This window comes from Coregonus lavaretus (genome assembly GCF_964263955.1).
Source record: "Coregonus lavaretus genome assembly, contig: HAP1_SCAFFOLD_1761, whole genome shotgun sequence".
In the NCBI taxonomy this organism is placed as follows: Eukaryota; Metazoa; Chordata; class Actinopteri; order Salmoniformes; family Salmonidae; genus Coregonus; species Coregonus lavaretus.
The window spans coordinates 1-57,500 of NW_028159439.1; the positions used below are offsets into that span (position 1 = coordinate 1).

The 57,500-nt window shown below is 47.5% G+C and overlaps 2 protein-coding genes and 1 long non-coding RNA gene across 4 annotated transcripts in view; 1 reads left to right on the top strand and 2 right to left on the bottom strand.

Annotated features, from left to right (window-relative positions):
- Window positions 1-2,425: 2,425 nt before the first annotated feature.
- Window positions 2,426-26,281, bottom strand: LOC311122851 (pyruvate dehydrogenase phosphatase regulatory subunit, mitochondrial-like). Of its 2 annotated transcripts, XM_084197165.1 has the most exons (7): window positions 25,999-26,281; window positions 22,404-22,537; window positions 17,810-17,891; window positions 15,822-15,985; window positions 14,944-15,065; window positions 8,518-8,635; window positions 2,426-3,271 (listed from the first exon to the last, which is right to left on the bottom strand). In XM_084197165.1, exons 1-7 carry the CDS (start codon window positions 26,271-26,273, stop codon window positions 3,096-3,098), a joined length of 1,071 nt encoding a protein of 356 aa, XP_084053291.1. In that variant the 5' UTR covers window positions 26,274-26,281; the 3' UTR covers window positions 2,426-3,095. The 2 variants fall into 2 exon arrangements, with proteins under 2 accessions (XP_084053291.1, XP_084053292.1); XM_084197166.1 differs by lacking the exons at window positions 2,426-3,271; window positions 8,518-8,635 and adding an exon at window positions 8,693-8,859.
- A 14,647-nt stretch (window positions 26,282-40,928) lies between these two features.
- LOC311122850 lies at window positions 40,929-41,939 on the top strand. The gene is made up of 3 exons (XR_014612506.1): window positions 40,929-41,079; window positions 41,621-41,840; window positions 41,896-41,939. It is a non-coding gene; the product is annotated as an uncharacterized lncRNA (long non-coding RNA).
- Window positions 41,940-42,651: 712 nt separating this feature from the next.
- LOC311122848 (Golgi apparatus protein 1-like) overlaps window positions 42,652-57,500 on the bottom strand; it is a gene marked incomplete at both ends in the record, with an annotated part of 48,966 nt that continues 34,117 nt past the window's right edge. Inside the window, 4 exons of the mRNA XM_084197164.1 lie at window positions 42,652-42,819; window positions 45,837-45,943; window positions 49,508-49,736; window positions 50,177-50,421. Coding sequence (XP_084053290.1) covers window positions 42,652-42,819; window positions 45,837-45,943; window positions 49,508-49,736; window positions 50,177-50,421 — 749 coding nt within the window. The remainder of the gene's footprint in view (window positions 42,820-45,836; window positions 45,944-49,507; window positions 49,737-50,176; window positions 50,422-57,500) is intronic.

Genomic DNA, 57,500 nt, shown 5'->3' on the forward strand with positions numbered 1-57,500 from the left:
ACCTAGTATAACCACAGTCTATAACCACCTAGTATAACCACAGTCTATAACCACCTAGTATAACCACAGTCTATAACCACCTAGTATAACCAGTCTATAACCACCTAGTATAACCACAGTCTATAACCACCTAGTATAACCAGTCTATAACCACCTAGTATAACCAGTCTATAACCACCTAGTATAACCAGTCTATAACCACCTAGTATAACCAGTCTATAACCACCTAGTATAACCAGTCTATAACCACCTAGTATAACCAGTCTATAACCACCTAGTATAACCAGTCTATAACCACCTAGTATAACCAGTCTATAACCACCTAGTATAACCACAGTCTATAACCACAGTCTATAACCACCTAGTATAACCACAGTCTATAACCACCTAGTATAACCACAGTCTATAACCACCTAGTATAACCACAGTCTATAACCACCTAGTATAACCAGTCTATAACCACCTAGTATAACCAGTCTATAACCACCTAGTATATCCACTGTCTATAACCACCTAGTATAACCAGTCTATAACCACCTAGTATAACCACAGTCTATAACCACCTAGTATAACCAGTCTATAACCACCTAGTATAACCACAGTCTATAACCACCTAGTATAACCCGTCTATAACCACCTAGTATAACCACAGTCTATAACCACCTAGTATAACCAGTCTATAACCACCTAGTATAACCAGTCTATAACCACCTAGTATAACCACAGTCTATAACCATAGTATATAACCACCTAGTATAACCACAGTCTATAACCATAGTCTATAACCACCTAGTATAACCACAGTCTATAACCACCTAGTATAACCAGTCTATAACCACCTAGTATAACCACAGTCTATAACCAGTCTATAACCACCTAGTATAACCACAGTCTATAACCACCTAGTATAACCAGTCTATAACCACCTAGTATAACCACAGTCTATAACCAACTAGTATAACCAGTCTATAACCACCTAGTATAACCACAGTCTATAACCACCTAGTATAACCAGTCTATAACCACCTAGTATAACCAGTCTATAACCACCTAGTATAACCAGTCTATAACCACCTAGTATAACCACAGTCTATAACCATAGTCTATAACCACCTAGTATAACCACAGTCTATAACCATAGTCTATAACCACCTAGTATAACCACAGTCTATAACCACCTAGTATAACCAGTCTATAACCACCTAGTATAACCAGTCTATAACCACCTAGTATAACCAGTCTATAACCACCTAGTATAACCAGTCTATAACCACCTAGTATAACCACAGTCTATAACCACCTAGTATAACCAGTCTATAACCACCTAGTATAACCAGTCTATAACCACCTAGTATAACCAGTCTATAACCACCTAGTATAACCAGTCTATAACCACCTAGTATAACCAGTCTATAACCACCTAGTATAACCAGTCTATAACCACAGTCTATAACCACCTAGTATAACCAGTCTATAACCACAGTCTATAACCACAGTCTATAACCACCTAGTATAACCACAGTCTATAACCACAGTCTATAACCACCTAGTATAACCACAGTCTATAACCACCTAGTATAACCACAGTCTATAACCACCTAGTATAACCACAGTCTATAACCACCTAGTATAACCACAGTCTATAACCAGTCTATAACCACCTAGTATAACCACAGTCTATAACCACCTAGTATAACCACAGTCTATAACCACCTAGTATAACCACAGTCTATAACCACCTAGTATAACCACAGTCTATAACCACCTAGTATAACCAGTCTATAACCACCTAGTATAACCAGTCTATAACCACCTAGTATAACCACAGTCTATAACCACCTAGTATAACCAGTCTATAACCACCTAGTATAACCACAGTCTATAACCACCTAGTATAACCACAGTCTATAACCACCTAGTATAACCACAGTCTATAACCACCTAGTATAACCACAGTCTATAACCACCTAGTATAACCACAGTCTATAACCAACTAGTATAACCACAGTCTATAACCACCTAGTATAACCACAGTCTATAACCACAGTCTATAACCACCTAGTATAACCAGTCTATAACCACCTAGTATAACCACAGTCTATAACCACAGTCTATAACCACCTAGTATAACCAGTCTATAACCACCTAGTATAACCACAGTCTATAACCACCTAGTATAACCACAGTCTATAACCACCTAGTATAACCACAGTCTATAACCACCTAGTATAACCAGTCTATAACCACCTAGTATAACCAGTCTATAACCACCTAGTATAACCACAGTCTATAACCACCTAGTATAACCACAGTCTATAACCACCTAGTATAACCAGTCTATAACCACCTAGTATAACCAGTCTATAACCACCTAGTATAACCACAGTCTATAACCACCTAGTATAACCACAGTCTATAACCACCTAGTATAACCAGTCTATAACCACCTAGTATAACCAGTCTATAACCACCTAGTATAACCACAGTCTATAACCACCTAGTATAACCACAGTCTATAACCACCTAGTATAACCACAGTCTATAACCACCTAGTATAACCACAGTCTATAACCACCTAGTATAACCAGTCTATAACCACCTAGTATAACCAGTCTATAACCACCTAGTATAACCACAGTCTATAACCACCTAGTATAACCACAGTCTATAACCACCTAGTATAACCACAGTCTATAACCACCTAGTATAACCACAGTCTATAACCACCTAGTATAACCACAGTCTATAACCACCTAGTATAACCACAGTCTATAACAGCACTAAGTCGCTTGGGGAACCTGTCTAAATGGAATACATGTTTTACAGTAGCAGTGCACCATTAAGGGAATAACCCCCGTCTCTTACCGTAGTGGTCCCAGTCCTCCTGCATGTTCTGTGCACCATTAAGGGAATAACCCCCGTCTCTTACCGTAGTGGTCCCAGTCCTCCTGCATGTTCTGTGCACCATTAAGGGAATAACACCCGTCTCTTACCGTAGTGGTCCCAGTCCTCCTGCATGTTCTGTGCACCATTAAGGGAATAACCCCCGTCTCTTACCGTAGTGGTCCCAGTCCTCCTGCATGTTCTGTGCACCATTAAGGGAATAACACCCGTCTCTTACCGTAGTGGTCCCAGTCCTCCTGCATGTTCTGAATCTCCAGCTGGTTGCGTCCCTCAGTGAAGATGGGTTTGGGGTTCTTCTCAAATCCTCCAGACAGGATCCCTCCCTGCCATGCTCTCACATAGATCCTCCCATCCATATCTATCACCACTAGAGAGAACACACAGAGATATAGTTACAATACAGTCGAACCCTGACCCTAACCTCCAGACCTCCCTGCCATGCTCTCACATAGATCCTCCCATCCATATCTATCACCACTAGAGAGAACACACAGAGATATAGTTACAATACAGTCGAACCCTGACCCCTGACCCTAACCTCCAGACCTCCCTGCCATGCTCTCACATAGATCCTCCCATCCATATCTATCACCACTATAAAGAACACACAGAGATACAGTTACAATACAGTCGAACCCTGACCCCTGACCCTAACCTCCAGACCTCCCTGCCATGCTCTCACATAGATCCTCCCATCCATATCTATCACCACTATAAAGAACACACAGAGATACAGTTACAATACAGTCGAACCCTGACCCCTGACCCTGACCCTAACCTCCAGACCTCCCTGCCATGCTCTCACATAGATCCTCCCATCCATATCTATCACCACTAGAGAGAACACACAGAGATATACAGTTACAATACAGTCGAACCCTGACCCCTGACCCTAACCTCCAGACCTCCCTGCCATGCTCTCACAGGGATATGGATGGGAGGATCAAACACCACTAGAGATAACACAGAGATACAGGGCTCTAAAAAAAATGAATTTATTGGTAGCATTGGTGTTCCCAACCTTAAGAAGTCAGGAGCACAAGATGAAATGTAGGAGCACCAGATGAAATGTAGGAGCACCAGATGAAATGTAGGAGCACCAGATGAAATGTAGGAGCACCAGATGAAATGTAGGAGCACCAGAAAATCAGAATGTTTAAATAGATAGAGATACAGCCTCTATTGGGCCTATCTGAATTCTAGCTACTTCTGAAGAACATGTTGTGCCCTAGAAACTAATACGTAACCCTGTAAAGACGTTAGTTTATTATAAAAGCTAAGACGTTGATATGAAAACCTGTCATTGGAAATACAAAGTCACTTGTGGAATATTAGGTTTCTACATTTATGGAAAAGCACTATGTTTGTACACCGTCTCTTTAAAAAAACGTCAGGTTTGTGATGACAACGTGCATCAGTCATTCATTCATTCTGTGATCATTGATCTCCTGAAGAAGATACCGATCATTGATCTCCTGAAGAAGCTGCCCCTTTTCCTTTCTGTCTGTGTCCCTGAATGTTTGGATCCACTGGTACAGTTCCCCGGTTGGTAGTTAGCTAGCCAATGAGGTAACAAGATTGATCAAAGTGTAAACAAACGGTTCATGATGTCGAGTAGTTTTTAAAACAAAGTCACAAAATGGTTTATGAATATTAAATGTGGTCCTGGCGATCTACTGTAGAAAGTGTTGCTCTGTTAATATGGGTCAGACCTTTTGACCTGGTTGGGCTAGAAGCAAGCCGTTAATATGGGTCGGATCTTTTGACCTGGTTGGGCTAGAAGCAAGCCGTTAATATGGGTCAGACCTTTTGACCTGGTTGGGCTAGAAGCAAGCCGTTAATATGGGTCAGACCTTTTGACCTGGTTGGGCTAGAAGCAAGCCGTTAATATGGGTCAGATAATTTGACCTGGTTGGGCTAGAAGCAAGCCGTTAATATGGGTCGGATCTTTTGACCTGGTTGGGCTAGAAGCAAGCCGTTAATATATGGATCAGATAATTTGACCTGGTTGGGCTAGAAGCAAGCCGTTAATATGGGTCGGATCTTTTGACCTGGTTGGGCTAGAAGCAAGCCGTTAATATGGGTCAGATAATTTGACCTGGTTGGGCTAGAAGCAAGCCGTTAATATGGGTCAGACCTTTTGACCTGGTTGGGCTAGAAGCAAGCCGTTTGCCCTGTAGTAATGGTGCAACCATGATGCTAACGAATCTGAAGTGGCTTGTTTCTCGAGGGCACTCTAACACAACGGTACAGCCAAGCCTTATCCAACGGTACAGCCAAGCCTTATCCAACGGTACAGCCAAGCCTTATCATTACAACATTATCTTTTCCATGGTCACACTTTAGAGCCCTGGTTACAACAGTCTAACCCTGACCCCTGACCTCCAGACAGGATACAACAGACAGGACAGAGTTCAGGCCAGTGGAGGCTCCTCCGAGGAGGAAGGGGAGGACCATCCTCCTCAGCGAATATCATAAAAATAAAAATAGTGATACATACATAAAAATAAAAAAAATCATTTTTAGATAAAACTATACTAAATATATACGCATGTCACCAGTAGCCTCAACAGCTCTCTGTAGGGTAGCACAATGGTGTAGCCGGAGGATAGCTAGCTTCCATCCTCCTCTGGCTACATTGACTTCAATACAAAACCTAGGAGGCTCATGGTTATCACCCCCTTCCACCCCCTGAATTGACATGTTGTCTACCCAATCAAAGGATCAGAGAATTAATCTAGCCCTGAAAGCATAAGCTACAGCTAGCTAGCACTGCAGTGTATAACATGTGGTGAGTAGTTGACTCAAAGAGAGAAAGACAATAGTTGAACAGTTTTTAACAAATACATTTCTTCCAAAATGAAGGAGAAGCAAGAGAGAGAGATAGCTATATTTCGTTGTATTTTTTTTCTTCCACTTTCACCTACTTAGCTAGCGAATGCAGCTAGCTAGTTTAGCCTACTCAAACACCCGGTTCAAACAGCTTGCTGACTGTACTGCATGATTGTAGCGAGTTTACTAACACATTTCTTCTAGTAGCTCTGTTGACTGGGGATGACGTTAGCTAATATGGTGACAACGATGTAGGCTGTGTGTAGCGGTTAGCGGTTATGATATGAAGATTTGGCTAGCAAAGGTTTTTTCACCTGGTCACAGACAGCTGATGTGGTGCACTGAAGTCTGCAAGCGAAAGGGAAAAGTTGCGAGGAGGAGAGCGCGTAGATGCGAGAAGGAATTCTACAACGAGCAACGTGATCATGCTGTTTGTATGTGGCTGCTATGAAAGGGAACTGGGTTTGTATGGCTGCTATGAAAGGGAACTGGGTTTGTATGTGGCTGCTATGAAAGGGAACTGGGTTTGTATGTGGCTGCTATGAAAGGGAACTGGGTTTGTATGTGGCTGCTATGAAAGGGAACTGGGTTTGTATGTGGCTGCTATGAAAGGGAACTGGGTTTGTATGGCTGCTATGAAAGGGAACTGGGTTTGTATGTGGCTGCTATGAAAGGGAACTGGGTTTGTATGTGGCTGCTATGAAAGGGAACTGGGTTTGTATGGGGCTGCTATGAAAGGGAACTGGGTTTGTATGTGGCTGCTATGAAAGGGAACTGGGTTTGTATGTGGCTGCTATGAAAGGGAACTGGGTTTGTATGGGGCTGCTATGAAAGGGAACTGGGTTTGTATGGGGCTGCTATGAAAGGGAACTGGGTTTGTATGTGGCTGCTATGAAAGGGAACTGGGTTTGTATGGGGCTGCTATGAAAGGGAACTGGGTTTGTATGTGGCTGCTATGAAAGGGAACTGGGTTTGTATGTGGCTGCTATGAAAGGGAACTGGGTTTGTATGTGGCTGCTATGAAAGGGAACTGGGTTTGTATGGGGCTGCTATGGAAGGGAACTGGGTTTGTATGTGGCTGCTATGAAAGGGAACTGGGTTTGTATGGGGCTGCTATGAAAGGGAACTGGGTTTGTATGGCTGCTATGAAAGGGAACTGGGTTTGTATGGCTGCTATGAAAGGGAACTGGGTTTGTATGGCTGCTATGAAAGGGAACTGGGTTTGTATGGGGCTGCTATGAAAGGGAACTGGGTTTGTATGGGGCTGCTATGAAAGGGAACTGGGTTTGTATGGGGCTGCTATGAAAGGGAACTGGGTTTGTATGTGGCTGCTATGAAAGGGAACTGGGTTTGTATGGCTGCTATGAAAGGGAACTGGGTTTGTATGTGGCTGCTATGAAAGGGAACTGGGTTTATGTGTGATCAGGAGTGTATCCACTCCGCCGATTCTGTTGAAAAACGTTTCTTAAACAGAACAAACAGGGATAAACATAGCTGAATTTGTCCAATAGAAAATCTATTTTGCAACTGTTGGACTAATGATTACACCCCAGATCAGCTAGATGCAGGCAAGAGTGTGCAAGGCGGTATTGAATGTGTCAATGTCTGTCACCTTCATTACTCTGATTTCACTCGACCTGTGCACCTACGTTGTAAACATTCATTCAGAGGCTAGGTTGTAGCAACCTCATGATGGGTACAGAGAAATGTTGAATACCATGTAGTAGCCTAAACCTATCCATGTTACATTGAACTGGGTGAATGGAATATGAATGACAGACATCCAATATGCTGTAATAGAAATAAGGCCATGCTTATGAAAATAATTAAACGGCACCAACCGCCACTGGTTCAGGAATATTACAGCTAATCACTCAATTTGTTCCGGACTGAACGGTACCAGATCTAACTCCTTGAAGAAACCATATGTGGACTATTTTACAAGCAAAGTAAAAATGGTAGACATTAAAAAAGTGAATGTGGTCCTCAATGACAACGCAAAGCCACCCATACAGAACCAGAACGCTGCGCTGTGGTGGTCTCACCTGGGGTTCTGGGAGGTAGAGGCTTGGAGAGGAAGTAGTCTCACCTGGGGTTCTGGGAGGTAGAGGCTTGGAGAGGAGGTGGTCTCACCTGGGGTTCTGGGCGGTAGAGGCTTGGAGAGGAAGTGGTCTCACCTGGGGTTCTGGGAGGAGAAGGCTTGGAGAGGAAGTGGTCTCACCTGGGTTCTGGGAGGAGAAGGCTTGGAGAGGAAGTGGTCTCACCTGGGTTCTGGGATGTAGAGGCTTGGAGAGGAAGTGGTCTCACCTGGGTTCTGGGATGTAGAGGCTTGGAGAGGAAGTGGTCTCACCTGGGTTCTGGGATGTAGAGGCTTAGAGAGTAAGTAGTCTCACCTGGGGTTCTGGGAGGAGAAGGCTTGGAGAGGAAGTGGTCTCACCTGGTGTTCTGGGAGGTAGAGGCTTGGAGAGGAAGTGGTCTCACCTGGGGTTCTGGGCGGTAGCGGCTCTGCTAGAGGCTTGGAGAGGAAGTGGTCTCACCTGGGGTTCTGGGAGGTAGAGGCTTGGAGAGGAAGTGGTCTCACCTGGGGTTCTGGGCGGTAGCGGCTCTGCTAGAGGCTTGGAGAGGAAGTGGTCTCACCTGGGGTTCTGGGAGGTAGAGGCTTGGAGAGGAAGTGGTCTCACCTGGGGTTCTGGGCGGTAGCGGCTCTGCTAGAGGCTTGGAGAGGAAGTGGTCTCACCTGGGGTTCTGGGAGGTAGAGGCTTGGAGAGGAAGTGGTCTCACCTGGGGTTCTGGGAGGTAGCGGCTCTGCTAGAGGCTTGGAGAGGAGGTAGAAGTGTTCACATCCGTGGAGAGGAACAGACACCTTGGTCTCGCTGGCCTGGCCCAGCTCATACGCCCACTGTAGATAGAGGACAGTTATAACACATCATATAGCATTCATAACCCCCTATGAACACTTCTAGAGGAACAGACACCTTGGTCTCACTGGCCTGGCCCAGCTCATACGCCCACTGTAGATAGAGGACAGTTATAACACATCATATAGCATTCATAACCCCCTATGAACACTTCTAGAGGAACAGACACCTTGGTCTCACTGGCCTGGCCCAGCTCATACGCCCACTGTAGATAGAGGACAGTTATAACACATCATATAGCATTCATAACCCCCTATGAACACTTCTAGAGGAACAGACACCTTGGTCTCCCTGGCCTGGCCCAGCTCCTTTAGTTTAGAAACCTCAGAGACAGCTGGCTACAACACTTCATATACACCCTGTTTCTAGTGCACTACAGTATCTAGGGAACAGCTACAACACTTCATATACACCCTGTTTCTAGTGCACTACAGTATATAGGGAACAGCTACAACACTTCATATACACCCTGTTTATAGTGCACTACAGTATCTAGGGAACAGCTACAACACTTCATATACACCCTGTTTCTAGTGCACTACAGTAACTAGGGAACAGCTACAACACTTCATATACACCCTGTTTCTAGTGCACTACAGTATATAGGGAACAGCTACAACACTTCATATACACCCTGTTTCTAGTGCACTACAGTATCTAGGGAACAGCTACAACACTTCATATACACCCTGTTTCTAGTGCACTACAGTATATAGGGAACAGCTACAACACTTCATATACACCCTGTTTCTAGTGCACTACATAATCTAGGGAACAGCTACAACACTTCATATACACCCTGTTTCTAGTGCACTACAGTATCTAGGGAACAGCTACAACACTTCATATACACCCTGTTTCTAGTGCACTACAGTATATAGGGAACAGCTACAACACTTCATATACACCCTGTTTCTAGTGCACTACAGTATCTAGGGAACAGCTACAACACTTCATATACACCCTGTTTCTAGTGCACTACAGTATCTAGGGAACAGCTACAACACTTCATATACACCCTGTTTCTAGTGCACTACAGTATCTAGGGAACAGCTACAACACTTCATATACACCCTGTTTCTAGTGCACTACAGTATCTAGGGAACAGCTACAACACTTCATATACACCCTGTTTCTAGTGCACTACAGTATCTAGGGAACAGCTACAACACTTCATATACACCCTGTTTCTAGTGCACTACAGTATATAGGGAACAGCTACAACACTTCATATACACCCTGTTTCTAGTGCACTACAGTATCTAGGGAACAGCTACAACACTTCATATACACCCTGTTTCTAGTGCACTACAGTATCTAGGGAACAGCTACAACACTTCATATACACCCTGTTTCTAGTGCACTACAGTATATAGGGAACAGCTCCAACACTTCATATACACCCTGTTTCTAGTGCACTACAGTATATAGGGAACAGCTACAACACTTCATATACACCCTGTTTCTAGTGCACTACAGTATCTAGGGAACAGCTACAACACTTCATATACACCCTGTTTCTAGTGCACTACAGTATATAGGGAACAGCTACAACACTTCATATACACCCTGTTTCTAGTGCACTACAGTATCTAGGGAACAGCTACAACACTTCATATACACCCTGTTTCTAGTGCACTACAGTATCTAGGGAACAGCTACAACACTTCATATACACCCTGTTTCTAGTGCACTACAGTATCTAGGGAACAGCTACAACACTTCATATACACCCTGTTTCTAGTGCACTACAGTATCTAGGGAACAGCTACAACACTTCATATACACCCTGTTTCTAGTGCACTACAGTATATAGGGAACAGCTACAACACTTCATATACACCCTGTTTCTAGTGCACTACAGTATATAGGGAACAGCTACAACACTTCATATACACCCTGTTTCTAGTGCACTACAGTATATAGGGAACAGCTACAACACTTCATATACACCATGTTTCTAGTGCACTACAGTATCTAGGGAACAGCTACAACACTTCATATACACCCTGTTTCTAGTGCACTACAGTATCTAGGGAACAGCTACAACACTTCATATACACCCTGTTTCTAGTGCACTACAGTATATAGGGAACAGCTACAACACTTCATATACACCCTGTTTCTAGTGCACTACAGTATATAGGGAACAGCTACAACACTTCATATACACCCTGTTTCTAGTGCACTACAGTATCTAGGGAACAGCTACAACACTTCATATACACCCTGTTTCTAGTGCACTACAGTATATAGGGAACAGCTACAACACTTCATATACACCCTGTTTCTAGTGCACTACAGTATCTAGGGAACAGCTACAACACTTCATATACACCCTGTTTCTAGTGCACTACAGTATCTAGGGAACAGCTACAACACTTCATATACACCCTGTTTCTAGTGCACTACAGTATCTAGGGAACAGCTACAACACTTCATATACACCCTGTTTCTAGTGCACTACAGTATCTAGGGAACAGCTACAACACTTCATATACACCCTGTTTCTAGTGCACTACAGTATCTAGGGAACAGCTACAACACTTCATATACACCCTGTTTCTAGTGCACTACAGTATATAGGGAACAGCTACAACACTTCATATACACCCTGTTTATAGTGCACTACAGTATCTAGGGAACAGCTACAACACTTCATATACACCCTGTTTCTAGTGCACTACAGTATCTAGGGAACAGCTACAACACTTCATATACACCCTGTTTCTAGTGCACTACAGTATCTAGGGAACAGCTACAACACTTCATATACACCCTGTTTCTAGTGCACTACAGTATCTAGGGAACAGCTACAACACTTCATATACACCCTGTTTCTAGTGCACTACAGTATCTAGGGAACAGCTACAACACTTCATATACACCCTGTTTCTAGTGCACTACAGTATATAGGGAACAGCTACAACACTTCATATACACCCTGTTTCTAGTGCACTACAGTATCTAGAGAACAGCTACAACACTTCATATACACCCTGTTTCTAGTGCACTACAGTATCTAGGGAACAGCTACAACACTTCATATACACCCTGTTTCTAGTGCACTACAGTATCTAGGGAACAGCTACAACACTTCATATACACCCTGTTTCTAGTGCACTACAGTATCTAGGGAACAGCTACAACACTTCATATACACCCTGTTTCTAGTGCACTACAGTATATAGGGAACAGCTACAACACTTCATATACACCCTGTTTCTAGTGCACTACAGTATATAGGGAACAGCTACAACACTTCATATACACCATGTTTCTAGTGCACTACAGTATCTAGGGAACAGCTACAACACTTCATATACACCTTGTTTCTAGTGCACTACAGTATATAGGGAACAGCTACAACACTTCATATACACCCTGTTTCTAGTGCACTACAGTATCTAGGGAACAGCTACAACACTTCATATACACCCTGTTTCTAGTGCACTACAGTATCTAGGGAACAGCTACAACACTTCATATACACCCTGTTTCTAGTGCACTACAGTATATAGGGAACAGCTACAACACTTCATATACACCCTGTTTCTAGTGCACTACAGTATCTAGGGAACAGCTACAACACTTCATATACACCCTGTTTCTAGTGCACTACAGTATCTAGGGAACAGCTACAACACTTCATATACACCCTGTTTCTAGTGCACTACAGTATATAGGGAACAGCTACAACACTTCATATACACCCTGTTTCTAGTGCACTACAGTATATAGGGAACAGCTACAACACTTCATATACACCCTGTTTCTAGTGCACTACAGTATCTAGGGAACAGCTACAACACTTCATATACACCCTGTTTCTAGTGCACTACAGTATCTAGGGAACAGCTACAACACTTCATATACACCCTGTTTCTAGTGCACTACAGTATCTAGGGAACAGCTACAACACTTCATATACACCCTGTTTCTAGTGCACTACAGTATATAGGGAACAGCTACAACACTTCATATACACCCTGTTTCTAGTGCACTACAGTATCTAGGGAACAGCTACAACACTTCATATACACCCTGTTTCTAGTGCACTACAGTATCTAGGGAACAGCTACAACACTTCATATACACCCTGTTTCTAGTGCACTACAGTATATAGGGAACAGCTACAACACTTCATATACACCCTGTTTCTAGTGCACTACAGTATCTAGGGTACAGCTACAACACTTCATATACACCCTGTTTCTAGTGCACTACAGTATCTAGGGAACAGCTACAACACTTCATATACACCATGTTTCTAGTGCACTACAGTATATAGGGAACAGCTACAACACTTCATATACACCCTGTTTCTAGTGCACTACAGTATATAGGGAACAGCTACAACACTTCATATACACCCTGTTTCTAGTGCACTACAGTATATAGGGAACAGCTACAACACTTCATATACACCCTGTTTCTAGTGCACTACAGTATCTAGGGAACAGCTACAACACTTCATATACACCCTGTTTCTAGTGCACTACAGTATCTAGGGAACAGCTACAACACTTCATATACACCCTGTTTCTAGTGCACTACAGTATCTAGGGAACAGCTACAACACTTCATATACACCCTGTTTCTAGTGCACTACAGTATATAGGGAACAGCTACAACACTTCATATACACCCTGTTTCTAGTGCACTACAGTATATAGGGAACAGCTACAACACTTCATATACACCCTGTTTCTAGTGCACTACAGTATATAGGGAACAGCTACAACACTTCATATACACCCTGTTTCTAGTGCACTACAGTATCTAGGGAACAGCTACAACACTTCATATACACCCTGTTTCTAGTGCACTACAGTATCTAGGGAACAGCTACAACACTTCATATACACCCTGTTTCTAGTGCACTACAGTATCTAGGGAACAGCTACAACACTTCATATACACCCTGTTTCTAGTGCACTACAGTATCTAGGGAACAGCTACAACACTTCATAAACACCCTGTTTCTAGTGCACTACAGTATATAGGGAACAGCTACAACACTTCATATACACCCTGTTTCTAGTGCACTACAGTATATAGGGAACAGCTACAACACTTCATATACACCCTGTTTCTAGTGCACTACAGTATCTAGGGAACAGCTACAACACTTCATATACACCCTGTTTCTAGTGCACTACAGTATATAGGGAACAGCTACAACACTTCATATACACCCTGTTTCTAGTGCACTACATAATCTAGGGAACAGCTACAACACTTCATATACACCCTGTTTCTAGTGCACTACAGTATATAGGGAACAGCTACAACACTTCATATACACCCTGTTTCTAGTGCACTACAGTATCTAGGGAACAGCTACAACACTTCATATACACCCTGTTTCTAGTGCACTACAGTATATAGGGAACAGCTACAACACTTCATATACACCCTGTTTCTAGTGCACTACAGTATCTAGGGAACAGCTACAACACTTCATATACACCCTGTTTCTAGTGCACTACAGTATCTAGGGAACAGCTACAACACTTCATATACACCCTGTTTCTAGTGCACTACAGTATCTAGGGAACAGCTACAACACTTCATAAACACCCTGTTTCTAGTGCACTACAGTATATAGGGAACAGCTACAACACTTCATATACACCCTGTTTCTAGTGCACTACAGTATATAGGGAACAGCTACAACACTTCATATACACCCTGTTTGCGTCCCAAATGGCATCCTATTCCCTTTTCTAGTGCACTATATAGGGAACATGGTGTCATGTCGGAAGCATCCTATCATTTCATAACCCCCTATGAACACCTACAGATCAGTTGGGCTGAAGAGAGCTGGCTAGCACAGTGTTAACTGGCTAAAGACTAGTGGAGGGAGGGGCCCCATGTCATCTAACACAGTGTTAACTGTCTAAAGACTAGTGGAGGGAGGGGCCCCATGTCATCTAACACAGTGTTAACTGGCTAAAGACTAGTGGAGGGAGGGGCCCCATGTCATCTAACACAGTGTTAACTGTCTAAAGACTAGTGGAGGGAGGGGCCCCATGTCATCTAACACAGTGTTAACTGTCTAAAGACTAGTGGAGGGAGGGGCCCCATGTCATCTAACACAGTGTTAACTGGCTAAAGACTAGTGGAGGGAGGGGCCCCATGTCATCTAACACAGTGTTAACTGTCTAAAGACTAGTGGAGGGAGGGGCCCCATGTCATCTAACACAGTGTTAACTGGCTAAAGACTAGTGGAGGGAGGGGCCCCATGTTATTTACAGTTACACACACGTAATGGACAGAGATTCACCTGTCCTGCACAGTTGACAAAGTATTCACACTCGATGGCTCCTCTGTCCGTCTCGACCGCTGTCACATGTCCCTTCTCCAGCATCACATGGTTAACTGTGGTACGCTCATGGATCTGCACTCCTGGAGATCAGAACATGGCAGACATGTAGATTTATGTATAATGTGATCAAACATGATAAACACCATCGATAGTTCACAGCCAGTTTGATTGGAGTACCATGAAGTTACATTAGCCAGAGAGATGCCCCATGGGCACTGACTAACTCAAACTCTGCTTGGCATGGCCCCACCCTGGCCCTACCCCAGAAGCCTTGCTTTCTGGCTTCATTTCATCCTGACCAATGGCGATACCACATGGTTGTAGCTTCCTATTGAAACCTTTACTACAGTTAGGCTTGCAAAATGTTCCCAGAATTCACTGGTTTTCCAGAAATCCCGGTTGGAAAATTCCCTGAATCAGGACGGAACAAGCAGGAAATCTGGAAACATCCAACCAGGATTTCTGCAAAACCTGTGAATTTTGAGAAAGTTGATGGAATTTTTACATTTACATTTTAGTCATTTAGCAGACGCTCTTATCCAGAGCGACTTACAGTTAGTGAGTGCATACATTATTTATTTTTCATTTTTCATACTGGCCCCCTGTGGGAATCGAACCCACAACCCTGGCATTGCAAACGCCATGCTCTACCAACTGAGCTACATCCCTGCCGGCCATTCCCTCCCCTACCCTGGACGACGCTGGGCCAATTGTGCGCCGCCCCATGGGTCTCCCGGTCTAGTGGCACAGCTAGCACTGTGATGCAGTGCCTTAGACCACTGTGCCACTCCTTTTGCAAGCCTAACAACAGTCCATCCTTGGTTTTACCGTCTCACCGTGTCCGGCTGCTGCCGTGGCGAGGGCGTGGTTGACGTCAGGCGGTGACACCACGGCATCACCCGGCAGGTGGAGCGCCCCCACCAGGTCATGAATATTCACCAGGGGGTGGAGCTTAGAAACCTCTTTGGGTTTGATCACGTTACAGGGGATCCCCATCACACTGAGAGAGAGGGAGGAGACAGGAAGGAGGGTTATGGAGATTCCCAGGGGGTGGAGCTTAGAAACCTCTTTGATCACGTTACAGGGGATCCCCATCACACTGAGAGAGAGGGAGGAGACAGGAAGGAGGGTTATGGAGATTCCCAGGGGGCAGAGCTTACTCTTTGGGTTTGATCACGTTACAGGGGATCCCCATCATGGACTAACAGAAAACAGTACAGTGGAGCTGGATACATACAGCCCAGCTACAGCAACATGGAGATGGCAGAGATGGACTAACAGAACACAGCTGGCCAGTGGAGCTACAGTGGAGCTGGATAGGATACATGGAATGAATAGTCTAGAAGGACTACAGTGGAGCTGGATAGGCTAAATGTTGGGAAATGTAATGAATATTCTAGAAGGACTACAGTGGAGCTGGATAGGGTAAATGTAATGAATAGTCTAGAAGGACTACAGTGGAGCTGGATAGGATACATGGAATGAATATTCTAGAAGGACTACAGTGGAGCTGGATAGGCTAAATGTTGGGAAATGTAATGAATATTCTAGAAGGACTACAGTGGAGCTGGATAGGCTAAATGTAATGAATAGTCTAGAAGGACTACAGTGGAGCTGGATAGGCTAAATGTTGGGAACTGTAATGAATATTCTAGAAGGACTACAGTGGAGCTGGATAGGCTAAATGTAATGAATAGTCTAGAAGGACTACAGTGGAGCTGGATAGGCTAAATGTAATGAATAGTCTAGAAGGACTACAATGGAGCTGGATAGGCTAAATGTTGGGAACTGTAATGAATATTCTAGAAGGACTACAGTGGAGCTGGATAGGCTAAATGTTGGGAAATGTAATGAATATTCTAGAAGGACTACAGTGGAGCTGGATAGGCTGAATGTAATGAATAGTCTAGAAGGACTACAGTGGAGCTGGATAGGCTAAATGTAATGAATAGTCTAGAAGGACTACAGTGGAGCTGTATAGGCTAAATGTAATGAATAGTCTAGAAGGACTACAGCACTGAGCAACAATAATTCAAGTGACTGAAGAGAACTGGAGTACTGTTCATGAAGTCCAGCTCCCTCTCAGAGAGTACTGAGCTATAATTCAGACCCGAGGAGAGGGGGGGAAGGGAAGGGCGGTTAGGGAGGGAAGGGAAGGGCGGTTAGGGAGGGAAGGGAAGGGCGGTTAGGGAGGGAAGGGAAGGGCGGTTAGGGAGGGAAGGGAAGGGCGGTTAGGGAGGGAAGGGAAGGGCGGTTAGGGAGGGAAGGGAAGGGCGGTTAGGGGGGGAAGGGAAGGGCGGTTAGGGAGGGAAGGGAAGGGCGGTTAGGGAGGGAAGGGAAGGGCGGTTAGGGAGGGAAGGGAAGGGCGGTTAGGGAGGGAAGGGAAGGGCGGTTAGGGAGGGAAGGGAAGGGCGGTTAGGGAGGGAAGGGAAGGGCGGTTAGGGAGGGAAGGGAAGGGCGGTTAGGGAGGGAAGGGAAGGGCGGTTAGGGAGGGAAGGGAAGGGCGGTTAGGGAGGGAAGGGAAGGGCGGTTAGGGAGGGAAGGGAAGGGCGGTTAGGGAGGGAAGGGAAGGGCGGTTAGGGAGGGAAGGGCAAGGGCGGTTAGGGAGGGAAGGGCAAGGGCGGTTAGGGAGGGAAGGGAAGGGCGGTTAGGTAGGGAAGGGAAGGGCGGTTAGGGAGGGAAGGGAAGGGCGGTTAGGGAGGGAAGGGAAGGGCGGTTAGGGAGGGAAGGGAAGGGCGGTTAGGGAGGGAAGGGAAGGGCGGTTAGGGAGGGAAGGGAAGGGCGGTTAGGGAGGGAAGGGAAGGGCGGTTAGGGAGGGACTTACTTGAGCCTGGATGCCAGGCGCTTCAGGGAGAGGAAACGGTCCTGATTCTGGGCCAGGCATAGAGAGCCTGTTCTCACGTAGCCTGTAACACACATACACACAGAAACATTAGGACTGCCAAGTCATGAATCATCTCATGTTAAACCACACAACTAAATACCACTGGTAAATCCAGTTTATACACAACTAAATACCACTGGTAAATCCAGTTTATACGCAACTAAATACCACTGGTAAATCCAGTTTATACACAACTAAATACCACTGGTAAATCCAGTTTATACACAACTAAATACCACTGGTAAATCCAGTTTATACACACAGAACTAAATACCACTGGTAAATCCAGTTTATACGCAACTAAATACCACTGGTAAATCCAGTTTATACACAACTAAATACCACTGGTAAATCCAGTTTATAGACAACTAAATACCACTGGTAAATCCAGTTTATAGACAACTAAATACCACTGGTAAATCCAGTTTATACACACGCAACTAAATACCACTGGTAAATCCAGTTTATACACAACTAAATACCACTGGTAAATCCAGTTTATAGACAACTAAATACCACTGGTAAATCCAGTTTATAGACAACTAAATACCACTGGTAAATCCAGTTTATACACACGCAACTAAATACCACTGGTAAATCCAGTTTATACACAACTAAATACCACTGGTAAATCCAGTTTATAGACAACTAAATACCACTGGTAAATCCAGTTTATAGACAACTAAATACCACTGGTAAATCCAGTTTATACACAACTAAATACCACTGGTAAATCCAGTTTATACACAACTAAATACCACTGGTAAATCCAGTTTATAGACAACTAAATACCACTGGTAAATCCATTTTATAGACAACTAAATACCACTGGTAAATCCAGTTTATACACACGCAACTAAATACCACTGGTAAATCCAGTTTATACACAACTAAATACCACTGGTAAATCCAGTTTATAGACAACTAAATACCACTGGTAAATCCAGTTTATAGACAACTAAATACCACTGGTAAATCCAGTTTATACACACGCAACTAAATACCACTGGTAAATCCAGTTTATACACAACTAAATACCACTGGTAAATCCAGTTTATAGACAACTAAATACCACTGGTAAATCCAGTTTATAGACAACTAAATACCACTGGTAAATCCAGTTTATACACAACTAAATACCACTGGTAAATCCAGTTTATACACAACTAAATACCACTGGTAAATCCAGTTTATAGACAACTAAATACCACTGGTAAATCCAGTTTATAGACAACTAAATACCACTGGTAAATCCAGTTTATACACACGCAACTAAATACCACTGGTAAATCCAGTTTATACGCAACTAAATACCACTGGTAAATCCAGTTTATAGACAACTAAATACCACTGGTAAATCCAGTTTATAGACAACTAAATACCACTGGTAAATCCAGTTTATAGACAACTAAATACCACTGGTAAATCCAGTTTATACACACGCAACTAAATACCACTGGTAAATCCAGTTTATACACAACTAAATACCACTGGTAAATCCAGTTTATACACACGCAACTAAATACCACTGGTAAATCCAGTTTATAGACAACTACAGTGGGGAAAAAAAGTATTTAGTCAGCCACCAATTGTGCATGTTCTCCCACTTAAAAAGATGAGAGAGGCCTGTAATTTTCATCATAGGTACACGGCAACTATGACAGACAAAATGAGGAAAAAAATATCCAGAAAATCACATTGTAGGATTTTTTATGAATTTATTTGCAAATTATGGTGGAAAATAAGTATTTGGTCAATAACAAAAGTTTCTCAATACTTTGTTATATACCCTTTGTTGGCAATGACACAGGTCAAACGTTTTCTGTAAGTCTTCACAAGGTTTTCACACACTGTTGCTGGTATTTTGGCCCATTCCTCCATGCAGATCTCCTCTAGAGCAGTGATGTTTTGGGGCTGTCGCTGGGCAACACAGACTTTCAACTCCCTCCAAAGATGTTCTATGGCATTCAGATCTGGAGACTGGCTAGGCCACTCCAGGACCTTGAAATGCTTCTTACGAAGCCACTCCTTCGTTGCCCGGGCGGTGTGTTTGGGATCATTGTCATGCTGAAAGACCCAGCCACGTTTCATCTTCAATGCCCTTGCTGATGGAAGGAGGTTTTCACTCAAAATCTCACGATACATGGCCCCATTCATTCTTTCCTTTACACGGATCAGTCGCCCTGGTCCCTTTGCAGAAAAACAGCCCCAAAGCATGATGTTTCCACCCCCATGCTTCACAGTAGGTATGGTGTTCTTTGGATGCAACTCAGCATTCTTTGTCCTCCAAACACGACGAGTTGAGTTTTTACCAAAAAGTTATATTTTGGTTTCATCTGACCATATGACATTCTCCCAATCCTCTTCTGGATCATCCAAATGCACTCTAGCAAACTTCAGACGGGCCTGGACATGTACTGGCTTAAGCAGGGGGACACGTCTGGCACTGCAGGATTTGAGTCCCTGGCGGCGTAGTGTGTTACTGATGGTAGGCTTTGTTACTTTGGTCCCAGCTCTCTGCAGGTCATTCACTAGGTCCCCCCGTGTGGTTCTGGGATTTTTGCTCACCGTTCTTGTGATCATTTTGACCCCACGGGGTGAGATCTTGCGTGGAGCCCCAGATCGAGGGAGATTATCAGTGGTCTTGTATGTCTTCCATTTCCTAATAATTGCTCCCACAGTTGATTTCTTCAAACCAAGCTGCTTACCTATTGCAGATTCAGTCTTCCCAGCCTGGTGCAGGTCTACAATTTTGTTTCTGGTGTCCTTTGACAGCTCTTTGGTCTTGGCCATAGTGGAGTTTGGAGTGTGACTGTTTGAGGTTGTGGACAGGTGTCTTTTATACTGATAACAAGTTCAAACAGGTGCCATTAATACAGGTAACGAGTGGAGGACAGAGGAGCCTCTTAAAGAAGAAGTTACAGGTCTGTGAGAGCCAGAAATCTTGCTTGTTTGTAGGTGACCAAATACTTATTTTCCACCATAATTTGCAAATAAATTCATTAAAAATCCTACAATGTGATTTTCTGGATTTCTTTTCCTCAATTTGTCTGTCATAGTTGACGTGTACCTATGATGAAAATTACAGGCCTCTCTCATCTTTTTAAGTGGGAGAACTTGCACAATTGGTGGCTGACTAAATACTTTTTTCCCCCACTGTAAATACCACTGGTAAATCCAGTTTATAGACAACTAAATACCACTGGTAAATCCAGTTTATACACAACTAAATACCACTGGTAAATCCAGTTTATACACAACTAAATACCACTGGTAAATCCAGTTTATACACAACTAAATACCACTGGTAAATCCAGTTTATACACACGCAACTAAATACCACTGGTAAATCCAGTTTATACACAACTAAATACCACTGGTAAATCCAGTTTATACACAACTAAATACCACTGGTAAATCCATTTTATACACAACTAAATACCACTGGTAAATCCAGTTTATACACAAGACTAAATGCCACTTGTAAATCCAGTTTATACACAAGACTAAATGCCACTGGTAAATCCACAAACTGAAACAGCATGTGGGAAGAGGAGGGGGAAGCACTGGTAGAATACAGCCAGTCACATGCCCTCATAGATAGAGCATAATAATTAATTCAACACCCAAACCAACCACAACTGACTAAAACACCATCAGAAGATTGGCTACACAGCAAAGACAAGGACATAACTAATGTAGGTAAGTTGAAGCAGAGTGGAACTGTACTGTAGAGAGCAGAGGTCATACTAACCTGCTCCCAGATCCATTTAGTGATGAGGGGTAGGCATGTTAGCACAAATGGATTGGAACTCAGGCTAGAGTCATACTGTAGGCATGTTAGCACAAATGGATTGGAACTCAGGCTAGAGTCATACTGTAGGCATGTTAGCACAAATGGATTGGAACTCAGGCTAGAGTCATACTGTAGGCATGTTAGCACAAATGGAGTGGAACTCAGGCTAGAGTCATACTGTAGGCATGTTAGCACAAATGGAGTGGAACTCAGGCTAGTCATACTGTAGGCATGTTAGCACAAATGGAGCTGCACTCAGGCTAGAGTCATACTGTAGGCATGTTAGCACAAATGGAGTGGAGCTGAGGCTAGAGTGATACTGTAGGCATGTTAGCACAAATGGAGTGGAACTCAGGCTAGTCATACTGTAGGCATGTTGTGGTCCTCTGTAGCTCAATTGGTAGAGCATGGCGCTTGTAACGCCAGGGTAGTGGGTTCGATCCCCGGGACCACCCATACGTAAAAATGTATGCACACATGACTGTAAGTCGCTTTGGATAAAAGCGTCTGCTAAATGGCATATTATATTATATTATATGTTAGCACAAATGGATTGGAACTCAGGCTAGAGTCATACTGTAGGCATGTTAGCACAAATGGATTGGAACTCAGGCCAGAGTCATACTGTAGGCATGTTAGCACAAATGGATTGGAACTCAGGCCAGAGTCATACTGTAGGTATGTTAGCACAAATGGAGCTGCACTCAGGCCAGAGTCAACTGTAGAAGTCCATCCCACCTGTCTTGACCCCAGTCTCTTCCTCCAGGTGTTCATAAAGGGAGTTGGAGTAGTCGGCCATCTTACACTCAATGGAGATGGGCTTGGCCACACTGACGATCCCAGCACACAGCCTGGTGGTGCCAGCCCCCAGCCTGACACAGAGAGAGATGAGTAGAACAGGGTTAGGTACAACACACACACACTGACGATCCCAGCCTAACACAGAGCCTGGTGGTGCCAGCCCCCAGCCTGACACAGAGAGAGATGAGTAGAACATGGTTAGGTACAACACACACACACTGACGATCCCAGCCTAACACACAGCCTGGTGGTGCCAGCCCCCAGCCTAACACAGAGCCTGGTGGTGCCAGCCCTCAGCCTGACACAGAGCCTGGTGGTGCCAGCCCTCAGTCTAACACAGAGCCTGGTGGTGCCAGCCCTCAGTCTAACACACAGCCTGGTGGTGCCAGCCCTCAGTCTAACACAGAGCCTGGTGGTGCCAGCCCCCAGCCTAACACAGAGCCTGGTGGTGCCAGCCCTCAGTCTAACACAGAGCCTGGTGGTGCCAGCGCCCAGTCTAACACAGAGCCTGGTGGTGCCAGCCCCCAGTCTAACACAGAGCCTGGTGGTGCCAGCCCTCAGTCTAACACAGAGCCTGGTGGTGCCAGCCCTCAGTCTAACACAGAGCCTGGTGGTGCCAGCCCTCAGCCTAACACAGAGCCTGGTGGTGCCAGCCCCCAGCCTAACACAGAGCCTGGTGGTGCCAGCCCTCAGCCTAACACAGAGCCTGGTGGTGCCAGCCCCCAGCCTGGTGGTGAAAGCGCCCAGCCTGGTGGTGAAAGCGCCCAGCCTGGTGGTGAAAGCGCCCAGCCTAACACTAGGGGTGAAAGTAAGGCGGTCTGGTCCGGCTTGCAGGCTAAATAAATAGTGGGGTTACGGCTGCATTGGACTTTTAACATTACCACGTGTCAGCTCCATGAACATGAGTGAATTGACTTGAAAACGGGCAGTAGACCCTCCAAACTGGGTTGTGGTTAGACCAGAACACATTCAGCCAAGGCAGAGATAAGTGGCCGAGACCGAGGAGCGCCTTCAGCATCAGTTCAGGATACCAGTGTAGAGGGCCTACTGACAATCACCAAATGTCATCACCAAATGTCATCCCACCTTTAGGTGTTTTGGAACAGAAGTCTCTTTCCATTCACCAAATTGCAGGTGCAGTTTCTGGATGCTGGAATTATTTTTGTGCGTGGACAAACATTTGCGTGTAGCCAACAGGCGCACCTTTTGAAGTGATTGTTTGACAATCAGATGAAAACATAATTGACTGGTTGTGTTTGCGCCTCAATAAAAGTTAATGCATAATACAAGAGATATGCCTAATCTTTACTAGGCCCACGGAGATCATAATCATTAATAGGGATGCTATGTGGGATTCTATGATTAGACCCGCAATCACACGCAGTAGACTCCGTAGCGGTAAGAGATGCCATCTCCTTTCCCCCCTGCCTAACACACGCAGTAGACTCCGTAGCGGTAAGAGATGCCATCTCCTTTCCCCCCTGCCTAACACACGCAGTAGACTCCGTAGCGGTAAGAGATGCCATCTCCTTTCCCCCCTGCCTAACACACGCAGTAGACTCCGTAGCGGTAAGAGATGCCATCTCCTTTCCCCCCTGCCTAACACACGCAGTAGACTCCGTAGCGGTAAGAGATGCCATCTCCTTTCCCCCCCTGCCTAACACACGCAGTAGACTCCGTAGCGGTAAGAGATGCCATCTCCTTTCCCCCCTGCCTAACACACGCAGTAGACTCCGTAGCGGTAAGAGATGCCATCTCCTTTCCCCCCTGCCTAACACACGCAGTAGACTCCGTAGCGGTAAGAGATGCCATCTCCTTTCCCCCCTGCCTAACACACGCAGTAGACTCCGTAGCGGTAAGAGATGCCATCTCCTTTCCCCCCTGCCTAACACACGCAGTAGACTCCGTAGCGGTAAGAGATGCCATCTCCTTTCCCCCCTGCCTAACACACGCAGTAGACTCCGTAGCGGTAAGAGATGCCATCTCCTTTCCCCCCTGCCTAACACACGCAGTAGACTCCGTAGCGGTAAGAGATGCCATCTCCTTTCCCCCCTGCCTAACACACGCAGTAGACTCCGTAGCGGTAAGAGATGCCATCTCCTTTCCCCCCTGCCTAACACACGCAGTAGACTCCGTAGCGGTAAGAGATGCCATCTCCTTTCCCCCCTGCCTAACACACGCAGTAGACTCCGTAGCGGTAAGAGATGCCATCTCCTTTCCCCCCCTGCCTAACACACGCAGTAGACTCCGTAGCGGTAAGAGATGCCATCTCCTTTCCCCCCTGCCTAACACACGCAGTAGACTCCGTAGCGGTAAGAGATGCCATCTCCTTTCCCCCCCTGCCTAACACACGCAGTAGACTCCGTAGCGGTAAGAGATGCCATCTCCTTTCCCCCCTGCCTAACACACGCAGTAGACTCCGTAGCGGTAAGAGATGCCATCTCCTTTCCCCCCTGCCTAACACACGCAGTAGACTCCGTAGCGGTAAGAGATGCCATCTCCTTTCCCCCCCTGCCTAACACACGCAGTAGACTCCGTAGCGGTAAGAGATGCCATCTCCTTTCCCCCCCTGCCTAACACACGCAGTAGACTCCGTAGCGGTAAGAGATGCCATCTCCTTTCCCCCCTGCCTAACACACGCAGGAGACTCCGTAGCGGTAAGAGATGCCATCTCCTTTCCCCCCCTGCCTAACACACGCAGTAGACTCCGTAGCGGTAAGAGATGCCATCTCCTTTCCCCCCTGCCTAACACACGCAGTAGACTCCGTAGCGGTAAGAGATGCCATCTCCTTTCCCCCCTGCCTAACACACGCAGTAGACTCCGTAGCGGTAAGAGATGCCATCTCCTTTCCCCCCTGCCTAACACACGCAGTAGACTCCGTAGCGGTAAGAGATGCCATCTCCTTTCCCCCCCTGCCTAACACACGCAGTAGACTCCGTAGCGGTAAGAGATGCCATCTCCTTTCCCCCCCTGCCTAACACACGCAGTAGACTCCGTAGCGGTAAGAGATGCCATCTCCTTTCCCCCCTGCCTAACACACGCAGTAGACTCCGTAGCGGTAAGAGATGCCATCTCCTTTCCCCCCTGCCTAACACACGCAGTAGACTCCGTAGCGGTAAGAGATGCCATCTCCTTTCCCCCCCTGCCTAACACACGCAGTAGACTCCGTAGCGGTAAGAGATGCCATCTCCTTTCCCCCCTGCCTAACACACGCAGTAGACTCCGTAGCGGTAAGAGATGCCATCTCCTTTCCCCCCTGCCTAACACACACAGAGGATCACAACACAGCAGGGTGAGTAATGAGACATTAGACTATGGTTCCTTCTGCTTTCTAGATGCTATCATTGATTCCAATAAGATCTTGAAGCTAGTCTGCACATTCCCTCTATTGGTCTCCCATCACCTGACAAGCCCAGTAAAACAATCAACTCATATGAAATCATGACATATTGTCCACGTCCTCATAAATAAAGTGTTAAGAAAACATGCACCCCCTCTTGTAAACAGACCACCTCATTTAGCCCCTCCTACCTTCCCTGCTCCAATAGGACTATCTCGGTCCAGCCCAGCTTGGCCAGGTGATAGGCCACAGACGTTCCTACGATGCCCCCTCCACAGATCACCACCCGGGCTTGGCTGGGCAGGGGGATGGGCTGCGTGGTCTCTCCAGCCGAGGCCAGGCTCCGGGAGGAGCTCCAGAGACCCCCAGGCCTGGTCCCCGGGGCCCAGCATCCTGCATGGGACAGCAGCCTAGGGAGCAGGGCAGGGGACAGAGCCCTGGAGCTCCGCACGCAGCTGCAGTGCATGGTTTGGAGGAACCTGGAGGATCAGAACACAAGAGCAGCACAGGCCCGGAGGATCAGAACACAACAGGCCCGGAGGATCAGAACACAACAGGCCTGGAGGATCAGAAACACAACAGGGCTGGAGGATCAGAACACAACAGGCCCGGAGGATCAGAACACAACAGGCCCGGAGGATCAGAACACAACAGGCCCGGAGGATCAGAACACAACAGGCCTGGAGGATCAGAAACACAACAGGCCCGGAGGATCAGAACACATCAGGCCCGGAGGATCAGAACACAACAGGGCTGGAGGATCAGAAACACAACAGGCCCGGAGGATCAGAACACAAGAGCAGCACAGGCCCGGAGGATCAGAACACAACAGGCCCGGAGGATCAGAAACACAACAGGCCTGGAGGATCAGAACACAACAGGCCTGGAGGATCAGAACACAACAGGGCTGGAGGATCAGAACACAACAGGGCTGGAGGATCAGAAACACAACAGGCCCGGAGGATCAGAACACAACAGGCCCGGAGGATCAGAACACAACAGGCCTGGAGGATCAGAACACAACAGGCCCGGAGGATCAGAACACAACAGGCCTGGAGGATCAGAAACACAACAGGGCTGGAGGATCAGAACACAACAGGCCCGGAGGATCAGAACACAACAGGCCCGGAGGATCAGAACACAACAGGCCCGGAGGATCAGAAACACAACAGGGCTGGAGGATCAGAACACAACAGGCCTGGAGGATCAGAACACAACAGGCCTGGAGGATCAGAACACAACAGGGCTGGAGGATCAGACCACAACAGGCCTGGAGGATCAGACCACAACAGGCCTGGAGGATCAGACCACAACAGGGCTGGAGGATCAGACCACAACAGGGCTGGAGGATCAGAACACAACAGGCCCGGAGGATCAGAACACAACAGGGCTGGAGGATCAGAACACAACAGGGCTGGAGGATCAGAAACACAACAGGGCTGGAGGATCAGAACACAACAGGGCTGGAGGATCAGAAACACAACAGGGCTGGAGGATCAGAAACACAACAGGCCTGGAGGATCAGAACACAACAGGCCCGGAGGATCAGGAACACAACAGGCCCGGAGGATCAGAACACAACAGGGCTGGAGGATCAGAACACAACAGGGCTGGAGGATCAGAAACACAACAGCTATCACAGCTAACTTACATACCGTCTTTCAAACAAACTACAGCTAGCTAGCGAACTTTAGCTAACGTTAGTTTATCCTGGCTCAATGATAACTTGAACTCCTATCACTTCTTGCTAATGCCAACTGTAAATCTGAGGTTTGCTCGTGTTCGACCTTCGCCCCAAGGAGAAGACCCCAGTCCAAATGTCTTTACATTGGTAATACGCTAACGGCCTGCTTCTTCTGACATTTGTCTCGCTAACTGGCGAGTTAGCATTATCATTGTTGTTGTTGGCTAGCTAGCTGCGCACTGTCTAACTCATTTTCTGTGACATTTCTCCCATACTAAAGCCAGAAAACTCACCGAATCACTCCACTCAAAAAGTTATGATATCTCTATTTGGCTTGAAGCAGATTTCAGTCCTGAGCTTCGATGACACCAGAATGTGACAGCCAGACCCTCTGCTGCCAAACCAACTGCAATGTTTACACCACTGTCAAACAGGAAAGGAAAACTAACTACTTCCGGCTCGTGGATTTCTGGAATCCTTCAGAAGAAAAGTTTTGTCCTATATACTTTGTAAATGAATAATTATGGCGAAAATGTGCACAATTATGTGCACAAATATAAACGCAAAATGCAACAATTTCAACGATTTTTTTCTATCAAATTTAATTAATTAATTAGGCCCAAATCTATGGATTTCACATGACTGGGAATACAGATATGCGTCTATTGGTCACATTTACCCACTGGCGACTTGTCATTGAGCCCCACCTGTTTAGCTATACAAAAAAAAATGGTTGCCGGTTTTTCATGTTAATTTGGCATTAATACGTGTCACATATCAGTTTGCAAACAATGTAAAAAATATATTAATTGAGTTAATAAAGCCGGATTCAAACATGGTTGATTTATTGAGTAAGGCATCTCCAAAATGCAGGTGTTTCAGCCTAGCTCAGTGCTTTCTGTGGTGGTGGGGCAGCCAGCGGAAAATACAGTGTAGGGGTTGGTAATGTTCTCTAGTTGCGCCGTGATTGGCTCAGTGTTCTGTCACTCATAGGGACACTACATCACTGCAAAATCTACAGGGAGAGCTCGAAAATTCAAGCCCCTTGGGTGCTGCCATGGAGTTACATTAGAAGGGCCCGTCCAAGAAGGCTCAAGGTCATTGGCCACAAATAAAATGGCGTTATATCTACAGTTGCTTTGATTGGACTGATCATGTCAACATCATACTTTCAAAATCTTAGCTAGCAAGCGAGACAAGCAGTCATCATCATGAATCACGTCGACAATCTACTGCCAAATCCTTTTCAAACCTTGTCATGTGAAGAGAAATTATAGATTTAAAAAATGTATCGGTGCTCGTCGGCCAAATTGGACATAAACATTACACAAGTTGGAAATCGCAAATTCAACAATGAGTGGTTTGGAAATAATCAGTGGCTAACTGCAAGCCTCGCAAAGCGATCACTAGCCTGCTATTCAGTGGAGAGGGTGTGTGGTCCAAGTCTGGGTTTAAGGGTCTCTTTTCCAAGCTTAAAAGGATAAAACTTTCACATGCGACACCACGGGCCAGAAAAGGTGGAATGCATTGGCCATGCTGTCAATCCAGCATGACTTCTGCCATGTTCATAACAACTGGAAACTCGGAACTGGGAAATCTCAGACTTGGACTGGGAACTGGAAAATACATTTTGAACGGTCATCCACCTCGGAATTCCAAGTCGGGAACTCGGGCCTCTTTCTAGAGCTCCGACCTGAAGATCACTGACGTCATGATTCAACCTTTTATTTTTTTCCCAGAGTTCCCTGTTGTCTTGAAAGCACCATAAATCCAGAGAATGCCAGACTTTTATGACAAAGTTTGATGACAAAATCTGCCCACCAGTAGGACCGCTGCACCACCTTCCTGTTCAAGTGAGCACAGCACAACAAGGTGACTCCAAAAATGTATTGTATGCTGCTGCATAAACAATGTAATATGCCAGGGAGATATGTATACTGTAGCTAAGAAAGTAATACTAAGTCTATGTTGTGTAGTAAGCTGTTAGTAGCCCATGTGCCTCATGCTAATAATTTGGTTCCTTCCCCCCCTCATAACGTAGCCTACTGTTCTGACTGGGTGGTGCCTATAGCCTGTTTCAGAGAAATGTAATCATCGGATATTGTAAGAGCTTTCATTGTCTGCTTTTATGCCCCCTTTATTTATCCTACGGTTCTGACTTGGTGTACAGGGAGAACACTGTAAAAACGGCCCATGTTCTGAATTCTGCCGCTGTACATTTAAAAAATGCTGAACAAATAGTTATATTGACTACGTCCGTCCTAGCTCGCTCATTAATGTCTTAATCAAAATTACAGAGAGAGAGAGAGAGAGAGAGAGAGAAAGAGCTATATTTCGTTGTATATATTTTTTCACTTTCATTTACTTTGCTAGCGAATGCAGCTAGCTAGTTTAGCCTACTCAAACACCCTGCTCAAACAGAGGGATGCTATGTTAGCTGGCTATGACTATCCAACACAACACTGGAACTCTTCCAAGTCAAGGTAAGCTTTTGGTTTTACAAATGTATTGGCCACCGGGGCCCGCCGGTTTAAGTGCTAAACTGCTTACTGACTGTACACTAACGTTACTGCATGATTGTAGCGGGTTTACTAACACATTAGTTCTATTAGCTATGTTGACTATTACGTTACTTTAGCTAATATGGTGACAACGATGCAGGCTGTGTGTAGCAGTTATGATACGGGGATAAACATACCTGAATTTGTCCAATAGAAACTCTTGTTTGCAACTGTTGGACTAATGATTACCACCCTAGATCAGCTAGATGCAGGCCAGAGTGGGCAACGCGGCATTGAATGTCACGGTCTGTCACCTCAAATGTTTCTCTCGACATGTGTGCACCTATGTTGTAAACCTTCATTCATAAGTTGTAGCAACCTCGTGATGGGTACAGGGAACATTAGAGTATCATGTAGTAGCCTAAACCTATGGATGTTACATTGAAGCATTCCAATTGCACACTCCCTCAAAACTTGAAACATCTGTGGCATTGTGTTGTGACACAAAACTGCACATTTTAGAGTGGCCTTTTATTTTCCCCAGCACAAGGTGCACCTGTGTAATGATCATGCTGTTTAATCAGCTTCTTGATATGCCACACCTGTCAGGTGGATGGATTACCTTGGCAAAGGAGAAATTCTCGCTAACAGGGATGTAAACAAATTTGTGCACAAAATTGTAGAGAAATAAGCTTTCTGGCATCTATTATTTCAGCTCATGAAACCAACACTTTACATGTTGCGTTTATATTTTTGTTCAATATAATTTATACTAGTTATCATACAAAGAATAATTAAAAGTATTTGAGTAGAATGGACCTCCCGTTTACTACGAAACAATGTATAGGAAATTGTGTAATCCAGTGCAGTACATCCAATATGAAAAACAGACTGAACATATTGCAGTACAAATGGCCTAATTAACGATGGGATTTTAAAGTTGATTACAATTATAACAATAATTGTTAATATTATTATTATTATTATTAATAGTAGCATTATAAATGTTTTGTTATTTGTATTACTGTTACAATGATAACTATCTAGTAATCATTATTTTTAATGCTGCTAACAATGTCAATACTATAATAGTATTTTTTGCAATAAATGCTGTTAACTTTATTCATTTGTTATACATTGTTAAACAAAATTCAATATCTGCTAACATTTCCCCATAAAAAGTTACGAATTTCGACAATTTGTATTGTTTTTCACCATATTCATTGCGGGACGTTTATTTTGAAGGACAATTGCCGAGGTCAAGGCTTTATTCTTCAAGGTCTTGCTTATTCTTGCTGACGGAACGGTGGTCATGTTGACGATGTCATTCGCCGAGCGCTGGAAACGTCACACCCCATTGGTCAAACCGTTAGAGATTACTCATTATTGTACTAGTAAAATGTCATAAAATGTCAACATTTGTTATTGTTTCGATATGCTTTGTGTTGTAGTGAACATAACATTTTACATTAATATTGTGCCAGCTATGAGGAAAGGAGAGACCTTATCCAGTTGTGTTCAATAAAAACATATGTTGGAAATAAATTACATTGCTTTTCTATTGCCTGACAGCAAGTCATTCTTAAATACCCAACATGAGGACACCATGATGTAAAAATCTGCAGACAATTTTATTAAATTGACAAATGTTCATTTGTACAGCAAAAAAAAAATAAGCACAATGTTAAATATGTTACATCTCAATATTACATCATGGCATAATCTGAAAACAAAAAAAATAATAGCACATCCATAACTTTATACACCAAAGAAAATTACAAAATTGGTTAATCATCATGTCTGTTTCAAAGAAGTCTCACTTCAAAGCGACAAAAAGAGTCTGGAGGAACAACAAACGTTTGTTTTAAAATGAATCGAGGGGCTTCCAAGGGTTGATGAAGCAATAGAGATGTCCTCTTTGCCTCCTGGAGTGCAGAGGCGCTTTCGTGACCCTCTCATGCAGTCCAAACTGTCTCACGGAGTGCCTTGGTGTCCAGACCCCTCCCCTCCTTTGACGCGGTTCCAGGGTTGAGATGTGGAGGATGGTGGTGCCAGATTTACAACAGGACCAGGGTCAGTTCTTAGACGTCCTCTTAAGGGGCCTAACGTTTAAGGTCCAAGGCCCGTCTGTTATTTTCAGAGGTAGACTGGCTCTGGCAGCCAAAAACAGACAAATGCTCCATCTAAACATTAAATCGATTCTCAATTGCGACACGATTCTAGAAACATAGCGCCCTTTACTTTCATATCACATCAAAATACCTTTACCAGTTCAAAATACACATTTACTGAACACCAGTGGTGTAAAGTGCTTAAGTAAAAATAGTTTAAAGTACCACTTAAGTCATTTTTCAGGTATCTGCACTTTACTTTATTATTTATATTTCTGACAACTTTTACTTCACTACATTCCTAAAGAAAATGTACTTTTTACTCCATACATTTTCCCCTGTCACCCAAAAGTCCTGCTAAGCATTTTGAATGCTTTGCAGGACAGGAAAATGGTCCAATTAACGCACTTATCAAGAGAACATCCTTGGTCATCCCTACTGCCTCTGATCTGATGGAATCACTAAACACAAATGCTTTACTTGTAAATGATGTCTGTAAATAATAAAATAACAGAAAATGGTGCCTTCTGGTTTGCTTAATATAAAGAATTTTAAGGATTTCTACTTTTACTTTTGATACTTAAGTATATTTTAGCAATTATATTTACTTTTGATACTGAAAGTACATTTAAAGTCAAATACTTTTAGACTTTTACTCAAGTAGTATTTTACTGGGTGACTTTCACTTTTACCTGAGTAACTTTCTATTAAGGTATCTATACTTTTACTCGAGTATGACAATTTGGGTACTATTTCCACCACTAATGTACACCGTTTTAACCAGCTTTATCACAGTTGCAGCCGACAGTATTTTTCAGTGACAACACGTTTCTGGCGGCCTTCTTCCATTCCACACAGGTGTTGGGCGCATGCTAGATAGCTAATTAGCACAGGTGGTCTCTCTGTCTTCCGTCTGTCCTCTGGAAACGTGCGCTGTAACACGGATTAACTTCAACTGGATACAGCAGATCATTTCATCTAGATTTATTTTATTTTAATTTTTTGTCATTTAGCAGACGCTCTTATCCAGAGTGACTTACAGGAGCAATTAGGGTTAAGTGCCTTGCTCAAGGGCACATCGACAGATTTTTCACCTAGTCGGCTCGGGGATTAGAACCAGCGACCTTTCGGTTACTGGCACTATGCTCTTAACCACTAATGACAGCAAAAACAGAGAAAACACCTTTGTGAAAACTCCCCCCCCAATCTGATTCCAAATTTAAAGACGGAAAACTTTTGAAATAAATAGCTTCTCATTTTCAGTTTATTGAGAAATCATTTGAATTATTTAATTGGAATTTAAGTTTATTTCCTGAATTGACAGACTTCACTTGGAATGGACCCCGACAGGCTCCTGCTTCTGAGTGACATCTGGATGCCAGTAAAGCTCAGATATGATGGTGTGGAGCACAACAGAGAGAATATACATCCCATAATTGCACCCTATTCCCTATGAAGTGCACTACTTTTATCCAGGGCCCACAGGGCTGTGGTTATATAGGGAATAGTGTGCCATTTCTGATTATCCCATATTCATCAGCAGAAGACATCCATACTATCAAGTGTTTATACTTCAGAGCCTAAAGGCCTTGGTCTAAAGTAGTGCACTACATAGGGAATAGGGTGCTATTTGGGATACATTCCATGCCTTAAACTGTTTGGGATAGGGTCTGTCACTAGCTACCACAAACACAAAGTCAAAATTGGCTATATCGTAAAAATTCATGAAAAAACAAAAATTAGCTTTTTGGTCTTAATTTAAGGTTAGGGTTAAGCATAAGGTTAGCACTGTGGTTAAGGTTTGGGATAGGTTAGGGTTAGGGTTAGGGGGGGGGGGGGGGGGTTCTGCCCCGACTGCAAATCATTTCTGCTATGTCCAAAGACCTTAGTTACATTGATCCACAGATCCGACTGAGTCTCCCAAAAGCACTCCTCCTGGTTGAAAAGATACACCTATAGTCAAGGACCCCTTTAGTATCTGTGCAGTGACCAAAAAGAGAGAATATATCTATATTATTTCAGAGTGTATTTCCTAATTCCTATAGGATATATGGGGAGCCCTGGCTCCACCCCTTCCAGTTAGTCCAGGAGCCAGAGCCAGTTTCCATCTCTGGTGGAGTGATGAAGGAGAAGTATGAAGTGTGTCTAGGCCTACATGGAGTTCGTCCTTCTATGGTGCCTCTCCCAGCTGCATAGTGGGAGGAAGATGATGTGGACTGAGAAGCAAGAAAAGCCCTATGGGGGTGTGGCTTCCAGGGGCTTCCAGGGGCTTCCAGAGGCTTCCAGAGGCTTCCAGATCCTTCCAGAGGCTTCCAGAGGTCTCCAGAGGCTTCCAGAGGCTTCCAGTGGCTTCCAGGGGCTTCCAGAGGCTTCCAGAGGCTTCCAGGGGGAGAAAGGTGCGCTGCTCTGATGCTGCTAAGCACTGCTAAAAGACATTGTGTGCGTCTGAAATGTCTCCCTAGTCCCTAGATAGTGCACTGCTTTAGACCAGGGCCATAGGGACTAGGGAGACCTCTGGGACATAGACATTGTATTATCTAATGTGGTGATAATATCAAACGTTATTATTTTTCAAGTTCAATTTGACCCAACAGTAGCCTGCTTCAGGAGGAGGTTCAGGGCCAGTTTTAGAACCAGTAGGACCAACAGTAGCCTGCTTCAGGAGGAGGTTCAGGCCCAGTTTTAGAACCAGTAGGACCAACAGTAGCCTGCTTCAGGAGGAGGTTCAGGGCCAGTTTTAGAACCAGTAGGACCAACAGTAGCCTGCTTCAGGAGGTGGTTCAGGGCCAGTTTTAGAACCAGTAGGACCAACAGTAGCCTGCTTCAGGAGGAGGTTCAGGGCCAGTTTTAGAACCAGTAGGACCAACAGTAGCCTGCTTCAGGAGGTGGTTCAGGGCCAGTTTTAGAACCAGTAGGACCAACAGTAGCCTGCTTCAGGAGGTGGTTCAGGGACAGTTTTAGAACCAGTAGGACCAACAGTAGCCTGCTTCAGGAGGTTCAGGGCCAGTTTTAGAACCAGTAGGACCAACAGTAGCCTGCTCCAGGAGGTTCAGGGCCAGTTTTAGAACCAGTAGGACCAACAGTAGCCTGCTTCAGGAGGAGGTTCAGGGCCAGTTTTAGAACCAGTAGGACCAACGGTAGCCTGCTTCAGGAGGTTCAGGGACAGTTTTAGAACCAGTAGGACCAACAGTAGCCTGCTTCAGGAGGTGGTTCAGGGACAGTTTTAGAACCAGTAGGACCAACAGTAGCCTGCTTCAGGAGGTGGTTCAGGGCCAGTTTTAGAACCAGTAGGACCAACAGTAGCCTGCTTCAGGAGGTGGTTCAGGGCCAGTTTTAGAACCAGTAGGACCAACAGTAGCCTGCTTCAGGAGGTTCAGGGCCAGTTTTAGAACCAGTAGGACCAACAGTAGCCTGCTCCAGGAGGTTCAGGGCCAGTTTTAGAACCAGTAGGACCAACAGTAGCCTGCTTCAGGAGGAGGTTCAGGGCCAGTTTTAGAACCAGTAGGACCAACAGTAGCCTGCTTCAGGAGGTTCAGGGACAGTTTTAGAACCAGTAGGACCAACAGTAGCCTGCTTCAGGAGGTGGTTCAGGGACAGTTTTAGAACCAGTAGGACCAACAGTAGCCTGCTTCAGGAGGTGGTTCAGGGCCAGTTTTAGAACCAGTAGGACCAACAGTAGTCTGCTTCAGGAGGAGGTTCAGGGCCAGTTTTAGAACCAGTAGGACCCACAGTAGTCTGCTTCAGGAGGTGGTTCAGGGACCGTTTTAGAACCAGTAGGACCAACAGTAGTCTGCTTCAGGAGGTGGTTCAGGGACAGTTTTAGAACCAGTAGGACCAACAGTAGCCTGCTTCAGGTGGTTCAGGGACAGTTTTAGAACCAGTAGGACCAACAGTAGCCTGCTTCAGGAGGTGGTTCAGGGCCAGTTTTAGAACCAGTAGGACCAACAGTAGCCTGCTTCAGGAGGAGGTTCAGGGCCAGTTTTAGAACCAGTAGGACCAACAGTAGCCTGCTTCAGGAGGTGGATAAGGGCCAGTTTTAGAACCAGTAGGACCAACAGTAGCCTGCTTCAGGAGGTTGTTCAGGGACAGTTTTAGAACCAGTAGGACCAACAGTAGCCGGCTTCAGGAGATTCAGGGACAGTTTTAGAACCAGTAGGACCAACAGTAGCCGGCTTCAGGAGGTGGTTCAGGGACAGTTTTAGAACCAGTAGGACCAACAGTAGTCTGCTTCAGGAGGTGGTTCAGGGACAGTTTTAGAACCAGTAGGACCAACAGTAGCCTGCTTCAGGTGGTTCAGGGACAGTTTTAGAACCAGTAGGACCAACAGTAGCCTGCTTCAGGAGGTGGTTCAGGGCCAGTTTTAGAACCAGTAGGACCAACAGTAGCCTGCTTCAGGAGGAGGTTCAGGGCCAGTTTTAGAACCAGTAGGACCAACAGTAGCCTGCTTCAGGAGGTGGTTCAGGGCCAGTTTTAGAACCAGTAGGACCAACAGTAGCCTGCTTCAGGAGGTTGTTCAGGGACAGTTTTAGAACCAGTAGGACCAACAGTAGCCGGCTTCAGGAGGTTCAGGGACAGTTTTAGAACCAGTAGGACCAACAGTAGCCGGCTTCAGGAGGTGGTTCAGGGACAGTTTTAGAACCAGTAGGACCAACAGTAGCCTGCTTCAGGAGGAGGTTCAGGGACAGTTTTAGAACCAGTAGGACCAACAGTAGCCTGCTTCAGGAGGTTGTTCAGGGACAGTTTTAGAACCAGTAGGACCAACAGTAGCCTGCTTCAGGAGGAGGTTCAGGGACAGTTTTAGAACCAGTAGGACCAACAGTAGCCTGCTTCAGGAGGTGGTTCAGGGCCAGTTTTAGAACCAGTAGGACCAACAGTAGCCTGCTTCAGGAGGTTCAGGGCCAGTTTTAGAACCAGTAGGACCAACAGTAGCCTGCTTCAGGAGGTGGTTCTGGGCCAGTTTTAGAACCAGTAGGACCAACAGTAGCCTGCTTCAGGAGGTGGTTCAGGGACAGTTTTAGAACCAGTAGGACCAACAGTAGCCTGCTTCAGGAGGTGGTTCTGGGCCAGTTTTAGAACCAGTAGGACCAACAGTAGCCTGCTTCAGGAGGTTCAGGGCCAGTTTTAGAACCAGTAGGACCAACAGTAGCCTGCTTCAGGAGGTGGTTCTGGGCCAGTTTTAGAACCAGTAGGACCAACAGTAGCCTGCTTCAGGAGGTGGTTCAGGGACAGTTTTAGAACCAGTAGGACCAACAGTAGCCTGCTTCAGGAGGTGGTTCAGGGACAGTTTTAGAACCAGTAGGACCAACAGTAGCCTGTTTCAGGAGGAGGTTCAGGGCCAGTTTTAGAACCAGTAGGACCAACAGTAGCCTGCTTCAGGAGGTGGTTCAGGGACAGTTTTAGAACCAGTTGGACCAACAGTAGTCTGCTTCAGGAGGAGGTTCAGGGACAGTTTTAGAACCAGTAGGACCAACAGTAGCCTGCTTCAGGAGCTGCTTCAGGGCCAGTTTTAGAACCAGTAGGACCAACAGTAGCCTGCTTCAGGAGGAGGTTCAGGGCCAGTTTTAGAACCAGTAGGACCAACAGTAGCCTGCTTCAGGAGGTGGATAAGGGCCAGTTTTAGAACCAGTAGGACCAACAGTAGCCTGCTTCAGGAGGTTGTTCAGGGACAGTTTTAGAACCAGTAGGACCAACAGTAGCCGGCTTCAGGAGGTGGTTCAGGGACAGTTTTAGAACCAGTTGGACCAACAGTAGTCTGCTTCAGGAGGAGGTTCAGGGACAGTTTTAGAACCAGTAGGACCAACAGTAGCCTGCTTCAGGAGGAGGTTCAGGGCCAGTTTTAGAACCAGTAGGACCAACAGTAGCCTGCTTCAGGAGGAGGTTCAGGGCCAGTTTTAGAACCAGTAGGACCAACAGTAGCCTGCTTCAGGAGGTGGATAAGGGCCAGTTTTAGAACCAGTAGGACCAACAGTAGCCTGCTTCAGGAGGTTGTTCAGGGACAGTTTTAGAACCAGTAGGACCAACAGTAGCCGGCTTCAGGAGGTTCAGGGACAGTTTTAGAACCAGTAGGACCAACAGTAGCCGGCTTCAGGAGGTGGTTCAGTGACAGTTTTAGAACCAGTAGGACCAACAGTAGTCTGCTTCAGGAGGTGGTTCAGGGACAGTTTTAGAACCAGTAGGACCAACAGTAGTCTGCTTCAGGAGGTGGTTCAGGGACAGTTTTAGAACCAGTAGGACCAACAGTAGCCTGCTTCAGGTGGTTCAGGGACAGTTTTAGAACCAGTAGGACCAACAGTAGCCTGCTTCAGGAGGTGGTTCAGGGCCAGTTTTAGAACCAGTAGGACCAACAGTAGCCTGCTTCAGGAGGAGGTTCAGGGCCAGTTTTAGAACCAGTAGGACCAACAGTAGCCTGCTTCAGGAGGTGGTTCAGGGCCAGTTTTAGAACCAGTAGGACCAACAGTAGCCTGCTTCAGGAGGTTGTTCAGGGACAGTTTTAGAACCAGTAGGACCAACAGTAGCCGGCTTCAGGAGGTTCAGGGACAGTTTTAGAACCAGTAGGACCAACAGTAGCCGGCTTCAGGAGGTGGTTCAGGGACAGTTTTAGAACCAGTAGGACCAACAGTAGCCTGCTTCAGGAGGAGGTTCAGGGACAGTTTTAGAACCAGTAGGACCAACAGTAGCCTGCTTCAGGAGGTTGTTCAGGGACAGTTTTAGAACCAGTAGGACCAACAGTAGCCTGCTTCAGGAGGAGGTTCAGGGACAGTTTTAGAACCAGTAGGACCAACAGTAGCCTGCTTCAGGAGGTGGTTCAGGGCCAGTTTTAGAACCAGTAGGACCAACAGTAGCCTGCTTCAGGAGGTTCAGGGTCAGTTTTAGAACCAGTAGGACCAACAGTAGCCTGCTTCAGGAGGTGGTTCTGGGCCAGTTTTAGAACCAGTAGGACCAACAGTAGCCTGCTTCAGGAGGTGGTTCAGGGACAGTTTTAGAACCAGTAGGACCAACAGTAGCCTGCTTCAGGAGGTGGTTCAGGGACAGTTTTAGAACCAGTTGGACCAACAGTAGTCTGCTTCAGGAGGAGGTTCAGGGACAGTTTTAGAACCAGTAGGACCAACAGTAGCCTGCTTCAGGAGCTGCTTCAGGGCCAGTTTTAGAACCAGTAGGACCAACAGTAGCCTGCTTCAGGAGGAGGTTCAGGGCCAGTTTTAGAACCAGTAGGACCAACAGTAGCCTGCTTCAGGAGGTGGTTCAGGGACAGTTTTAGAACCAGTAGGACCAACAGTAGCCTGCTTCAGGAGGAAGTTCAGGGCCAGTTTTAGAACCAGTAGGACCAACAGTAGCCTGCTTCAGGAGGTGGTTCAGGGACAGTTTTAGAACCAGTAGGACCAACAGTAGCCTGCTTCAGGAGGAGGTTCAGGGACAGTTTTAGAACCAGTAGGACCAACAGTAGCCTGCTTCAGGAGGTTCAGGGACAGTTTTAGAACCAGTAGGACCAACAGTAGCCTGCTTCAGGAGGTGGTTCAGGGACAGTTTTAGAACCAGTAGGACCAACAGTAGCCTGCTTCAGGAGGTGGTTCAGGGCCAGTTTTAGAACCAGTAGGACCAACAGTAGCCTGCTTCAGGAGGTTCAGGGACAGTTTTAGAACGAGTAGGACCAACAGTAGCCTGCTTCAGGAGGTGGTTCAGGGACAGTTTTAGAACCAGTAGGACCAACAGTAGCCTGCTTCAGGAGGTGGTTCAGGGACAGTTTTAGAACCAGTAGGACCAACAGTAGCCTGCTTCAGGAGGTTCAGGGACAGTTTTAGAACCAGTAGGACCAACAGTAGCCTGCTTCAGGAGGAGGTTCAGGGCCAGTTTTAGAACCAGTAGGACCAACAGTAGCCTGCTTCAGGAGGTGGTTCAGGGCCAGTTTTAGAACCAGTAGGACCAACAGTAGCCTGCTTCAGGAGGTGGTTCAGGGCCAGTTTTAGAACCAGTAGGACCAACAGTACCCGGCTTCAGGAGGAGGTTCAGGGCCAGTTTTAGAAAAAGTAAGACCAACAGTAGTCTGCTTCAGGAGGAGGTTCAGGGACAGTTTTAGAACCAGTAGGACCAACAGTAGCCTGCTTCAGGAGGTGGTTCAGGGACAGTTTTAGAACCAGTAGGACCAACAGTAGCCTGCTTCAGGAGGTTCAGGGCCAGTTTTAGAACCAGTAGGACCAACAGTAGCCTGCTTCAGGAGGAGGTTCAGGGCCAGTTTTAGAACCAGTAGGACCAACAGTAGCCTGCTTCAGGAGGTGGTTCAGGGACAGTTTTAGAACCAGTAGGACCAACAGTAGCCTGCTTCAGGAGGAGGTTCAGGGCCAGTTTTAGAACCAGTAGGACCAACAGTAGCCTGCTTCAGGAGGAGGTTCAGGGACAGTTTTAGAACCAGTAGGACTAACAGTAGCCTGCTTCAGGAGGAGGTTCAGGGACAGTTTTAGAACCAGTAGGACCAACAGTAGCCTGCTTCAGGAGGTTCAGGGCCAGTTTTAGAACCAGTAGGACCAACAGTAGTCTGCTTCAGGAGGAGGTTCAGGGCCAGTTTTAGAACCAGTAGGACCAACAGTAGCCTGCTTCAGGAGGAGGTTCAGGGACAGTTTTAGAACCAGTAGGACCAACAGTAGCCTGCTTCAGGAGGTTCAGGGACAGTTTTAGAACCAGTAGGACCAACAGTAGCCTGCTTCAGGAGGTGGTTCAGGGCCAGTTTTAGAACCAGTAGGACCAACAGTAGCCTGCTTCAGGAGGTTCAGGGCCAGTTTTAGAACCAGTAGGACCAACAGTAGTCTGCTTCAGGAGGAGGTTCAGGGACAGTTTTAGAACCAGTAGGACCAACAGTAGCCTGCTTCAGGAGGAGGTTCAGGGACAGTTTTAGAACCAGTAGGACCAACAGTAGCCTGCTTCAGGAGGAGGTTCAGGGCCAGTTTTAGAACCAGTAGGACCAACAGTAGCCTGCTTCAGGAGGTGGTTCAGGGCCAGTTTTAGAACCAGTAGGACCAACAGTAGCCTGCTTCAGGAGGAGGTTCAGGGACAGTTTTAGAACCAGTAGGACCAACAGTAGCCTGCTTCAGGAGGAGGTTCAGGGACAGTTTTAGAACCAGTAGGACCAACAGTAGCCTGCTTCAGGAGGTTCAGGGCCAGTTTTAGAACCAGTAGGACCAACAGTAGTCTGCTTCAGGAGGAGGTTCAGGGCCAGTTTTAGAACCAGTAGGACCAACAGTAGCCTGCTTCAGGAGGAGGTTCAGGGACAGTTTTAGAACCAGTAGGACCAACAGTAGCCTGCTTCAGGAGGTTCAGGGACAGTTTTAGAACCAGTAGGACCAACAGTAGCCTGCTTCAGGAGGTGGTTCAGGGCCAGTTTTAGAACCAGTAGGACCAACAGTAGCCTGCTTCAGGAGGTTCAGTGACAGTTTTAGAACCAGTAGGACCAACAGTAGTCTGCTTCAGGAGGAGGTTCAGGGACAGTTTTAGAACCAGTAGGACCAACAGTAGCCTGCTTCAGGAGGTGGTTCAGGGACAGTTTTAGAACCAGTAGGACCAACAGTAGCCTGCTTCAGGAGGAGGTTCAGGGACAGTTTTAGAACCAGTAGGACCAACAGTAGCCTGCTTCAGGAGGAGGTTCAGGGCCAGTTTTAGAACCAGTAGGACCAACAGTAGCCTGCTTCAGGAGGAGGTTCAGGGCCAGTTTTAGAACCAGTAGGACCAACAGTAGCCTGCTTCAGGAGGTTGTTCAGGGACAGTTTTAGAACCAGTAGGACCAACAGTAGTCTGCTTCAGGAGGTGGTTCAGGGACAGTTTTAGAACCAGTAGGACCAACAGTAGCCTGCTTCAGGAGGTGGTTCAGGGACAGTTTTAGAACCAGTAGGACCAACAGTAGTCTGCCTCAGGAGGAGGTTCAGGGACAGTTTTGTTCACATTCTTCTCAGTAGTAGTGGAGTAGATCAGGTGCTGGTGGTGGTGGGAGGGGCGGAGGTGGCTGGGTCCCCAGACTGGGGCTCTGGGTGGTGGGAGGGGCGGAGGTGGCCGGACCCCCAGACTGGGGCTCTGGGTGGTGGGAGGGGCGGAGGTGGCTGGGTCCCCAGACTGGGGCTCTGGGTGGTGGGAGGGGCGGAGGTGGCTGGGTCCCCAGACTGGGGCTCTGGGTGGTGGGAGGGGAGGAGGTGGCCGGACCCCCAGACTGGGGCTCTGGGTGGTGGGAGGGGAGGAGGTGGCCGGACCCCCAGACTGGGGCTCTGGGTGGTGGGAGGGGCGGAGGTGGCCAAGCAAGGGCTGGGGGTTTTTAGTTGGGCTTTTGGAAGAGAGAGTCTGTTGCTGCCTCCCAAACGACACCCTATTCCCTACATAGTGCACTACTTCTGACCAGAGCCCTGTAGGGTTAGTTCTCACACAAAGCCAGTTGATGAAGTGGACCAAGAGGACGATAACATTGATCTCATGTCCTGTGATGTCAGGTCCAGGTACGCAGCACACCCGCAGGGCTCTGGTCACAAGTAGTGCACTATGTAGGGAATAGGGTGTCATTTGGGACTCCTCGCTCTACCTGTCCTTCAGTTCCCTGGTGACCCTCTTGGTGATGTGTCCACACAACAGGCCGACCAGGAAGAGGACAATCACCCCCAGGGAGATTACAAACAGGATGTAGTTCTTAGATGGGGAGGTCATCACCTGCATGGCTAGGTCTGAGAAACCCTCTGCTGGCGCCACCTGGGGGGGAGGAGGGAGAATTACAGGTGAATATATGTTGTACAAAATAATGATTTACGGGATGGTAAAACGTTTTCAGTGTAAACTTAAACAACTATAACTAAATATAAAGTATGTAGAAAAGATTAAATGGACCTAAATTTTATAAAATAAGATCATCTTTGAGAACTAACGATCATCGCAAAAGAACTGTAGAATTGCAAGAAATGGCTTTAAAACAGCTACATTTGCCACCACTGCTGAAAGAAATCCCAGAGGAAACACTGCAGCTGTCAGGTTAAAGGAGTGCCTGTGTATTAACCTTGGCTGCATAGCTCCACATGTCGATGGAAAAACACTGCAGCTGTCAGGTTAAAGGAGTGCCTGTGTATTAACCTTGGCTGCTGTCAGGTTAAAGGAGTGCCTGTGTATTAACCTTGGCTGCTGTCAGGTTAAAGGAGTGGCTGTGTATTAACCTTGGCTGCATAGCGCCACATGTCGATGGAAAAACACTGCAGCTGTCAGGTTAAAGGAGTGGCTGTGTATTAACCTTGGCTGCTGTCAGGTTAAAGGAGTGCCTGTGTATTAACCTTGGCTGCTGTCAGGTTAAAGGAGTGCCTGTGTATTAACCTTGGCTGCTGTCAGGTTAAAGGAGTGCCTGTGTATTAACCTTGGCTGCATAGCTCCACATGGCAGCTGTCAGGTTAAAGGAGGGCCTGTGTATTAACCTTGGCTGCTGTCAGGTTAAAGGAGTGCCTGTGTATTAACCTTGGCTGCGTAGCTCCACATGTCGATGGAAAAACACTGCAGCTGTCAGGTTAAAGGAGTGGCTGTGTATTAACCTTGGCTGCTGTCAGGTTAAAGGAGTGCCTGTGTATTAACCTTGGCTGCTGTCAGGTTAAAGGAGGGCCTGTGTATTAACCTTGGCTGCTGTCAGGTTAAAGGAGTGGCTGTGTATTAACCTTGGCTGCTGTCAGGTTAAAGGAGTGGCTGTGTATTAACCTTGGCTGCTGTCAGGTTAAAGGAGTGGCTGTGTATTAACCTTGGCTGCTGTCAGGTTAAAGGAGTGCCTGTGTATTAACCTTGGCTGCTGTCAGGTTAAAGGAGTGCCTGTGTATTAACCTTGGCTGCTGTCAGGTTAAAGGAGTGGCTGTGTATTAACCTTGGCTGCTGTCAGGTTAAAGGAGTGCCTGTGTATTAACCTTGGCTGCTGTCAGGTTAAAGGAGTGGCTGTGTATTAACCTTGGCTGCTGTCAGGTTAAAGGAGTGCCTGTGTATTAACCTTGGCTGCATAGCTCCACATGGCAGCTGTCAGGTTAAAGGAGGGCCTGTGTATTAACCTTGGCTGCTGTCAGGTTAAAGGAGTGCCTGTGTATTAACCTTGGCTGCTGTCAGGTTAAAGGAGTGGCTGTGTATTAACCTTGGCTGCTGTCAGGTTAAAGGAGTGCCTGTGTATTAACCTTGGCTGCTGTCAGGTTAAAGGAGTGCCTGTGTATTAACCTTGGCTGCTGTCAGGTTAAAGGAGTGCCTGTGTATTAACCTTGGCTGCATAGCTCCACATGGCAGCTGTCAGGTTAAAGGAGGGCCTGTGTATTAACCTTGGCTGCTGTCAGGTTAAAGGAGTGCCTGTGTATTAACCTTGGCTGCTGTCAGGTTAAAGGAGTGCCTGTGTATTAACCTTGGCTGCTGTCAGGTTAAAGGAGGGCCTGTGTATTAACCTTGGCTGCTGTCAGGTTAAAGGAGTGGCTGTGTATTAACCTTGGCTGCTGTCAGGTTAAAGGAGTGGCTGTGTATTAACCTTGGCTGCTGTCAGGTTAAAGGAGTGCCTGTGTATTAACCTTGGCTGCTGTCAGGTTAAAGGAGTGCCTGTGTATTAACCTTGGCTGCTGTCAGGTTAAAGGAGTGGCTGTGTATTAACCTTGGCTGCTGTCAGGTTAAAGGAGTGCCTGTGTATTAACCTTGGCTGCTGTCAGGTTAAAGGAGTGGCTGTGTATTAACCTTGGCTGCTGTCAGGTTAAAGGAGTGCCTGTGTATTAACCTTGGCTGCTGTCAGGTTAAAGGAGTGCCTGTGTATTAACCTTGGCTGCTGTCAGGTTAAAGGAGTGCCTGTGTATTAACCTTGGCTGCTGTCAGGTTAAAGGAGTGCCTGTGTATTAACCTTGGCTGCTGTCAGGTTAAAGGAGTGCCTGTGTATTAACCTTGGCTGCTGTCAGGTTAAAGGAGTGCCTGTGTATTAACCTTGGCTGCTGTCAGGTTAAAGGAGTGCCTGTGTATTAACCTTGGCTGCTGTCAGGTTAAAGGAGTGCCTGTGTATTAACCTTGGCTGCTGTCAGGTTAAAGGAGTGCCTGTGTATTAACCTTGGCTGCTGTCAGGTTAAAGGAGGGCCTGTGTATTAACCTTGGCTGCTGTCAGGTTAAAGGAGGGCCTGTGTATTAACCTTGGCTGCTGTCAGGTTAAAGGAGTGCCTGTGTATTAACCTTGGCTGCTGTCAGGTTAAAGGAGGGCCTGTGTATTAACCTTGGCTGCTGTCAGGTTAAAGGAGTGCCTGTGTATTAACCTTGGCTGCTGTCAGGTTAAAGGAGTGCCTGTGTATTAACCTTGGCTGCTGTCAGGTTAAAGGAGGGCCTGTGTATTAACCTTGGCTGCTGTCAGGTTAAAGGAGTGCCTGTGTATTAACCTTGGCTGCTGTCAGGTTAAAGGAGTGCCTGTGTATTAACCTTGGCTGCTGTCAGGTTAAAGGAGTGCCTGTGTATTAACCTTGGCAGCTGTCAGGTTAAAGGAGTGCCTGTGTATTAACCTTGGCTGCTGTCAGGTTAAAGGAGTGCCTGTGTATTAACCTTGGCTGCTGTCAGGTTAAAGGAGTGGCTGTGTATTAACCTTGGCTGCTGTCAGGTTAAAGGAGTGCCTGTGTATTAACCTTGGCTGCTGTCAGGTTAAAGGAGTGCCTGTGTATTAACCTTGGCTGCTGTCAGGTTAAAGGAGTGCCTGTGTATTAACCTTGGCTGCTGTCAGGTTAAAGGAGTGCCTGTGTATTAACCTTGGCTGCGTAGCTCCACATGTCGATGCGGTCCTGGAGTCTCTTCTTACACTCCGGCTGCAGACGGATTCGCTTCTCCTGTAACGACTCCAGTAGACATGACATCTCTGGTAGAGAGAGAGAGAGAGGGAGGGAGAGGGGGGAGAGAGGGGGGAGAGGGGAGAGAGAGGGGGGAGAGAGGGGGAGAGAGGGGGAGAGAGAGGGGAGAGAGAGGGAGGGGGGGTAGAGAGAGGGAGAGAGAGCAAGAGTGGGGGAGAGAGGGGGGAGAGAGGGATAGAGAGGGGGGAGAGAGGGATAGAGAGGGAGGGGGGAGAGAGGGAGAGGGGGAGGGGGGAGAGAGGGGGGAGAGAGAGGGAGAGAGAGGCGGGGGGGGGATAGAGAGGGAGGGAGGGAGAGGGGGAGGGAGAGGCGTGGGGGAGAGCGAGGGAGAGAGAGGGGGGATAGAGAGAGGGAGAGAGAGAGAGAGTGGGGGAGAGAGGGGGGAGAGAGGGATAGAGAGGGAGGGGGGAGAGAGGGATAGAGAGGGAGAGAGAGCGAGAAACAGGGAGGGAGGGATAGAGAGAGGGAGAGAGAGAGATAGAGAGGGAGAGAGAGAGAGAAACAGGGAGGGAGGGAGGGAGGGAGGAGAGAGGGATAGAAATGAGAGCGAGAGAGAGAGAGAGCGGGGGATAGAGCGAGTGAGAGAGGGAGATAGTGAGATAGATAGAGTGAGGGGAGAGAGGGATAGAGTGAGGGATAGTGAGGGATAGAGAGAGAGAGGGATGGATGGAGGGACGTTAGGACACAGCGGTGGACAAAGTTTAATCATATACTGTAAACATTCACTGTGCAGGGTGGCAAAACTATATGAACCTTTGGATTTAATAACTGGTTGACCCTTCTTTGGCAGCAAAAACCTCAACCAAACGTTTTCTGCAGTTGCGGATCAGACCTGCACAACGGTCAGGAGGAATTTTGGACCATTCCTCTTCACAAAACTGTTTCAGTTCAGCGATATCCTTGGGATGTCTGGTGTCAACCGCTCTCTTGAGGTCATGCCACAGCATCTCAAATCGGGTTGAGGTCAGGACTCTTCTTCTGTTGAAGCCATTCTGTTGATGAACTTCTGTGTTTTGGGTCGTTGTCCTGTTACATCACCCAACTTCTGTTGAGCTTCAATGGCAGACAGATAGCCTTACATTCTCCTGCAAAATGTCTTGATAAACTTGGGAATTCATTTTTCTGTCGACGATAGCAAGCTGTCCAGGCCCTGAGGCAGCAAAGCAGCCCCAAACCATGATGCTCCCTCCACCATACTTTACAGTTGGGATCAGGTTGATGTTGCTGTGCCTTTTCTCCACATAGTGCTGTGTGTTCCTTCCTTCCAAACAACTCAACTTTAGTTTCATCTGTCCACAGAACATTTGGCCAGTAGCGCTGTGGAACATCCAGGTGCTCTTTCGCGAACTTCAGACGTGCAGCAATGTTTTTTATTTGGACAGCAGTGGTTTCTTCCGTGGTGTCCTCCCATGAACACCATTTCTCGTTTAGTGTTTTACGTATCGTAGACTCATCAGCAGAGATGTTAGCGTGTTCCAGAGATTTCTGTAAGTCTTTAGCTGGCACTCTAGGATTCTTCTTAACCTCGTTGAGCGTTCTGCGCTGTGCTCTTCCAGTCATCTCTGCAGGACGGCCGCTCCTAGGGAGAGCAGCAACAGTGCTGAACTTTCTCCATTTATAGATAATTTGTCTTACCGTGGACTGATGAACATCAAGGCTTTGAGATGCTTTTGAAACCCTTTCCAGCTTTATGCAAGTCAACAATTCTTAATCTTAGGTCTTCTGAGATCTCTTTTGTTCGAGGCATGGTTCACATCAGGCAATGCTTCTTGTGAATAGCAAACTCACATTTTGTGAGTGTTTTTTTATAGGGCAGGGCAGCTCTAACCAACATCTCCAATCTCGTCTCATTGATTGGACTCCAGGTCAGCTAACTCCTGACTCCAATTAGCTTTCGGAGAAATCATTAGCCAAGGGCAGGGCTGCCCAACCCTCTTCCTGGAGACCTACTGTCCTGTAGGTTCAGTCCAACCCTCTTCCTGGAGGTTTTCAGTCCAACCCTCTTCCTGGAGATCTACCGTCCTGTGGGTTTTCAGTCCAACCCTAATTTAACACACCTGATTCTACTTATTAGCTGCTCAACAAGACCTTAACTAGCTGAATCAGATACGCTAAATTAGGGTTGGACTGAAAACCTACAGGAAGAGGGTTGGACTGAACCTACAGGACAGTAGATCTCCAGGAAGAGGGTTGGACTGAACCTCCAGGACAGTAGATCTCCAGGAAGAGGGTTGGACTGAACCTCCAGGACAGTAGATCTCCAGGAAGAGGGTTGGACTGAAAACCTACAGGACAGTAGATCTCCAGGAAGAGGGTTGGACTGAAAACCCACAGGACAGTAGATCTCCAGGAAGAGGGTTGGACTGAAAACCCACAGGACAGTAGATCTCCAGGAAGAGGGTTGGACTGAAAACCTACAGGACAGTAGATCTCCAGGAAGAGGGTTGGACTGAAAACCCACAGGACAGTAGATCTCCAGGAAGAGGGTTGGACTGAAAACCTACAGGACAGTAGATCTCCAGGAAGAGGGTTGGACTGAAAACCCACAGGACAGTAGATCTCCAGGAAGAGGGTTGGACTGAAAACCTACAGGACAGTAGATCTCCAGGAAGAGGGTTGGACTGAAAACCCACAGGACAGTAGATCTCCAGGAAGAGGGTTGGACTGAAAACCTACAGGACAGTAGATCTCCAGGAAGAGGGTTGGACTGAAAACCCACAGGACAGTAGATCTCCAGGAAGAGGGTTGGGCAGCCCTGGCCTACGGGGTTCACATACTTTTTCCAACCTACGTGAATGTTTAAATGATGTATTCAATATAGACAAAACAAATCCAATAATGTGTGTGTTATTAGTTTAAGCACACTGTGTGTCTGTTGTTGTGACTTAAATGACGATCAGAATCACATTTTTATCATCAATTTATGCAGAAATCCAAAGGGTTCACATAATTTTACTTACCACTGTAGCTCAATTTAACTTTTGCATAAATTGATGATAAAAATGTGATTCTGATCATACTTTATATCTGGTTTTAGTGGTTTTAATTTACACTGAAAACGTTGCACCTGCTAAATGTATATAGAGAAACAATGGACTTAGATACTAAATACAGACAGTAGATGTAGGAAGGTGAATATACTTCTATGTCCTTACTAAATACTATCACGTGGTTGGAACAGGACAGTAGATGGTGAATATACTTCTATGTCCTTACTAAATACTATCACGTGGTTGGAACAGGACAGTAGATGGTGAATATACTTCTATGTCCTTACTAAATACTATCACGTGGTTGGAACAGGACAGTAGATGGTGAATATACTTCTATGTCCTTACTAAATACTATCACGTGGTTGGAACAGGACAGTAGATGGTGAATATACTTCTATGTCCTTACTAAATACTATCACGTGGTTGGAACAGGACAGTAGATGGTGAATATACTTCTATGTCCTTACTAAATACTATCACGTGGTTGGAACAGGACAGTAGATGGTGAATATACTTCTATGTCCTTACTAAATACTATCACGTGGTTGTGAACAGACAGTAGATGGTGAATGTACTCACGTCGTCCTCTGCCTGGTGTGATGGCAGCACACTGGTGTTTGAGGTCAAGAGCGCAGGCCGTGTGGAGGACAGGGTCAACAAAGATGTCCGCCTTACTCTCCTTCAACATGTTCAGCACCTCCGTCTTACACGAGTCATGTTTGATCTTCAACAGGTTGACCTTCAGACACTCCTCAACCTGACCCGTCTGCTCCTGGGCCACTGCCTCCTCCGCACACAGACCAGAGATCTGGAGGAGTGACGGGGGGGGGTGGGGGGGTGGTATGGAGAGGGAGGGGTAGAGAGGGGGATAGGGAGAGGGGTAGAGAGGGAGGGAGGGAGGGGTAGAGAGGGAGAGGGGTAGAGGGGGAGAGGGGTAGAGGGGGAGAGGGGGAGAGGGGGAGAGGGGTAGAGAGGGAGAGAGGGAGAGGGGTAGAGAGAGGGAGGGGTAGAGAGGGAGAGGGGTAGAGAGGGAGGGAGGGTAGGAAGAGGTGGAGAAAGCATGTCACTTCTCTAGTTGTGTCTGTCAAATTGTATTTCTAAAGCCTTCTTACATCAACAGTTGTCAAAGTGCTTTCCAGTAGCCTGGCCTAGTTTAGATGTTTAGTAGCAGGGACTGTTCCACATTAAGCTGGTCCTCTGGGTCAGTAAACATCTCTCAGGGACTGTTCCACATTGTTGACTTCTCACCTCCTCAGTGCAGTGGATCTGAAGCTGTGGATCCAGTCTGTAGTCCAGGGCCGACTCCTGAAGGATCACTCTGATCTGGTCCTCACAGTCTGGAGAGAGACGCTGGTCGGCGTATTTCAGCTTCAGGCAACCAATCACCTGGCCCTCCAGTTCACTGTCATCACTGGCCTTGTTCAGGATTGGCTGGCAGAACTTAGGGATGTCGGCCTTACAGGCCTTTCTCAATACTGGGTTCAACCGGTAGTCTGAGTGGGAGGACAACCAGAAATATCAGAGATGTACAGGACCAGTCAACCGTTTGGACACACCTACTCATTCAAGGGTTTTTCTTTATTTTTTAAAAACTATTTAGTACATTGTAGAATGATCGTGAAGACATTAAAACTATGAAATAACACATGTGGAATCATGTAGTAACCAAAAAAGTGTTAAACAAATTCTTCAAAGTAGCCACCCTAATAACAAATAACAACAAATAATAACAAAGATAGCTAATAATGTAAAGCATACTGTGTCCATAATAAGTATATAGGTTGTATGTTGTGAGCTTTTGGGAAAGAGCACAATTAGAAAGATATGGCATATAGAAGCAAACCGGATGGACATCATGAAAATGATCGGAGAGGTTGAGGGTAGAAGAAGTTCAGGAGCAAAAACAAAAAAAACAAATAAAATAGAATTATTGTAAAATTGACTGTGTCCATAAGGTGTAGATAGTAAGTATAGGCTGGAAGTAGAGGCCTGGGCATTGTTGTTCACTCAGATTCTTGAAATAGCCACACTTTGCCTTGATGACAGCTTTGCACACTCTTGGCATTCTCTCAACCAGCTTCATGATGTAGTCACCTGGAATGCATTTCAATTATTGCAAAGAAACCACTACTAAAGGACACCAATAAGAATAAGTGACTTGCTTGGGCCAAGAAACATGAGCAATGGACATTAGACAGGTGGAAATCTGTCCTTTGGTTCCAACCGCCGTGTCTATGTGAGACACAGAGTAGGTGAACGGATGATCTCCACGTGTGTTTCCCACCATGAAGCATGGAGGAGGAGGTGTGACGCAGAGTAGGTGAACAGATGATCTCCACGTGTGTTTCCCACCATGAAGCATGGAGGAGGAGGTGTGACGCAGAGTAGGTGAACGGATGATCTCCACGTGTGTTTCCCACCATGAAGCATGGAGGAGGAGGTGTGACGGTGTGGGGGTGCTTTGCTGGTGACTCTTTCTGTGATTTATTTAGAATTCAAGGCACACTTAACCAGCATGGCTACCACAGCGATACGCCATCCCATCTGGTTTGCACTTAGTGGGACTATCATTTGTTTTTCAACAGGACAATGACCCAACACACCTCCAGGCTGTGTAAGGGCTATTTTACCAAGAAGGAGAGTGATGGAGTGCTGCATCAGATGACCTGGCCTCCACAATCCCCCGACCTCAACCCAATTGAGATGGTTTGGGATGAGTCGGACCGCAGAGTGAAGGAAAAGCAGCCAACAAGTGCTCAGCATATGTGGGAACTCATTCAAGACTGTTGGAAAAGCATTCCAGGTGAAGCTGGTTGAGAGAATGCCAAGAGTGTGCAAAGCTGTCATCAAGGCAAAGGGTGGCTATTTCAAGAATCTCAAATACAAAATATATTTTGATTTGTTTAACACTTTTTTGGTTACTACATGATTCCATATGTGTTATTTCATAGTTTTGATGTCTTCACTATTATTCTACAATGTAGAACATAGTAAAAATAAAGAAAAACCTTTTGAGTAGGTGTGTCCAAACGTTTGACTGGTACCATAGGTAACATGATTGGCTCTTACCCAATACCTTTTCCCTCGATTCTTAGCATCCTCTTTCCTCAACTGCTTCTCAAAACCCATTGGACAAGGAGATCCGAGGGGAGGGACCTTAGACCTACTCCTCCAAAAGAGTTGAGAAGCAGGCGAGGAGACAGTTTGAATCGAGGAAAGATTAATTGAGATAGAGCTTTGTTCATGATCACAGCCAGTTATGGATCACATCCATTAGAGGTAACAGGTGTTCACATCTATTAGAGGAAACAGGTGTTCACATCTATTAGAGGAAACAGGTGTTCACATCTATTAGAGGAAACAGGTGTTCACATCTATTAGAGGAAACAGGTGTTCACATCTATTAGAGGAAACAGGTGTTCACATCTATTAGAGGAAACAGGTGTTCACATCTATTAGAGGTAACATGTGTTCACATCTATTAGAGGAAACAGGTGTTCACATCTATTAGAGGAAACAGGTGTTCACATCTATTAGAGGAAACAGGTGTTCACATCTATTAGAGGTAACATGTGTTCACATCTATTAGAGGAAACAGGTGTTCACATCTATTAGAGGAAACAGGTGTTCACATCTATTAGAGGAAACAGGTGTTCACATCTATTAGAGGTAACATGTGTTCACATCTATTAGAGGAAACAGGTGTTCACATCTATTAGAGGAAACAGGTGTTCACATCTATTAGAGGAAACAGGTGTTCACATCTATTAGAGGAAACAGGTGTTCACATCTATTAGAGGTAACAGGTGTTCACATCTATTAGAGGTAACAGGTGTTCACATCTATTAGAGGTAACAGGTGTTCACATCTATTAGAGGTAACAGGTGTTCACATCTATTAGAGGTAACAGGTGTTCACATCTATTAGAGGTAACAGGTGTTCACATCTATTAGAGGTAACAGGTCAATGGGAGAAGAGGAGATCAGATAAAGACAAGGCCTATTGTGTTCCATCTCTACCTGTGTTCTCTGTGTGTGTCCGTGTGTGTGTCTGTGTGTGTGTTCTCTGTGTGTGTCCGTGTGTGTGTCCGTGTGTGTGTCCGTGTGTGTGTGTCCGTGTGTGTGTCCGTGTGTGTGTCCGTGTGCGTGTCCGTGTGCGTGTTCTCTGTGTGTGTCCGTGTGTGCATGTCCGTGTGCGTGTCTGTGTGTGTGTCCGTGTGTGTGTCCGTGTGTGTGTGTCCGTGTGTGTGTGTCCGTGTGCGTGTCCGTGTGTGTGTCCGTGTGCGTGTCCGTGTGTGGGTCCGTGTGTGTGTCCGTGTGTGTGTCCGTGTGTGTGTGTCCGTGTGTGTGTGTCCGTGTGTGTGTCCGTGTGTGTGTCCGTGTGTGTGTCCGTGTGCGTGTCCGTGTGCGTGTCCGTGTGTGTGTGTCCGTGTGTGTGTCCGTGTGTGGGTCCGTGTGTGGGTCCGTGTGCGTGTCCGTGTGCGTGTCCGTGTGTGTGTGTCCGTGTGTGTGTCCGTGTGTGTGTGTCCGTGTGTGTGTCCGTGTGCGTGTCCGTGTGCGTGTCCGTGTGCGTGTCCGTGTGCGGGTCCGTGTGTGTGTCCGTGTGTGGGTCCGTGTGTGTGTCCGTGTGTGTGTCCGTGTGTGGGTCCGTGTGCGTGTCCGTGTGCGGGTCCGTGTGTGTGTCCGTGTGTGTGTCCGTGTGTGGGTCCGTGTGTGTGTCCGTGTGTGGGTCCGTGTGTGTGTGTCCGTGTGCGTGTCCGTGTGCGTGTCCGTGTGCGTGTCCGTGTGCGTGTCCGTGTGTGTGTCCGTGTGTGCGTGTCCGTCCGTGTGTGTGTCCGTGTGTGTGTCCGTGTGTGTGTCCGTGTGTGTGTCCGTCCGTGTGTGTGTCCGTGTGTGTGTCCGTGTGTGCGTGTCCGTCCGTGTGTGTGTCCGTGTGTGGGTCCGTGTGTGTGTCCGTGTGTGGGTCCGTGTGTGTGTCCGTGTGTGTGTCCGTGTGTGTGTCCGTCCGTGTGTCCGTGTGTGTGTCCGTGTGTGTGTCCGTCCGTGTGTGTGTGTCCGTGTGTGTGTGTCCGTGTGTGTGTCCGTGTGTGGGTCCGTGTGCGTGTCCGTGTGTGTGTCCGTGTGCGTGTCCGTGTGTGTGGGTCCGTGTGTGGGTCCGTGTGTGTGTCCGTGTGTGGGTCCGTGTGTGTGTCCGTGTGTGTGTCCGTGTGCGTGTCCGTGTGCGTGTCCGTGTGTGTGGGTCCGTGTGTGCGTGTCCGTGTGCGTGTCCGTGTGTGTGTCCGTGTGTGTGGGTCCGTGTGCGTGTCCGTGTGTGTGTCCGTGTGTGGGTCCGTGTGTGTGTCTGTGTGTGGGTCCGTGTGCGTGTCCGTGTGCGTGTCCGTGTGCGTGTCCGTGTGTGTGTCTGTGTGTGGGTCCGTGTGCGTGTCCGTGTGCGTGTCCGTGTGCGTGTCCGTGTGTGGGTCCGTGTGCGTGTCCGTGTCCGTGTGTGTGTCTGTGTGTGGGTCTGTGTGCGTGTCCGTGTCCGTGTGTGTGTCTGTGTGTGGGTCCGTGTGCGTGTCCGTGTCCGTGTGCGTGTCCGTGTGCGGGTCCGTGTGCGGGTCCGTGTGCGGGTCCGTGTGCGGGTCCGTGTGTGGGTCCGTGTGTGGGTCCGTGTGCGTGTCCGTGTGCGTGTCCGTGTGTGTGTCCGTGTGCGTGTCCGTGTGTGTGTCTGTGTGTGGGTCCGTGTGCGTGTCCGTGTGCGTGTCCGTGTGTGTGTCTGTGTGTGGGTCCGTGTGCGTGTCCGTGTCCGTGTGTGTGTCCGTGTGTGGGTCCGTGTGCGTGTCCGTGTCCGTGTGCGTGTCCGTGTGTGGGTCCGTGTGTGGGTCCGTGTGTGGGTCCGTGTGCGTGTCCGTGTGCGTGTCCGTGTGTGTGTCCGTGTGCGGGTCCGTGTGCGGGTCCGTGTGTGGGTCCGTGTGTGGGTCCGTGTGTGTGTGTCCGTGTGTGGGTCCGTGTGTGGGTCCGTGTGTGTGTGTCCGTGTGCGTGTCCGTGTGCGTGTCCGTGTGTGGGTCCGTGTGTGTGTCCGTGTCCGTGTCCGTGTGTGGGTCCGTGTGTGGGTCCGTGTGTGGGTCCGTGTGTGGGTCCGTGTGCGTGTCCGTGTGTGTGTCCGTGTGCGTGTCCGTGTGTGGGTCCGTGTGTGGGTCCGTGTGCGTGTCCGTGTCCGTGTGTGGGTCCGTGTGCGTGTCCGTGTGCGTGTCCGTGTGCGTGTCCGTGTGCGTGTCCGTGTGCGGGTCCGTGTGAGTGTCCGTGTGCGTGTCCGGGTCCGTGTGCGTGTCCGTGTGCGGGTCCGTGTGCGTGTCCGTGTGTGTCCGTCCGTGTGTGTGTCCGTCCGTGTGTGTGTGTCCGTGTGTGTGTGTCCGTGTGCGTGTCCGTGTGCGTGTCCGTGTGCGTGTCCGTGTGTGTGTCCGTGTGTGGGTCCGTGTGTGTGTCCGTGTGTGTGTCCGTGTCCGTGTCGGTGTGTGGGTCGGTGTGTGGGTCCGTGTGTGGGTCCGTGTGTGGGTCCGTGTGCGGGTCCGTGTGCGTGTCCGTGTGTGTGTCCGTGTGCGTGTCCGTGTGCGGGTCCGTGTGCGGGTCCGTGTGTGGGTCCGTGTGTGTGTGTCCGTGTGTGTGTCCGTGTGCGTGTCCGTGTGCGTGTCCGTGTGCGTGTCCGTGTGTGGGTCCGAGTGCGTGTCCGTGTGCGTGTCCGTGTGTGGGTCCGTGTGCGTGTCCGTGTGCGTGTCCGTGTGTGGGTCCGTGTGCGTGTCCGTGTGCGTGTGCGGGTCCGTGTGCGGGTCCGTGTGCGTGTCCGTGTGCGTGTCAGTGTGTGTGTCCGTGTGCGTGTCCGTGTGTGTGTCCGTGTGCGTGTCCGTGTGCGTGTCCGTGTCCGTTTGCGTGTCCGTGTGCGTGTCCGTGTGTGTGTGTCCGTGTGTGTGTCCGTGTGCGTGTCCGTGTGCGTGTCCGTGTGCGTGTCCGTGTGTGTGTGTCCGTGTGTGTGTGTCCGTGTGCGTGTCCGTGTGCGTGTCCGTGTGTGTGTGTCCGTGTGCGTGTCCGTGTGCGTGTCCGTGTGCGTGTCCGTGTGTGTGTGTCCGTGTGTGTGTGTCCGTGTGTGTGTCCGTGTGCGTGTCCGTGTGCGTGTCCGTGTGCGTGTCCGTGTGCGTGTCCGTGTGCGTGTCCGTGTGCGTGTCCGTGTGCGTGTCCGTGTGCGTGTCCGTGTGCGTGTCCGTGTGCGTGTCCGTGTGCGTGTCCGTGTGTCCGTGTGTGTGTCCGTGTGTGTGTCCGTGTGCGTGTCCGTGTGCGTGTCCGTGTGCGTGTCCGTGTCCGTGTGCGTGTCCGTGTGCGTGTCCGTGTGCGTGTCCGTGTCCGTGTGCGTGTCCGTGTGCGTGTCCGTGTGCGTGTGCGTGTCCGTGTGCGTGTCCGTGTGCGTGTCCGTGTGTGTGTGTCCGTGTGTGTGTCCGTGTGTGTGTCCCCGTGTGTGTGTCCGTGTGTGTGTCCGTGTGTGTGTCCGTGTGTGTGTCCGTGTGCGTGTCCGTGTGCGTGTGTCCGTGTGCGTGTCCGTGTGCGTGTCCGTGTCCGTGTGCGTGTCCGTGTGCGTGTGTGTGTGTCCGTGTGCGTGTCCGTGTGCGTGTCCGTGTGTGGGTCCGTGTGCGTGTCCGTGTGTGTGTGTCCGTGTGCGTGTCCGTGTGCGTGTCCGTGTGCGTGTCCGTGTGCGTGTCCGTGTGCGTGTCCGTGTGCGTGTCCGTGTCCGTGTGCGTGTCCGTGTGCGTGTCCGTGTGCGTGTCCGTGTGCGTGTCCGTGTGCGTGTCCGTGTGCGTGTCCGTGTGCGTGTCCCCGTGTGCGTGTCCGTGTGTGTGTGTCCGTGTGCGTGTCCGTGTGCGTGTCCGTGTGCGTGTCCGTGTGCGTGTCCGTGTGCGTGTCCGTGTGCGTGTCCGTGTGCGTGTCCGTGTGCGTGTCCGTGTGCGTGTCCCCGTGTGTGTCCGTGTGCGTGTCCGTGTGCGTGTCCGTGTGCGTGTCCGTGTGTGTGTCCGTGTGTGTGTCCGTGTGTGTGTGTCCGTGTGTGTGTGTCCGTGTGCGTGTCCGTGTGCGGGTCCGTGTGCGGGTCCGTGTGCGTGTCCGTGTGTGCGTGTCCGTGTGCGTGTCCGTGTGCGTGTCCGTGTGCGTGTCCGTGTGCGTGTCCGTGTGCGTGTCCGTGTGCGTGTCCGTGTGCGTGTCCGTGTGCGTGTGTCCGTGTGCGTGTGTCCGTGTGCGTGTGTCCGTGTGTGTGTCCGTGTGTGTGTCCGTGTTTTTGTCCGTGTGCGTGTCCGTGTGCGTGTCCGTGTGCGTGTGTCCGTGTGCGTGTGTCCGTGTGCGTGTGTCCGTGTGCGTGTCCGTGTGCGTGTGTCCGTGTGCGTGTGTCCGTGTGTGTGTGTCCGTGTGTGTGTGTCCGTGTGTGTGTCCGTGTGCGTGTCCGTGTGCGTGTCCGTGTGCGTGTCCGTGTGCGTGTCCGTGTGCGTGTCCGTGTCCGTGTGCGTGTCCGTGTGCGTGTCCGTGTGCGTGTCCGTGTGCGTGTCCGTGTCCGTGT

Excerpts from the sequence above, each read along its gene's own strand:
- LOC311122851 (XM_084197165.1), bottom strand. The coding sequence starts at position 26,273 with ATGCACTGCAGCTGCGTGCGGAGCTCCAGGGCTCTGTCCCCTGCCCTG. Across the intron at positions 17,892-22,403 it reads AGAGACTGGGGTCAAGACAG|GCTACGTGAGAACAGGCTCT; the intron begins GTGGGATGGACT and ends TGTGTGTTACAG. Across the intron at positions 8,636-14,943 it reads TTGTCAACTGTGCAGGACAG|TGGGCGTATGAGCTGGGCCA; the intron begins GTGAATCTCTGT and ends CTCTATCTACAG.